Source organism: Amblyraja radiata, chromosome 3 (assembly GCF_010909765.2).
Source record: "Amblyraja radiata isolate CabotCenter1 chromosome 3, sAmbRad1.1.pri, whole genome shotgun sequence".
Taxonomy (NCBI): Eukaryota; Metazoa; Chordata; class Chondrichthyes; order Rajiformes; family Rajidae; genus Amblyraja; species Amblyraja radiata.
The window spans coordinates 5,189,049-5,261,137 of record NC_045958.1 but is presented as its reverse complement, the minus strand read 5'-3'; the positions used below and the strand labels follow the sequence as shown (position 1 = coordinate 5,261,137).

The following is a 72,089-nucleotide window of genomic DNA, read 5'->3' as shown; positions in this document are numbered from 1 at the left end:
AACATCAGGCACATGTGGCAGGGAATCCAAATCATCACGGACTATAAGACTGCTCCACCACCCTGTGAAGGTTCTTCCTCAATAAACTTCCTCAATGAACTCAATAAATATTTTGGACGGTTCGCGGCATTCAACAATACATGCGAGGAAGGTATTCCTCACTATGATGACAGGCACTCAGTCTTGATACAGTGGATTTCCGGAGGACCCTAAAAGTAGTGAACACACGGAAGGCGGCAGGCCCTGATAAACATACCAGGCCGGTGCTCAGGGAATGTGCTGATCAGCTGGCACATGTCCTTACTGACATCTTCAACCACCTCGCTGAACCAGGCTGTTGTCCCATCGTGTTTCAATACTGCCATCATCATACCAGTGCCAAAAAAATCCGCAATAACATGTCTCAACGATTACCCGCCCTGTAGCACTCCCAAATGATGAAGTGCTTTGAGAGCTTGGTCAGGGACCATATTACCTCCAGACTCCCTGCCAAACTTGACCCATTCCATTTGCTTACAGGCCAAACCAATCCACAGAGGACGCCATATTCCTCCGTACTTCACCTGAGCCTGGCACATCTAGAGGAGAAGAAACACATGTACGAATGCTGTCCTGGACTTCAGTTCAGCATTCAATACAATCATCCCTCAGCACTTGGTAAGCAAATGTGGGTTTATTGGGCCTCAGCACCCCTTGTGTGGCTACTGGACTTCCTCACTGACAAACCCCAGTCAGTGTGGGTTGGAAACAACACCTCCAACATCATCTCTCTGAGCACCGGTTCCCCTCAGGGCTGCGTCCTGAGCCCACTTCTGTTTACCCTGGTGACCCACGACTGCTGTGCCAGGTTTAGTACAAACCACACCATGAAGCACGCAGATGACACAACAGTGGTGGGCCTTATCTGGGACGACAATGAGCTGGCTTACGGGGAGGAGGTGAGAAACAACCGGTGGACTGGTGCAACACGAACAATCTGATCCTGAATGTTGACAAAACAAAGGAGGTCATCGTTGACTTCAGGAGAAACCGGCACAGTCACACAACACTACACATTAATGACATTGATGTGGAGTTGGTCAGTAGCACTAAGTTCCTGTGGGTGCAGATCATGAACAGTCTGACCTGGTCACAAAACATCACATCACTAGTTAAGAGAGCACAGCAGCGGTTGCACTTTCTGCGCCGGATGAGAAGAGCTCACCTCCCCCATCCCATCCTCACCACTTTCTACAGGTGCACCATAGAGAGCATTTTCTCCAGCTGCATCTCTGTCTGGTTTGGGACTGTAAAGCCTCCGACTGGAAGTCCGTGCAGAGAGTGGTGAGGACGGCTGAAAAAATCATCGTGACTTCTCTTCCCTCAATCCGGGACATTGCGTGCAAACGTTGCTTGTCCAAGGCCAACAGCATTATAAAAGACCCCACACATCTCCATCATGGACTGTTCACTCTGCTGCTCTCGGGCAAAAGGTATCGCAGTATAAGGGGCAGAACGGCCAGGTTTAGCAACAGCTACTTCCCCCGAGCCATCGACTCTTGAATTCCATATAAGTGCCGCCACTATTATCTATTTCATCTTTTTATCTATTTTATATTTTTATCTATTTTATCCTTTTGTATTTTATGTTGCATGGTGAGCCAGATGCAACAAAATTTCGTTCAGACTTGCATTTGTTGGTGTATTTGTGAATGACAATAAAGTGATTGATCAATACACTTTGCTGCAGCAGGCTCTTCTTGCGCCGATCTACCCTACATTTACAAAATCACCATAGATTTTCCAATTAAAAATGTTAATCTTTGTGCTTTTGCTGTTTGTAGCATCAGAGCTACTCCCCCTTCTTCCCACACACACCACAATCACCACGTCTGCAATATTTTTGATCGCCTTTAGCCTCCAAGCTTTCTTCCACTTCCGTTGATTCTGGTCTTCGAAGCTCATCAACTGCTTTATTCATCAGTCATTTTAACTAGATATTTGGTTATTTGCTAACAAAAAATTGCTTTCTCAGCACTGGCATCCATTTATTTAATTATGCGTCTCTGAGATGTTTGGTGTAATTATTGCACTAAAAGAAGAAAATATTTGTTTGGTAAAATGTACACTCTTAACTACCCTGGGCATATACATTAATGTAATGTAGTAGTTAAAAGTATAAACATGCCGATTAGAATCTTGAACTTATGACAGGGTAATTGAAAGCTTTTTCAATGATGCAATCTTCCAAACCTCTTACGAATTGTAGCCATCTAAATATAAGAAAGCTAGTTCAAATGGATTGTAGAAACTCTACTAAATTGAAAGAAAGAAGACGTACTTTCGAATTACTTCCTGGTATTTTCAGTCTCACAGTTTGCTTTTAGTGCATGTTTTTCACAGCTTATAACCTGAACTAAATCAAATTAGTTTTCCCATCACAAGGCAGCCAGTAAAGAAGTTCTTGATCCAATAACCACAGGCTGAATGATGTTAAATGCTCCTATATGAGAATCAGTGAGTTTTGTGGAGGACAAATGAATTTCTAATGAATTACTAGACCAGTGCAGACCGTTGGGTCCGCTCCCCCAACGCACCCGTCCCCAACCAGTAGCCCCCACGGGAGGCGTGGTCCTCCAACTCAAACACGTTTGTCGAAGATTTGAGCACTCCTCAGCAAGATCATAGCTCGTGAGCACTGATCTCCAGCACTGGAATTAAAAAAAAAAACCCAATCAGCATTCTTCTCAATTGCAATACCAATTGACCCTCCCCCCCTCCTGTCCTGCCAGGAGCTATGGTGACAACATTGTTGCAAAATGTGTCACTTGCTGTGAGATACCATTGAGCTGAAAAGTTCAGTGTTCCAGCCAGAGATCCTGTCTTGAAACTTTGTATCAAAGTGTGTTGGAAGCCGCAGAGAAATGATTTTAACTGTTAAAAACATTTTTAATCCAAAGTTTTGTCATATCTTGAACATTTTCATTAATAACTCGAGAAATAAAGCAAGAATTTTTCAGATGAGTAGTCTTTGGACTCCACGGGAATAATCTCTGCCGGAATATGTAAAATGTTTACCATTACCGTGTCGTTTTTTGAAGAGAAGATGTGATTGCACACGAACAACATACACACACACACATAAATACACATCCAAGATCAGAGTTGGGTCCCGTCCTCTCAACGCTTGGTTGCGGGGGGAGGGACGACCTGCGGCATCACACATTAACAACCCCTCACACACACACACTAAACCCCCCCCACACACACACTAACCCCCCCCATTGATATAATATTAATATTATTAATTCACACCTTTTACACCATCCCCCGCCCGATCCACTCACGCATAGCCCCCAATTTGCAGGCGCGACTAGAGAGGGAGGGGGTGGAGAGAGGGACACAGAGGCACAGAGAAGGACACAGATGCACAGAGAGGGACACAGAGGCACAGAGAGGGACACAGAGGCACAGAGAGGGACACAGAGGCACGGAGAGGAACACAGGCACAAAGAGGGGCACAGAGAGCAACACAGAGGCACAGAGAGGGACACAGATCGTCGCAGGGGCACAGAAAGGGGGACAGAGAGAGGGGGAGACAGTGGGGGGGGGGGAGAGAGGGGGAGAGGAGGAGGGGAGAGGGAGCGGGGCGGGTAGCTCGTGAGGGACTCACGTGTGCAGTCACTTGCAGGTGCATATCGAAGGCAGCAGCACGCAGAGCCATTGTGACGTCATCAGCCAAAGCCGCTCGGTTTTATTTTCAAAGATTTCAGATATTATTATTGAAGAGTTTTGATTAATAACTTGAGAAATAATGCATGAAATTTTCAGATAAGGCGATTTTTGACCATGACATAAATCTCTATTGGAATATGTAAAAATTTCACCATTAGCTTGTCGTTTTTTTCGAGAAGATGTGATCACACACAAACAAATAAATACACACACACACACACATCCAGATCAAAGTTTTATAGTTATAAGGATATACGGGCGAATACTTGTGTTTTGTCCGTAGTCGGGTGGGGGTCGGCTCTCTGTCGGTGCGGGTGCTTTTGAGTTGCTGTTGGAACGGTCCAGTCCCCTCCCTGGTGTCCTGTCCCTGTCCGATGTCCAGGGTGGCCTTGGGCTTGCGGGCGGCCCTGGACTTGTAGCCGCGCTGCAGCCGCTGGCTCCAGCTCGGCTCTGCCTATCCCACCGGGTTGGTCCCGGGAGCCCTCCACCTCCACCCCTCCCATCAGTCCGACACCGAGATCCTGCTGAAGATGGGCAGCCGCCGGCCTTGCTCGAAACCGGGCGACTCAGAGCCGCTGCTGCTGGAGTCATCCTGGTTGGAGAGAGTCTGGGGACGGGATGCCGGCCATGGCGCAGGCCAAGCGCCCGCTGGAGATGCAGGTACTGGTGGTGCTGGTGGCAGCAGCAACCTCCTCCCCCTCCCTTGCCCAGCCCAGAGTCCGGGCCAGCTCCAACTCCAATCGAGCTGAAGGCAGCCCGCAGCGCGGCCCAGTCTAGCGCCGGGCCGGAGGAGGCTGAGCGCTCTGGCGTAGGGTGAGGCCGGGGCCCTCGCTCCTTCTCGAGGTTGTGGATAATGTGGCAGCGGGTACCGTAGGCGCAGAAGCCGGTTGGTGTGCAAGCTATGGCTTGTACTTGCACCCCTGAAAGAAGACAAAAATTCGGACCAAAAGTTTACTCACTGTATCTATAGCGCTGAGATCTATTTACCGTTGTAGCTTACCACCTTTGACAAATCCCATTGATTCCTTGCGTTTTTCGGATAACCCAACCCGCTTATTCCAAATGCTCCTTATCTACTGGATAGTCAAGGTCACGAGGTTGGAATAGTACCTTCTGGATCTAGGTCAGGTATGCAAATGATGTGACATGACCAATAGAACCCAACTGAGTATAATTTAAGCTTCACTGCTTAAGATGTTGGTCCTGGGAGAGGAAACTGATGTTGGCTGTGATCCTTCCAGTTAATTTGGGGGAGATTTTGCAGAACAAAATGTGGTTATATCTCTCCAATACCTTGAATACTATCTGAAATTAATCCAGGTCTCAAAAGGATTTTGGAGGGAAGGGCTTTAGGATCCTATAATGCAGGTGTCAATTGATGCATTAGGTAATCAGGTCAGCATTTGGAAATACTTATAATTCCTACATTTGCCATCAATGTTGTGTTCTGCCTCTATAACCCAAGTTCCCAAATGTTTCCGTTTACATTTAATTGCCATTTTCAGCCTCAGGTACACATTGTCAACTGTTGCTTATTTCCTGCAGTGCATTAGTGTTTTCAATACATTTGTGTCTCAGAGGACATTTTCTTAACAACAAGATTAATAGTCTGCACTAATTGTATTAGAACCAGATAGATAAAAAACATAAATACAATAAATGCTTTTTGACCTTCAATTTTTTTTCATTTATGCCTTCAAGTGAAGAGAGTGAACACAGTTATAAAAAACAGCTGTGCAACCTAATCAATTTCAGTGGTGAAACCGTTTTTTGGTGTACAAGCCTAATTCCACAATTGTTATGTCCTTCATAGTAAACAGAAGGGAAAATAACTGGATTATTTTGATTTTAATTTTACGTTGATTGTCACATATCTTTAATTTTCTGGATATTCAGCATTAGAATTTAAATGTTCAACATTTTCTAAAAGTATCTTTTATTACCTAATGGAAATATTACCTGATGGAATGTTCTTGCAAAATAATATTAGTGATTAAAAAAAAACACTCCATTATCAATTTTCATGCAAATGCACTGTTGTTTCATATGAATATATTAGTTTATGTGGTTTTCGATGAGGGATGAATGATGGTGGGTATGAGCACATTCCTGTTTTCATAGAGCTCTTTAGACATTTTTACATCAACATGACCTTGTTTATATCTAATCTCTCTCATTCTCTCTCTCTCAATTGATAAAATAAGATTTTTTTTTGCACGACAGCTCTTTTAGAATAGTAGGGATGAGGACATTTTGAAAACAATGCCATTTTAAATATACAAAAGATATCTTATCTACTCTTATCTTAATAAACTAAGAGCAATAACGGCAGTCATTCTGTTACCGCAATCCAGTCTATAGATTTCCCCTGACACCACCTTGTGAACAATATTTGTAAATCATTTGAAAGTTCTAAAATATCCTCTTCCCAGACTTGTTACCTGCTGCCATAATGGATAATTCTGGGTGGGATGGGACCTTTTCAGACCTTTGTTTGTACTCTCAGTTCAAGCTTGGAACTGAGATGACTGCACTGACAAAATGAACTAAGTGAGATAGACATTGAATGTATTTCTGTCATTGTACATCTGAGTAAAGCTGGGAATAAGGGACATCTTTGTTGATCTGACAACAATTCTGTGAGCTTTAGGAGATATTCTAAAGGCATGTTTTATTTTTGAAAACAATTCTTAATATTCAGCCGAATGGAAAGCAGAAACCAGGTACAATAAAATATACCCTAGAATGGTTGTGTCTTAATTAGAGAGCAGTTTCCGTACTTTCTCGTCCCATCAGACATGCCTGTGTTAGTATCAGTGGTTTTTATACCTACCAGAATGTGGCCTGTGATTGGTGAAGTGATGTGGCCTGACTGCTTATGCAAGAGCTTCTGTATGGCAAGAACTAAAATACCTGCAGACTACATTAAGGTGGGCTGAAGGTTTGATGAGATTAGATGCACATGGTGGAAATATGTACTGGAGACCAAAAAACTGGCAGTATCTCATTGCTGTTGAGGATGTAGAGGGAAGAAATTCAACAGGAAAAAAGAATAATACCAAAGTGGTAAGAAGTGAGATTACTGGAAGAACAATATCAAGCAAAATGAATATGAGGCGTATACTGCTTGAGAATATTAAGGATGGTTGTAAGGGAACTTTGAGTGGTTAGGTATGGAACAATGAATTTGGAGGCAAGGGAAGAGGATCTGCAGAGAAAATCATGGAGGTGTAAGTGTTACTTATTACATCAAAGCAGAATAACCTGGAAATTATTGTTGATGTCAGCGTGACCACATGACCTCTACAGGGTTCCTGAACAATGGTTTTGGAATGTGGTTTAGCAGAACTTCAAATTCTTTTCACATTAGCAGTTGGACAGGAAATGTGACTTATACTTAGCTTTGCAAAAGCATTAGATGAATTAAGTACTTAAAAAAAAACTTCCTCCTCTCATTCTCGTTCAATCTCAGCTCTCCGTCTTCTCTCCTCCGAAGACTTGTCAATCTCATGATTAATGGTAATCCCTTTCGTCCTTCCAGTGGAAAGACTAGGTTCCTAAATACATCTTATGGCGTCCGATGAAGTTTAAACCCACTCCAGAAGAGACGACTCTGAGGCTGAGAAGTCGAGGAGCAGTAACAGAGAGAGGAGAGAGTCTAGACATATGAGGATCTTTAGTCGTGCGCTTAGGGTAGAGAGCGAAGAAAGAGAGAGCAGGAGAGTAAGAGAGAGAGAGAGAATAGAGTGAGGGAGATGAGAGAGAAGATAGAGAGATGAGAAGAGAAGAGAGAGAGAGAGAGTAGAGAGAGAGAGAGGAGAGAGAGAGAGAGAGAGGAGAGAGAGAGGAGAGAGAGAGAGAGAGAGAGAGAGAGAGAGAGGAGAGAGAGAGAGCGAGAGAGAGAGAGAGAGAGCAGATGCAGAGACGGAGATGAGAGAGACGAAGACGACGAGAAGAGAGAGAGAGAGAGAGAGAGAGAGAGAGAGAGACGAGAGAGAGAGAGAGAGAGAGAGATGAGAGAGAGAGAGAGAGAGATAGAGAGAGAGAGAGGTAGAGGGAGAGAGGGAGATATATATATATATATAGAGGGAGAGAGAGAGAGAGAGATAGAGAGAGAGAGATAGAGAGAGAGAGAGAAGAGAGATGAGAGAGAGAGAGAGGAGAGAGAGAGCGAGAGCGCATCTCTTCTGATCGAGCGAGAGATCTATCATCTCTATATCGATCTCTCTCGCTCGCTCTCCTATATCTCTTCTCGCTCTCTCTCTCTCTCTCTCTCTCTCTCTCTCTCTCTCTCTCTCTCTCTCTCTCTCTCTCTCTCTCTCTTCTATATGTGTGTGTGCCTCGTCTTGTTTCTATATGTGTGTGTGTGTGCCTCGTCTTGTTTCTATATGTGTGTGTGTGTGTGTGTGGCTGATTGAGATTGTATCTACGGCAAAACAGTAGATGGTAGCACTAAATGTTTGCAGAAACTTACTCAGATTTTCCCGACATCGGTCTAATCAAATTTCCTTCAGATTTGATGTTATATTTTACAAATTATTGATATTTAAAGGTTTAAAAATGCCAACTTTAACAAGATTTTTACTGTTAAAATCCTTCCTGCAAGCTTCCAATGAACTTCGATACAAAGTTGCAATACAGGGACACTGTGCTTCCACCAACTTTTCACTTGAATGGGATATCACAGTCCTCCACCCGACATTTGCAACAATGTTGCCATCATACAACATTTACTCCAGCTCCTGGCAGGACAGGAGGAGGAGGGTGAATTGGTATTGCAATTGAGGAAGTAATATTGTAATTTTTTTAAAGTCCGGTGCTGGGGGAGGCAGGGGAGAGCTGGAATCTTTTGTTCGGCAACAGGTTGAGTTGGGGGACCACGCCTCCCCTGGGGGCTACGGGTTACTGGTGCTATATTGCATTGGGGAATGGGTTGCGTTAGGGGGCCATGCCTCCCATGTGACAGGGCCCAGTTGGTCTAGTATCTATATAACTAAGTCTCATCTTGACACTTCCTGTCTGCGCTGTCTATTGATTTTAGAATAAACGCTATCATATATTGCTATGATTTTTGGGCATCTTACTCACGATCCTCCTCCGCTGAGGCAGCCCTGAGGATTTTTCCGATCGATGAAAAATAAAAAAGTTATGAGTGTTTAAAAAATCTTGAGATCAGCTGATTGGTCCTCTCGTTTGTCAATCACCACGATGAAGGTAATGCCCCTTCCGCGGGGGCAGAACTATAAACCGTGATTCTAAGCTGTGAATCAACTGAACTGTGAGTCTGTAATGTGCTTGCAATAAATGATTTGTTAGCTCTTAATGACAATGCAATGAGTTGTTTGGAAATTTGGTGGCCTGCACTCTGCTTGAAATGCTATGAAATTGAATTTGGTAGCCAGCACTCTGCTTGAAATGCTTTGAAATTGAATTTGGTGGCCTGCACTCTGCTTGAAATGCTATGAAATTGAATTTGGTGGCCGGCACTCTGCTTGAAATGCTACGAAATTGAATTTGGTGGCTTGCACTGCTTGAAATGTCTCAAATAGCCGTGTGAACTGCCAGCCCAGAGTGACTGAACTGCCAGCCCACCAGCCCTGAGTGACTGAACTACCAGCCCACCAGCCCTGAGTGACTGAGCTGCCAGCCCACCATTCCTGAGTGACTGAACTGCCAGACCACCAGCCCTGAGTGACTGAGCTGCCAGCCCACCAGCCCTGATTGACTGAGCTGCCAGCCAACCAGGCCTGAGTGACTGAGCTGCCAGCCCATCATTCAGCCCACAATGTCAATACTAACCCTCTGGAAATCAGTTCCTTTGGCCTACAACACCCATACTAGCACTCCAGAAAGCCCCCCCCCCTGGCCACCAATATTGGGATTGTACACCTTGAAAATAAGTACTCATGTTTGAGTAAGGGTGGGGGAGACAGCCTACCTGGGGATAGCGACAGCGGCCAGGCCTCTGGCACAAAGACCGGTCCTGTTGCTCAGAAGTGTAAGGAAAAGAAGAGGAGGGCAATTGTAATAGGGGACTCTATAGTCAGGGGGTTGAATAGGCGATTCTGTGGACGCAGACAGGAGACCCGGATGGTAGTTTGCCTCCCTGGTGCCAGGGTCAGGGATGTGTCTGAACGTGTCCAAGAAATCCTGAAATGGGAGGGAGAGGAGCCTGAGGTTGTGGTACATATAGGTACCAACGACATAGGTAAAAAAAGAGAAGAGGTCCTGAAAGAAGAATTTAGGGAGTTAGGTAGAGAGTTAAGGAGAAGGACTGCAAAGGTAACAATCTCAGGATTACTGCCTGTGCCACGCGACAGTGAGAGTAGGAATGGAGCGAGGTGGAGGATAAATGAGTGGATGAGGGACTGGTGCAGTGGGTATGGATTCAAGTTTCTGGATCATTGGGACCTCTTTTGGGGAAGGTGCGACCTGTACAGAAAGGACGGGTTGCACTTGAACTCGAGGGGGACCAATATCCTGGCGGGGAGATTTGCAAAGGCTACTGGGGAGACTTTAAACAAGTATGGTTGGGGGAAAGGACTCAAATTGGGAAAGCTAGCAGCCAGTGTGTGAGGCAGGAGGCAGAGAATGGTAGCACTCTGACCCAAAATGTAGGGGCGAGAGAAGAAAAAGACAATAAACAGAATAAGAGAGGATGGGTTTCTTAAATGTGTATATTTTAATGCTAGGAGCATTGTAAGAAAGGTGGATGAACTTAGAGCCTGGATTGACACCTGGAAGTATGATGTTGTGGCAATCAGTGAAACATGGTTGCAGGAGGGCTGTGATTGGAAACTAAATATTCCAGGATTTCGTTGCTTCAGGTGTGATAGAATTGGAGGGGCAAGAGGTGGAGGTGTTGCATTGCTTATCAGGGAAGATATTACAGCAGTGCTTTGGCAGGATAGATTAGAGGGCTCGTCTAGGGAGGCTATTTGGGTGGAACTGAGAAATGGGAAAGGGGTAGCAACACTTATAGGGGTGTATTATAGACCGCCAAATGGGAGCGAGAATTGGAAGAGCAAATATGTAAGGAGATTGCAGATATTAGTAGTAAGCACAAGGTAGTGATTGTGGGAGATTTCAATTTTCCACACATAGACTGGGAAACACATTCTGTAAATGGGCTGGATGGGTTGGAGTTTGTAAAATGTGTGCAGGATAGTCTTTTGCAGCAATACATAAAAGTACCTACTAGAGAAGGGGCGGTGCTGGACCTCCTGTTAGGAAATGAGACGGGTCAGGTGGCAGAGGTATGCGTTGGGGAACAGTTCGGGACCAGTGATCACAATACCATTAGTTTCAATATAATTATGGAGAGGGTCAGAACTGGACCTAGGGTTGAGATTTTTGATTGGAGAAAGGCTAACTTTGAGGAGATGCGAAAGGATTTAAAAGGAGTAAATTGGGACAGTTTGTTTTATGGGAAAGATGTGGAAGAGAAATGGAGGACATTTAAAGGTGACATTTTAAGAGTACAGAATCTTTGTGTCCCTGTTCGGTTGAAAGGAAATAGTAAAAATTGGAAAGAGCCATGGTTTTCAAGGGAAATTGGACACTTGGTTCGGAAAAAGAGAGAGATCTACAATAATTATAGGCAGCATGGAGTAAATGAGGTGCTTGAGGAGTATAAAGAATGTAAAAAGAATCTTAAGAAAGAAATTGGAAAAGCTAAAAGAAGATACGCGGTTGCTTTGGCAAGTAAGGTGAAAGTAAATCCAAAGGGTTTCTACAGCTATATTAATAGCAAAAGGATAACGAGGGATAAAATTGGTCCATTAGAGAGTCAGAGTGGACAGCTATCTGCAGAGCCAAAAGAGATGGGGGAGATATTGAACAATTTATTTTCTTCGGTATTCACCAAGGAGAAGGATATTGAATTATGTGAGGTAAGGGAAACAAGTAGAGTAGCTATGGAAACTATGAGATTCAAAGAAGAGGAAGTACTGACACTTTTGAGAAATATAAAAGTGGATAAGTCTCCAGGTCCGGACAGGATATTCCCTAGGACATTGAGGGAAGTTAGTGTAGAAATAGCAGGGGCTATGACAGAAATATTTCAAATGTCATTAGAAACGGGAATAGTGCCGGAGGATTGGCGTACTGCGCATGTTGTTCCATTGTTTAAAAAGGGGTCTAAGAGTAAACCTAGCAATTATAGACCTGTTAGTTTGACGTCAGTGGTGGGCAAATTAATGGAAAGGATACTTAGAGATAATATATATAAGCATCTGGATAAACAGGGTCTGATTAGGAACAGTCAACATGGATTTGTGCCTGGAAGGTCATGTTTGACTAATCTTGAATTTTTTGAAGAGGTTACTCGGGAAATTGATGAGTGTAAAGCAGTGGATGTTGTATATATGGACTTCTGTAAGGCCTTTGACAAGGTTCCTCACGGAAGGTTGGTTAAGAAGGTTCAATTGTTGGGTATTAATGGTGGAGTAGCAAGATGGATTCAACAGTGGCTGAATGGGAGATGCCAGAGATTAATGGTGGATGGTTGTTTGTCAGGTTGGAGGCCAGTGACTAGTGGGGTGCCACAGGGATCTGTGTTGGGTCCACTGTTGTTTGTCATGTACATCAATGATCTGGATGAAGGTGTGGTAAATTGGATTAGTAAGTATGCAGATGATACTAAGATAGGTGGGGTTGTGGATAATGAAGTAGATTTTCAAAGTCTACAGAGAGATTTATGCCAGTTGGAAGAGTGGGCTGAAAGATGGCAGATGGAGTTTAATGCTGATAAGTGTGAGGTGCTACATCTTGGCAGGACAAATCAAAATAGGACGTACATGGTAAATGGTAGGGAATTGAAGAATGCAGGTGAACAGAGGTATCTGGGAATAACTGTGCACAGTTCCCTGAAAGTGGAATCTCATGTAGATAGGGTGGTAAAGAAAGCTTTTGGTGTGCTGGCCTTTATAAATCAGAGCATTGAGTATAGAAGTTGGGATGTAATGTTAAAATTGTACAAGGCATTGGTGAGGCCAATTCTGGAGTATGGTGTACACTTTTGGTCGCCTAATTATAGGAAGGATGTCAACAAAATAGAGAGAATACAGAGGAGATTTACTAGAATGTTGCCTGGGTTTCAGCAACTAAGTTACAGAGAAAGGTTGAACAAGTTAGGGCTTTATTCTTTGGAGCGCAGAAGGTTAAGGGGGGACTTGATAGAGGTCTTTAAAATGATGAGAGGGATAGACAGAGTTGATGTGGATAAGCTTTTCCCACTGAGAGTAGAGAAGATTCAAACAAGGGGACATGACTTGAGAATTAAGGGACAGAAGTTTAGGGGTAACATGAGGGGGAACTTCTTTACTCAGAGAGTGGTGGCTGTGTGGAATGAGCTTCCAGTGAAGGTGGTGGAGGCAGGTTCGTTTTTATAATTTAAAAATAAATTGGATAGTTATATGGACGGGAAAGGAATGGAGGGTTCTGGTCTGAGCGCAGGTATATGGGACTAGGGGAGTACGTGTTCGGCACGGACTAGAAGGGTCGAGATGGCCTGTTTCCGTGCTGTAATTGTTATATGGTTATATGGTTAATTATTGATTTGATATTGGCAGTCTGAAATTCACTGAAGGGTCAGTTATGCAAACTAACAAAGTCTCAAACTTCCTGAGAGTACCTTGATGCTGTCATGCTGGCTACATTCTGATTTTGATCCTTTCATGGAGTCTAGCAGTAGAGCACCAACTTCCTGTAATTTCATAGCATTTATTTTGGCACAGGTTCATTTATTTTAATGGAAACGAGCAGCTAAGTGGGTGAATGGTTGTTTCTGGATATAAATGAGCACAACAGGAAACTTTAAATTATAATAGTTCGGTAATTATATAACCCTAACAACACTAATTTAATGTCACACAAAGAAGAGTGACAGTTCTCAGGTACAATCTCTAAACCCATTTATTAATATTTTGATATATTAATGGTACTGCTTATGTTATTTTCCTTTTCTGTTTTATTTAAAAATAATAAGCAACACCATGTGCAATAATATTCCACCTTCCACCTCACAGCGCCAGAGACCCGGGTTTGATCCAGACTACAGGTGCACCCTGTACGGAGTTTGTACGTCCCCTACGACTATGTGGGTTTTCTCCAGGTTCTCTGGTTTCTTCCCACACTCCAAAGACGTACAGGTTTGTAGGTTAATTAGCTTTGGTAAAATTGTAAATTGTCGCCAGTGTGTTGCATAGTCAGTTTCAGGTTAGTTTATTGTCACGTGTACTGAGGTAGAATGAAAAGCTGGTGCTAGTGTATGGGGTGATTGGTGATCAGCATGCACTCGGTGGTCCGAAGGACCTGCTTCCGTGCTGCGTCTCTAAAGTCTATTTCTTCTTCTTGCGTTTAAGGCAGCAGAAGTCTGCAGCAGGGTGATTCCATCCGGTTCGACATCCGTAGGTGCCCGCCCTAAAAAGGGCGCATGCTTCGGGTTGGCGCCAAGCAGCGGAACTGCTGCTGGGTCTGTTTGTTGTCATTCGCCTGACTGAGGTCAGTTGACAGGGCTCACCACTCGTCAAGCACTTGATAGGAATGTCACCAACAAAAGTTTGACAATTTTAAGCCTTGTCACTGGTAGGTTTGAAAGAAGAATTACTTACTTACCGAATAATGAAAGACCTGGATAGAGTGGATGTGGAGTGGATGTGGAGAGTATGTTTCCACTAGTGGGTGAGTCTAGGACCAGGGGTCATAGCCTCAGAATTAAAGGATGTTCTTTCAGGAAGTAGATGAGGAGGAATTTCTTTAGTCAGAGGGTGCTAAATCTGTGGAATTCATTGCCACACAAGTCTCTGAAGGCTACACCAGTGAATATGTTTAAGGCAGAGACAGATTCTTGATTAGTATGGGTGTCAGGGTTATGGGGAGAAGGCCTGGGTTAAGGGTTATAGGGTTAAGAGGGAAAGATCGATCAGCCATGGAATGGCAGAGCAGACTTGATGGACCAAATTGCCTAATTCTGCTCCTATCATTTATGAACTTATTATAATGACTCAGTCACAGTTTTATAACAAATCTTCATCAGACAATTCACTTTTCAAACTTTTATCATGTATTTTCCATATAAAATTAATACACATTGCCATGAAAAGAAAATCAAATTGGAAATGTATTTCAAAATAATACATCCCTTGTCTGATCAATATGTGTCTCAGAAATATTTCAACATATACCCTGAGGACACCTTGAATTTCCGCTCTTAAAAATAGAAATAACAGGTGCATTACTTAAGGGATAAATTTCATGCAAGAGCTGGCCCTTTGGCAGGTGGAAGAGCTCTTTAGTTTCAGCCTTTGAAATTAGAAAATTAGTCACAGTTTGCCCAAGGGTAAATATTACCTTTTACACATGAGCATAATAACTTGAACCATGTTTCCATCATCAAATGGGTAATTTTGCCTTTGGCTGAATTGATTTTATTTCTTGTTTTGCGAAGTACCTGTGGTTTATTTTAATTTTATTCAACATGTAAATTTCAAAAAACTGTGATGTAACTTTATAGCTGTAGCTCAGTTAGAGTCATAAAGTCACAGAAACTGGCCCTTTGGTCCAACTCGTTCATGCCACCCAAGATGCCCCATCTAAGCTAGTCCCATATGCTGGTGTTTGTCCCAAATTCCTTGAAATGTTTCCTATTCATGTACTAGTTCAAATGTCTTTTAAATGTTGTTATAGTACCTGTCTCACTACTTCCCTAGACAACTAATTCCATATACCCACCATCTTCTGTGTGAACAAGTTGCCCCTCAGGTTCCAATTAAACTCAGGTTCCAATTGTACTATTTCACCGATCGGAACAAAACTAATTTGACTTGCAGCAAAGGAGAATGGTGAGTAAGGTGGCGAAAAATCGTAGCGCTATGGGAAACGTTTTTGCGCAAATTTAATAAAAAAGCAGACAGGAAGTGGTCGAGATGAGAATTTTAGCAATATACTAGACTAAGTGGGACCCGTTTGGATCCCATGTTCACACGGGAGGGCTGGTCCCCCAACGCACTATTCCACCTCTCCACCAATTCCAGTATTGCTGGCCAATGGGGGGGTGGGATTTCTGGAGCGCTAGTATGGGTGTTGTGGGCCGAATGGACTGGTTCCAGAGGGCTAGTATGGATATTGTGGGCCAAATAGATTCTTGGGCTGGCACCTCAGTCACTCAGGCCTGGTGGGCTGGCAGCTCAGTCACTCAGGCCTGGTGGGATGGCAGCTCAGAAAATGCCAGAAATTCTGCCCAAAACTGGTGAGAGACTGTGAGAGAGAAGGGGAGAGGGTGGAGAATCAATTTTAGACATTTTTCATTGTTTTCTGCAGATCACAGCAATGAAGGAGGAAAATCTATCCTGGCCTGGATCTCACAGGGAGCAAATGAAGGGAGGGAGAAAAAATACTGGGGTGAGGTTTAATACTTGCAGGGGGAATACTTACTGATGGGGCGAAGGGACTCCTCCCGAGCTAGTACATGCCTGATGGGCCGAATGGGCTCATTAAAAAAAAAAATCAGTGAAATCTCAGTGAAAGGCACTTTTTCTGGACTTTTCCTGGCCTGGCACGGGCCTTTTGGGCCAAAATGCTCCTCCTGGGCTAATACGGGCATTTTGGGCAAAAGGGACTGGTTTCTCGGCTGATAAGGGCGTTGTGGGCCGAAATTAGTGGTTTCAGACAGGCCAAACAACTCATTTCATTTCATTTCCAATTGCATTGCAGTTTCAAGCACAGGGCAGGCTGAATAGCTCATAGTATTTTCATTTCACTTCCATTGCCATTGCAGTTTCAAGCACAGGGCAGGCTAAGCCAAACATCTGATTGCATTTTCACTTCATTTCCATTGCCATTGCAGTTTCCAGCACAGGGCAGGCCCAAGCCAAACAGCTCATTGCATTTTCACTTCATTTCCATTGCAATTGCACTTTCAAGCACAGGGCAGGCTCAAGCCAAACAGAATCCTCTCCATTTATTTCCTAATATTTGTGTTAGATACACTAGACTATGGTTTCCAGGTTTTTCTTTGCAGACCTTCTTAAATAGAGGTACAACAATGTTGTGCATCCACCAATGTTCTTGTACCTTATTCAAGTCTAATAATGATTCATATATTTGTCATGGAAAAAGGCCCTTCAGCCCACGTTGTTGATGCCAACCAAGTTGGCCTATTGGGCTAGTCCCATTTGCCTGCCTTTGGCTCATAACCCTCTGAACCCTTTATATCCATATATCTGTCCAAATGTCTTTTAAAAGTCATAATTTTATCCGCCTCCATAGCTTCCTCTGGCAGCTCATTTCAGATACGGACAACCCTCTGAGTTGTTCCAGAGGTCTCTCATAAATATTACCCCTCTCATCTGAAGCCTATGCTCACTAGTTGTAGACTCTTCTACCCTGGGAATCCTCTGGCCATGGAATTATCCAACCCAGATGGGGGTGAACATATCAGAGCCAGAATTTGAGATGAAGAAACTATTAGTTTAGAAATAGGTACGTTTTAGAAAGAGCCCTCTTCACTAAACCTCTATGGGAAAAAAGTACCGTAGTTACTGACACAAACTACACTTAGTTTTTAGTTTAGTTTAGAGATACAGCGTGGAAACAGGCCCTTCGGCCCACCGAATCCGCACCGACCAGCAATCGCCACACATTACACTACACACACAAGGGACAATTTTACATTATCGCTTTCGAGTTTGGGAGGAAACCGAAGATCACAGAAAAACCCCACAAAGGTCACGAGGAGAACGTACAAACTCCGTACAGACAAGCACCCATAGTCGGGATCAAACCCGGGTTCCTGGCGCTGTAAGGCAGCAACTCTACCGCTATGCTACCAAGGAAACCGGAGCTCAGAGATATAGGATGGAAACAGGCCTTTCGTCTTACCAAGTCCATGCCGACCATCACCTGTTCATACTAGTTCTATGTTATCCCACTTTCTCATCAACTCCTTACACACTGGGGCAATTTATAAAGCCTACAAACATACACGTCTTTGGGTTGTGGAAGGAAACTGGAGCACCCAGAGGAAATGCAAGTGGTCACAGGGAGAACATGCAAACTCCACACATATTGTACCCAAGGTCAGTATTGAATCTGGGTCTCTGGCGCTGTGCGGCTCCTGTGTTGTATTTCATAGTATTTGAACAACATGTCGCAGTCAGTCTTTACTCTTTATGTGCATAAACGTTTTCAAGGTGTTGCAATGCTTTCAAATATCCATCCAAAATACTTGTAGTAAGGTGATGCTTACATTTTCCATTGATAAAAGTAGGTATTTGCACATACTGTTCTAGTGTGATTAAGTAGTTACCAGACCTTTGTGCAAAGGTTGAAGGCAGTAATTCCTCTGCAAAGTTTTCCATTAAGTCATTTCCTCAAATATTCCTTTTGGGCTAACATTATTCTGTAAAAAACTATTGACCTAGCTGTTCTCTTTGGTCAAACTGACGAATGTTCTGCTATATTGATAGATGCAGGTAACACAAAATTTAGTTATGTATAATCCTTGGGGATTAAATAATTTGTTGGGGTATGTACTCTGAGCATCTCTCCCGATATTTCATAATTGGTAACAGGATGAATTCAAATTGGAACTTAATACAATTATTTTTTTTATGTGTTATTATTTCATGTAGGGTTTCAAAATAACAACTACAAAATTTAATCTGTCCAGACGAATCTTTACTGTTTCAGCCAAGAAACTTATATTTTACCCTTTTTAGTTCATGTACAAGTTTCACTATTTCATGCTAGAGATTTAATATTTTACACATCTTTACTATTTAATTCTAAAAAATTAATATTTTACATAGGGTTTTATTATTTTATACTAGATCTTAAATATTTCACACGAGACCTTTTACTCTCTGCATAACATTTTACTACAGCTGCTCCTCGGCCTACGATGGGGTTATGTTCCGATAAACCCATCGTAAACCGAAAATATCGCAAGTCGAAAACGCATTTAATATATTGCAATCATGTGACCGGGAAATGACATGTGACTCCAGTGTTCGACTCAGTAGTTTTACTGAACCAGACTAGGGAGAGAGTATTAGAGCCGGAATCAACACTATCATATCTGCCTCCACCACCACCTGCAGTAGCGCGTTCCAGGCACCCACTACTTTTTGTGTAAAAAAACTTGCCCTGCACATTTCTTTTAAACGGTCACAAACCTATATCCTTCATTTTCCACCCTGGGGAAAAAGGTTCTGATTGTCTACCCCATCTATGCCTCTCATACTTTATATACTTCTACCAGGTCTCACTGCAGCCTCCAACACTCCCGAGAAAAAAAACCCGAGTTGGTTCAACCTCTCCTTATAGCTTACAGCCTCTAATCAGGGCATCATTCTGGTAAATCTCTTCTGCATCCTCTGTAAAGTTTCCATATCCTTTCTGTAATGGAATGACTATAACTGCACACAATATTTCAAATGCAGTAATTCATAGAATATAGAACAGTAGACCACAGGAACAGGTCCTTGTGTACACAATGTCTGAGCCAATTATAATGCCAAACTAAACTAATCTACTTTCTCGGCATGTGATCCATACACCTCCAGTCCCTGCATATCCATGTACCTATTTAAAAGCCTCTTAAATGCCACTATTGTATATGCTTCCGCCACCACCCATGACAGCGAGTTCAAGCACCTGCCATTCTCTGTGTAAAATACTTCCCCCACGTATCTCCTTTAAACTTTCATCCTCTGACCTTAAAATTATCCCCTCTTGTCTTTGACATTTCCAACGTGGGAAAAAGGATTAGAATGTCTAAATTCTAACTCGTGTGCCGAAGCAAAGAAGTCGAAGCCAAAGAACCGAATGGAAACGAGGCCGAAACGTCAAATAACCGAAAGAGTACGAAGCCGAAACACCAACTAACTAAAAGGATGGGACGCCTAAATGCAAACTAACCGAAAGGGCGGGACGCCAAAAAGCCAACTAACTGAAAAGCTGCGTCTCCTAAATGCAAACTCACCGAATGGCCACTCTGTCAAAACGCCACCTACCCGAAAGGCGGCGTTGCCTACAAGCCAACGAAGTGAATGACGCTCAACACAAAATATTTAGGAATTGAAATTACTAGAAACTATCACGCTATGTTTAATGCCAATTATAGTCCCTTACTTAAGAAACTAAATAATCTAATCAAATTCTGGAAAACGCTCCCGATGTCTTTAATAGGTCGAATAAATGCTATAAAAATGATCTTTTTACCACAATTCCTATATTTATTTCAATCAATACCTATATATCTTCCAAAAACGTTTTTCAAAAAACTAGAATCAGACATTACAAATTTTATATGGGATTATAAATCCCACAGAATACAAAGAGCACACTTTAGTAAACCAAAAGAGATGGGTGGTCTAGCACTCCCTAACTTTATGTACTATAATTGAGCAGTAAATATTAAAAATATGATTCACCTGCTGGACAATTCTGCCCAGCAGGTGGACTGGATTGTAATGGAGAGAGAGGACTGCTCTCTGTGTAATACAGGAGTGACTCTCCTCTCACCAATGAATCTGAATAACAAAAATTATAATAAAAATCCAATGATACTTAGCACAATTAGAACTTGGAAACAAATAAAACAGAATCTAAAATTAAGAAATCTATCTCTTTTAATGCCAATAGTCAATAATCCGTCGTTTAAACCTTCAATTATAGATAAATCATTTACACAATGGGAAAGAATGGGAATCAAAATGCTCGGAGACTTGTATGAATTAGGAAAATTATTATCATTTCAATAATTACAACTGAAATATAATTTGAAAAATAATCAATATTTTAAATATCTTCAAATCCGTGACTATCTGAAAAAATACACAAAAGACTATCATAACATGCCCCCAGATTTATTGGATGAAGCCATAAAGACAAAGGCTGAATCAGCAAATCGAATATCATACTTATACAATATTATTTTAAATATAGAAATACCTACAACCGATGGTATTAGAAGAGACTGGGAACAAGAACTAGCTATAAAAATTTCAAAAGAGAGCTGGGATAAACACTTACTATATGTGCATAAATGCTCGATCAACGTACGACATACTCTAATTCAATATAAAACATTACATAGACTATATTATTCAAAAACTAAAATAAATAAACTTTTCCCCAATGTCTCACCCACTTGTGATAAATGTCAGTCACAAGAAGCTACCATAGCGCACTCTTTTGTTTTTTGTATAAAAATCCCAAAATTCTGGAACAAAATATTTGAAATCTTCACAAAATTAATTAAAATAAAACTTGTACCAAAAGCAGAATGGATCATTTTTGGAATATCGGAAGGTAACCCCGAACTAAATGTGTTTCAAAAGAACTTACTTAATTACGGGCTAATAATGGGAAAAAAGCTTATACTCAAATTTTGGAAAAATGCTCCAATACCAACAATAAAAATGTGGATTTCAAACATGTTCGAAACATTACACCTGGAAGAGATGAGACTCCTCCTAGCAGGCAAAGCAGACCACTTCCAAAAGACGTGTTCTGCATTTATGGAACTATTACAAGCATAAGGTGCAATAGTAATTTAAAAAATAAATATTACCAGGATCTGGTAACAGGGGGGTAAAAAAAAAACATAGTTGGTATATCCTTTTTTGTGGAGTTTTGTGTTATAATAGAGCGATTGTTTCTCCTTTTTTTCTTTTCTTTCTAGGGTCTATTTCCTTTCTTTACTTCTTTCTCTAACTTCTTCTCTAAGGGGCTTTCTTTTCCCAACACTTTCCTGCACCTTCACGACTCTTGCTCACTTTCCTTACTTTTTTTATTTCTACCTTTTTTAAAGCTCGAAAAACGAAGTTGTACAACAAATGTAATAAGATATATGTGATGTGTATTACTGTAATTTACTGTACTTCTAATAAAAAAAAACAAAAAAACAAAACAAAAGTCAAATAATGGACATGACGTTGCCAGGGGGCGGGACTTGTCAGCGATTAGTCCAGACCCCCGCGTCCATCACATCACTGTGGAGGGATGAACATTGTCCCACACCTCCGCTCCACCCGACCCACAGCCCGCGGAGGGTGGCCGTGGGAGAGTGGGGGCTGTCCCGAGGGATGCGTACATTCGGCCGCTTACAACTTGGTGCTTGAGTTCAGATTGCCCTGTCACCTAATGCTGGTGTGAAATAATGACCCCCATGCTCCCGTCTCACCCTTCTCTCTCCCCTCTTCTCTCTCTCTCACCCTTCTCTCTATCTCTCTCTCTCCCCCTCCCCTCTCTCTCCCCTTCTCTCTCTCCTCTCTCCCCTTCTCTTTCTCTCCCCTTTTCTCTCTCTCCCCTTCTCTCTTTCTCTCCCTCCCCTCTCTCTCTCCCCCCTCTCGCTCCCCGTCCCTCCCCCTCCCTCCCCCTCCCTCCCCCTCTCTCTCCATTCTTCTTCACTCATGTCCTTAAATTCTGACAGCGCGATTGAGGTTACCCAGCTGTGGGAATTTAAGGATTTGCAGGAAGCCGCTGACATGAGCGAGCGGCAGATGAGAGGTGTTCAGACGGAGATCACTGCCAGAGGTGAGCAGGCTAGCAGAAGGCGCTGAAGTGACGGCCAGTTCTGCGGTTGGCTCCCGGCGGCCGCTCGCACCTCCCCTAGCTGCTTCTACCCCCGGCTACAATGCGGTGGCTCCACGCCCGGAGCGCCGCGGCAGCGGTGAGTGAGTGAGTTACTGGCATTATCCCCGACCCCCTACTACTCAACACTCCTGCCCTCCCCGCAACTTTACCCCTGGCATAGACTCTCCACACGCTATGAAAGGAACTCTCCCCCCAATTGGTCCCTTGAACAAGTGCTATCATTCAATTAGATGACAACTGATTCAACTTTTCCCTGTGCTCCCGTTTTTCCCATCATCTCGCCACCTGCCATCACCCTTCACCCCCCACCCATTCAGTAATTCAGAATAAAGGAGACTTGGAAGCCTTGGGCAAATTGAATTGTTTCTGTCTTTATTTTTATTTTGTATTTTTACGGAGAGAACAATCCTTTAATATCTAGAAGTACATAACACTCTTTCTTGAATATACCAACTAAGGATTCATAACCCTTCAGCTGAAGAAATATCTTTACATTCGCCATCTTGAAATTCCAACCCTTATTTTGCAACTGTAACTCCAGGTTCAAGAATCTACAGTCAGAGAATATATCTAGACAATGTTGCCACTAGCAACAGAGGTGGAGTACACTTTGGTGATATCACACCTTGAGTATTGTCCCCAGGTTTTGTTTCCATATGTAATGTGCAAGACGCAATGCAGCAAAGGTTCACTACATTTATTTTTCAATTAAAGGTTTTTCCAAGTGGAAAGATTGAGCAGAATATGAAATTGAGACCACAGATCAGGTTAGTCATAAATGGCTTATTCTTACTTTGATACCTTATGCTCTTAGAGTTGTGTATTATTTACTGTACGCATGCAAACTGAGTTTTCCAATGCTGTTCCCAAGGCACATCAGTAAATGAATAATCAGAAAGAGGTGGTGGTGGAAAAAATGCTTCAGATGTTTAGACCAAATAGCAATTGAATCAGGTGAATGTGGTGCATGTGGTCCCAGTGGAGGATGTATAGTAAGACATGTCAATTGCTGCAGATAAATAGGAAAATATATATGCCCATAGGATGTCAACAGTGAAATAATTGTTTTAAATTCGATGATATCATCCATTATCTATGGCCCCAGTACTTTACCCAAGTGTCTGTTTTCAAGTATGAGGCTGTTCAACTCATGTTGATCGTTTGTGATGAATGACAGCTGAGCCCAAACTACTATCTAATAGGCACACGTCCAGCAAAGACTTGTCACTTCCTACCCCAGGGTAAAGTGATGTAAATTGAAATTCTCCATTGAAGCTCCAGCTGGGATTATCTAAGTACAAAACACAAACCCATTGCGACCTTCAGTCTGTTTATAGTGTTCATCTACCAAATGCATCATTAAATTAATTCATGCTGATGTCAACAATTAATATGAATGTTTCACATTGTTTTGAAAAATACTTTGTAAAAATTTTACACAATTCTACTTCTGAATTACTTTGCACAATGAAGTATTATTTGCAAATACGTAATTTGTCTGTGATTAAAACAAAACACTACAGTTACTGGAGATCTGCACTGTAACAGACATTGCTTGAAATACACAGCACGTCAAGCAATATCTATAGCAATGTTACAACATTTTGAGATTTTAAAAATCGTCTGCAATTTATCCCATCAGATAAAGCACAAAAATACGTTTAATTTGACACCTAATTCACTTTCATATCTTCAGTATTAAAAACGTTATGGCCATTTTCATACTCGGTAATTAGCATCTTGTTCCCTATTGATTTTCCGTTAACTTAACACAAAAGCTGTGATCGAGGACAGTGAAATGGCCATAACTTTCTTAAAAATTAAGAGAACTGAAATAAATTTTCAGATATTATAGATTGAAGCATTCTGAAACAAATATGAAACAATCTTACTTGGATGACCTGAAATTAAAGCATATAATTAGTTAGTTACCCAATTGTAGCTAATTCCAAACTTCAATTACTAGATCTAAACATCTATCCATTTCTTAAGAAAAGATTAACATTTTTAAATAACCTAAGTGTCCAAATAACATTCACAAAGAATTCACAATAAAACATGATTTTTAAATCTCATGGACATTAATTTATAGGCCAAATGGAAGGAATTTAGTGTTCAATTGCTGTAAATTAATGGCCATTTAAATCAGCTTTCGAGTGGGATCCTGTGGAACTCTGTGGAACGCGCTGGTTTAGAACGTTCCCATTGCGGTGAATTTGTACCCCAAATGCCCAGAAAAATACTGCGGGATTTAATGGGGCTACTCGCAACATAAAACTTTGTATAAAGGGATCTTAAGAAGCGCTTTTTAATGTAAAAATAAACAACCTACCTTCCGTTGTCCCCTGTATGAGATCTGTCCCGTTGTCGGCGGTCGCGAGTTTAGAGGATAATTTTTAACCTACTATAACAATTAAATTAACCATTTAAGTTTAAAAATAGCTCCAGCGAACGAAACTCGAAGCGATTTTTCATCAGCAACTAAATAGGCTGAACAACCTTGATTTGAATAGCCTAGGGAAAATCGCGTTTTAAACCCGCCCCCCTCTCAACGGCGCCAAAATCGCACACACGGGCTTGGACAGATCTGCAGCGACGCTTAAGGTAGGTTTTGCAACATACCTAGTATCTATGGACAGAGAAGAGTTGTTGCTGTATTGACTAGATTGTCATAGGATCAAGAAATTATGAAAGCTGCCGATATTTCACACAAACAGAACAATATGTCATATCTGTATCTCATGTCATGTTGTTACTTGTGGGCGGAGCATACAACTTTCAGCATCTGTCAAAGTGAATCTCTATCAGAAACGCTTTTTCATGATTCAGCTGCAACTTGCTGGTTTAATGAGCTTCCAATGCTTGTCATTTCAGTCGCTGTACCTTCAGTTGCACAATTTTTAACATAAGCAAAATACATCCTCAAAATTTGATGAAGAACTGCAAGCTAATGAAAGCAAGCAGTTAGATTAGATTAGATTTGTTTATTGTCATTCAGACCTTTCGGTCTGAACGAAATTTTGTTTCCCTGCAGTCATACATATAATAAAAAAATGACAAAAACACACAATCAACACAAATTTAACATCCACCACAGTGAGTTCACCAAACACCTCCTCACTGTGGTGGAAGGCAAAATCTTAAAGTCTCTGTCTCTTCCCTCTTTGTTCTCCCTCTGCGCCGAGGCGACGGTTCAAACTCCGCGAGTGGTTGCTGCCACCGCCACAGCTCCGAGGCCGAGTCAGGTCTCCGCTGCCGCCACCACGGTTCCGTGGCCGAGTCTGGTCTCCATTGCCACTGCCGCTGCCTCCGCCGCCACAGCTCTGAGGTCGAGTCGGGTTTCCGCTGCCTCTGCCTCCGCCACAGCTTTGGGGCCGAGTCGGGTCTCCGCTGCCTCCGCCACAGCTTCGGGGCCGAGTCGGGTCTCCACTGCCGCTGCCGCTGCCGCCACCGCAGCTTCGGGGCCGAGTCGGGTCACCGCTGCCGCTGCCGCAGCTTCGGTTAGATCCCAAAGTGTAAATATTGAACTATAGGGCTAGCATAACATCTCAGAAAACCACCTTTATTTTATAAGGAATTAAAGCCTTTACAGTCACTCAAGTGTAAAGTTGAATAATATACTAGACTAAGTGGGACCCATTGGGTCCCAGCATCACACGGGAGGGCTGTCCACAATGCAATATTCCACCCCTCCACCAATTCCAATATTGGTGGCAAGTGGGGGGGGGGGCTTTATGGAGCGCTAGTATCGGTGCTGTGGGCTGAAGGGACTGGTTTCCAGAGGGCTAGTAGAGAATTGTGGGCCAGATGGATTCTTAGGCTGGCGACTCAGTCACTCAAGCCTGTTGTGCTGGCAGCTCACTCACTCACGGCTGGTGGGCTGGCAGTTGACTCACGGCTATTCCTTGAAATTCCATTTCAAGAAGGGTGCAAGGCCACCAAATTCAAGTGCAGTTTCATACCATTTCAAGCAAAGCCACCAAAGACAGCGATTTGTGACCTCTCCCTCCTCCATCTTGCAGAGACTGTGGTCCAGATTAGACTTCTACTTATATAGAAGGCTTGGCAACTTTAATTAGGCAAGGCTACTTTAATTAGGCAAGGCAACTTTAATTAGGCAAGGCAACTTTAATTAGGCAAGGTAACTTTAATTAGGCAATGCAGCTTTAACAGTTCCAAACCAAAGGCAACGCAGCTTTAGCATTTCCAAACCAAAGGCAACACAGCTTTAGCATTTCCAAACCAAAGGCAACGCAGCTTTAGCATTTCCAAACTATATTTTCAAACCACATTAAGGGCACTGACAGGCAGTAAAACCACTCACAGTTTAGTAGACATGTGTTCAGTGTTATTCACAGCTCAGACTGAGAGACGTGACCTCTCACTCCCCCATCTTGCAGAGACTGACTGAGGTACTCAACACTTCCGGGTTTTATAGCCACTCCGGAAGGGGTATGGCCTTCAGGAGAGAGAATAGCAACATTTTTTAAATACTAATAACTCTTTTATTTTTCATCAATGGGAAAAATCCTCTTATCCTGCGCAGCGGAGGGGGACTCTGAGTAAGATGACCAAAAATCACAGCCATAAGTGGCAGCTTTTTTTCTAAAATTAATATACAGAACAACAGGAAGTGGTCAAGATCAGACTTTTAGTAATATAGATTGTGAGATTGCTTTGTCAGCTCCACTTCGACATCCAGTGCCACTCTGGTCTCAACGGCCTGTTTCAAACAACTCGCAAGATCTATGTATTTACAGTTAATCTTGTTTTTAATGTGTGATTAACATATTTAAATTATTTCCCTGCCTCTCTGGTTCGATGGATTTCTGATTGCGCAAAATGCCTATGGTTAAATCCAGAAATGTTTCATGGAATTTTTGACCAAGAGACTTTTTGGTGACATAACACATAAAATATTGTGATATCAATAATTTCTCCAGGGTTAAAATATCCTTCTTTATTCCAGGTCATTGACCTTTCAAAACAAAAAAGTTAGCAATAATATAGAGGCAATGAAAGGAAAACATGTGATAGGTTCTGACTGAACGCTGCAGGGTGGTTTTCATCAAAGTTCTTCAGGGAAGATTTAAAACCATTCCTTTTAATTTCTAGGTAGTTGACTTAATATATATGTAATTCTTACTGATGCAATATTGGTATTCGAAAAACATTACTTTTATATTTATATATTTTACCAAAAAGCAACAAATACTGATAGTATGGTACAGAAAAAGTCTTTGTACCCTAAAGGGCCTGTCCCACGAACATGCGACCTGCATGTGGCAAGCGTGACCTAAAGGGCCTGTCCCACGAGCATACGACTGCATGCGGCAAGCACGACCAAACCAGAAGCGGGGCCGCGCGGGGGTCGAGTGAGTGACATGAAGTTCGAGCGAAGTCTGCTAGAAGTTTGCGCGTGACGTACGGCGTCGAGGCGGTGCGTACGACGTCGAGGCGGCTGCGGGCCGGCAGGCCGTTGCCGTGCGGAATTTTTTAACACGGTCAGTTTTTCGATGTCGGGACCAGCTCCGCACAACTCCATACGGCTCCGGCGATCGAAGTGGGACCGGCCCCGCGAGGCTGTACGGCTCAAGTGACCACGTTAGGTCATGCTTGCCGCATGGAGTCGCATGCTCGTGGGATAGGCCCTATATAAATGGTGCCCAATGTTAGCAAGGAATTTGAAACATTTCATACTAACTTAGTTCAGGATATCAGAAACTTGACGTTGTTTTCCTCACAATCGTATAGTTAATTAAAACCAATGATATTTTGAAACTATGCTTTGCTTAGTGTTATTAATCATTGCATAGGTTTTGATTCATAAGATCAAAAGAAATAAAATCAGAAAAAGGCCATTGTTCTTTCAAGTTGGCTTCGTCCCATCTATAAATTGTGGCTAAACAATGTTATTTTCCTGTACTAACCCCAAATAACTTGATTCCGTAAATTTCCAAACCACTTTCTGCCTTTATTATACTTTTCATATACTCAGACAATTGGGTAGAGAATTTCAAGGATTTATTACTCTCAGGGAGAAGACATTTCTTCCCATTCTAGCACTGAATGGATTACTCCTTATTTTGAAATTGTAATCCGTGGCTCTTGGCCCCGGATGTAATTGTAATCCCCACCTGTCTGCCTATAAGAACTTTGTGGGTTTCAATTAGACTACTTCTCTTTTTTCTAAGCTTTAGTGCCAGACTGCTCAATCACTTATGCAAGTATATACTTCCTTAAATAAGGTGGCCAAACTGTAAATGATTGTTGAATTGTGGCCAATCTGAAGATACCATTACTAACCTTGTACATACCTTCTTGCAATAAAGAATAGCATATCATTAGTCCTTACAAACTTTTGCTGCTGCTGTATCTTAACTTTCAATGACTCACGTACAAGGTTACCCAGATCCCTCTGAACACTAACACTTTTCAGAATTAAGCAAATAATTGTGAAATGAAGATTCAACACAAAGAAATGTACTGTTGCGCACTTTAGTCAGAGAATAGGTGGGGAACAGAGAGCACATTACTTGGAAGGCATGAGCCAAGGTAGGGTAAAGGAAAAAAACGGATTTTGGAATGCAACCCATCGACCAAACAAGGTTTATTTCTAGAAGGATAAAATGGAGTAGTCATTGAATTCATTTCATTGAATAATGAAATTATCATAAATCTGCACTGAACCTTGGTTAGATCACACTGATATATGCTATATGTTTAAGAAGGAACTGCAGATGCTGGAAAATCAAAGGTAGACAAAAATGCAGGAGAAACTCAGTAGGTGAGGCAGTATCTATGGAGCGAAGGAAATAGGTGATGTTTCAGGTCGAGATCCTTCTTCAGACCTTGATATATATATATCTTGATCTTGATCAGATCTATATATATTCAAAAATATATAGATGCTGTATATAAGCATCTAATCTAATCTAGAGAAAAAATAAAAGTATCTAATCTAATTAGAGAAAAAATATGAATTGACTGTTAGATGCAAGATCTGGACATGCTCAATATGCAATGTGTAAGATGCTGAAAGTACTCCGTGGGTCAGGCAGGATCTGTAGAGAGAACAGTGTCAACTTTTTGTACTGATAAGAAGTCATGTTAGAACAAAGATTGCACTTCAGAAGCTTGCAACTGCATTGCACTTTGGGACATCCTAAAAGAACACTCCTTTGACAGTCACGGTTTCATAAGCATATTTTGCAGGTTTATTGCAGCAATATTTGCAGAATAAATGTTCATAAATAATATGGAGACACAAGATTCTGCATGCCAATCAGACGTGTAGGAAGGGACTGCATATGCTGGTTTACACCAAAGATAGCTACAAACCACTGGAGTAACTCAGTCTGAAGAAGGGTCTCGACCGCTCAGTCTGAAGAAGGGTCTCAACCCAAAACATCACCCATTCTTTCTTTCCAGAGATGCTGCCTGTCCTGCTGAGTTACATGAATGTCATTTTTTGCCTTATCCAAATGCTGATCAGTTGTGCCCACTTTTAAAATTCAGGCTTTCTTCTTCATTGGTTCCAATTTCTGCTCAAAGAACTATCCAGCCTGAAGTGCAATACTGCATTTTTTTTCAAAATCTTACTTCCCATCACTGCTCCAGAATATTCAAGACCTCCCAATATAACTGTCTGATTGCTGGTGGGACATACTTCTTCATCTAAGCTGGCAATACTTAAATATGGTGACCTCAGAATTAAGTGTCAGTGTATGGGTAATTGTAGTGGATTGCAGTCCTTGAAAACTGGAGAATAGAACAAGCAGGTTATTATAAGGGTTCTTCATTATTTACACTGTGCCATGCTATTAACTAAATGTAAGCTGACAGCAACCCTTGAAGGCAGCTCATGAATATAATAGTGTGTCAAATGGAAGTCACAACCATTTAAAATCAAAAGGAATTATTTTCATTTATTTTGGATGTAAATTTGTGCAGTATAAAAAAAGTAATTCATTTTTTTGAAATATTTAACAAAATATTGAAATTCAGTTTCTGTAACGAGAACATTGCCGAAGTACTCAATTTCCTCTTTACAGATGGCTTGTTATTATCAAGCCCTCACTCTTGAGATCAGTGTAGGAATTATCTTTGCCACAGAATCTTTCTGTAATGGTCTGATCTCACCACATTTAGTTCTGGGGTCAATTCTGAGTACTATTACATAATCAAATGGTGCACAGAAGTGCGGAGCACCACCTCTGTGAATTTGTGGGTATTCATGTTGTACATTCTTTAGAAACAAGGAACTGTAGATACTGGTTTACAAAAAAAACACTCAAGTGTTGGAGTAACTCAATGGATCAATCAATCAATCAATCAATCAATCAATCAATCAATCAATCAATCAAAAACATTATTGTCATTCAAAAATACATCAATAAATGCAATTCTGAATGAAATTTCATTGCATCTGGCTCCCGTGCAACACAAAATAACAGAAAGATAAAATGGAAAAAAGATAAAATAGATAATGGTGGAGACACATTACATGGCATTCAAGAGTCTGATGGCTCGGGGGAAGAAGCTGTTGCAAAACCTGGCCGTTCTGCTCCTTATACTGCGATACCTTTTGCCCGAGGGCAGCAGAGTGAACAGTCCATGATGGAGATGTGTGGGTTCCTTTATAATACTATTGGCCTTAGACAAGCAACGCTTGCCCGCAATGTCCCGGATTGAAGGAAGAGAAGTCCTGTCCTCACCACTCTCTGCACGGACTTCCAGTCGGAGGCTTTACAGTCCCCAAACCAGACAGAGATGCAGCTGGAGAAAATGCTCTCTATGGTGCACCTGTAGAAAGTGGTGAGGACGGGATGGGGGAGGTAAGCTCTTCTCATCCGGCACAGAAAGTGCAAAAGCTGCTGCGCTCTCTTAACTAGTGATGTGATGTTTTGTGACCAGGTCAGACTGTTCGTGATCTGCACCGCCAGGAACTTAGTGCTACTGACCAACTCCACATCGCTGTCATTAATGTGAAGTGGTGTGTGACTGTGCCGGTTTCTCCTGAAGTCAACGATGAAGTCAGACAGCATATCTGATGAACATGAGGTTAGGTAATGTTTCAGGGTGGGTCCCTTCTTCAGACTGATTGTGAGGGAGGGGGGTGGTGGGGAGAGCTGGGAAAGAGGAAGGGCAGGACAAATCTTGGCAAGTAATTTGTGGACAGAGGTGAGAGGGTTTTTGATAGGCAGGTGGTTGGACAAAGGCCAGACATGAAAAAGATGCGTGACAAAAGGATAGAAGAGTTGTGAATGTAGATTGTAGGGGCGGGGAAAAGAGGTGCAAGTCCAGGTGGTTCAAAGGGGAGAGAGGGGAGCTTTTGTGCAACCATCTGTCTATCAAAACCCCCCTCACCTGTATCCACTTATTACTTGCCAGATTTTGTCCTGCCCCTCCTTCCAGCTTTCACCCCTCCACAATCAGTCTGAAGAAACACAAAGCAGTCACTTGGTGCACAGATAATAACCTCTCACTTAACACATCAAAAACACACAAACTCATCATTGATTTCAGACGTAAGGCACAACCCAAGACCCCCCTACTCATCTCAGGTGAACCCATATCCACCACTGACTCATACAAATTTCTAGGCACCCACATAAGCAATAACCTCAAATGGAAAATCAATTCAAATCACATCTACAAAAAAGCCAACCAGAGACTCTTCTTCCTCCGCCAGCTCAAGAAGTTTAGAGTAAAGAAACACCTCCTAATCAAATTCTACACAGCCATCATCCAAAGCATGCTCACTTCATCAATTACAGTCTGGTTCAGCAGTTTAGACACTCACTCCCGTAATAAATTACAACGCATAGTTAACAAAGCATCCAAAATCATCAGCACTCCCCTTCCATCAATAGAATCACTCCATCACAAACGGTCTGTGTCAAGGGTGAAGAAAATCATCTCTGATCCCTCCCACCCAGCTCACCACATCTTCCACCTGCTGCCATCAGGAAGGCGCTACAGCTCACTGTCCGCCAAGACATCTCGATTTAAAAACAGTTTTTACCCACACGCAATCCGAATTCTGAACACACTATGATAACAGCACATATCCTCCCCATGCATGAACTGTATATTGTAAGATGTTGTGTTTTATGTTATGTCTGACGGGAATCAGCCTACCTTGTAACATCCTGTACTGAACCTGAATTCCACCAGCTTGACTGTGTGGTCATTAAATAATCTAATCTAATCTAATCTAAGAAGACTCCCAGCCTGAAACATCACATATTCATGTTTTCCAAAAATGCTGCCTGACCCGTTGAGTTACATCAGGATTTTGAATCTTTTTTGTACATTCTTTATTCAGTGATTTAAATTTAGCTCTTATTGCTAGTCAGTCAAAGCCATAAATTAAAGAAACATTTTTTTGTTGCTTAAAAGCACTCACATGAATGCACAATTTTGTGTTCTATTTATGAATGCTCCAGTACATTAGGGTACACTTTGGCTCTGCATGGTTGGGTGGTAAGTTGGATCTATGAGAATGTTGCATGAAGAGGAAAAAATTAGTTAAGACCAAAATTGAATCCTTGAAGACTGAAAAGGTCGAATTTATTATGGGGAACAAGGAAAAGGCAGACGTTGAACAGGTACTTTGGATCTGTCTTCACTAAGGAGGACACAAATAATCTCCCTGATGTACTAGTGGCCAGAAGATCTATGGAGGTAATGGAGGAACTGAAGGAAATTCAGATTAGGCAGGAAATGGTGCTGGGTAGACTGATGGAACTGAAGGCTGATAAATCCCCTGGGCCTGATAGTCTGCATCCCAGGTTACTTAAGGAAGTGGCTCTAGAAATCGTGCATGCATTGGTGATCATTTTTCAATGTTCTATAGATTCAGGGTCAGTCCTGTTGATTGGAGGGTAGCTAATGTTATCCCACTTTTTAAGAAAGGCGGGAGAGAGAAGCCAGGGAATTATAGACCAGTTAGCCTGACATCGATGGTAGGGATGATGCTGGAGTCAATTATAAAAGATGAAATAGCGGCACATTTGGATAGCAGCAGCAGGATCGGTCGGAGTCAGCATGTATTTACTAAGGGGAAATCATGCTTAACTAATCTTCTGGAATTTTTAGAGGATGTAACCAGGAAAATGGACAAGGGAGAGTCAGTGGATGCAGTGTACCTGGACTTTCAGAAAGCCTTTGATAAGGCTCCATATAGGAGATTAGTGGGCAAAATTAGAGCGGGTAGGGTGCTGACATGGATAGAAAATTGGTTGGTAGAGGGTAAACAAAGAGTTGGGATTAACAGGTCCCTTTCAGAATGTCAGGCAGTGACTAGTGTACCGCAAGGCTCAGTGCTGGGACCGCAGCCATTTACAATATAGATTAATGATTTAGATGAAGGGGTTAAAAGTAAAATTAGCAAATTTGCAGATGACACATAGCTGGGTGGCAGTGTGAACTGTGAGGAGGATGCTATGAGGATGCAGGGTGACTTGGACAGGTTGGGTGAGTGGGCAGATGTGTGGCAGATGCAGTTTAATGTGGATAAATGTGAGGTTATCCACTTTGGTGGCAAAAACAGGAAGGCAGATTATTATCTGAATAGTGTCAAATTGGGAAAAGGGGAAGTACAACGGTATCTGGGGTCCTTGTTCATCAGTCACTGAAAGTAAGCATGCAGGTACAGCAGGCAGTGAAGAAATCGAATGGCATGTTGGCCTTTATAACAAGAGGAGTTGAATGTACAGTTGGAGCAACAAGGTCCTTCTGCAGTTGTACAGGGCCTTCTGCAGTTGTACAGATTATTAAATGGTTGTCTTCTTGATCCAAAACATGTTATAACCAATTCAGCCTGTGTGATACAAATAGTTTTTCCTAATTCATAAATCATGTTATATCCAAATAGCGATATGAGAAAATATGTTATAATTGGATTACTTACACACCGTTTTCACTTGCTGGTGGTAATGAAGACGACAAGGAGAGAGTATTAGGAGAATATTAGTAAGGGGAAAAAACACAGCTTTTCATTGCTTTTCCAGGATGATTGTGGAGTTGTGAACGACATTGGAAGAGGTAAAAGGCTCTCTAGCTAGATCTCTAGCTAGATCTTGTGATAATGTCCAACAAAGTCTGGTCATGTTATCTGCTGAGATTCAGGGAGGCAAAGATGATTGTCATATTAGGAACTTTGATGAGGTTCGGAAAGAAGGATTTCACTGTGGTCAGCAGCAAGGTTGAATGAAAGAGAGATAAGCCGTTAATTGTATGCCAAAGTATTTTGGGAAGTGGAGAACTACAGCAATGTAGTTGTAATTTAGAAAATCCAGTTGTCAGGAACTGGGTGGAGATATAAGACATCTGATCATAAAGATATTTTGCAGCTGTTTTCAGGTTGGCACATGTTTTACATTTTTACTCTTAGTAACTTTCATCTGCTCTTTCCACTCTTTGCAATTGACGTTATTGAAAATGCAGTAATAATTGCAGTAATGTAAATGCATTTTGAAAATTTACTAGAGTAAATTTAATTCAGTAATGTCAATTTGCATTTTTGCAGATCTACTGCAAAAGGGAATAAATCTTCCATTTATCCATTGTCTCAAATTTGTGGTGTTGATTTTGTGGAAGTATTGCAAGTGTAACAAAGACATCAGTGGATTTGAAGTGGAGACTTTTGAGAATTGTAGTGATGATCCCATAAATTGGTAGGATGGGAGTGGCATTATAGAATTTAATACCAAGGATTTAGAATGAAAAGGTTTTGCAACAAGTGACCTTCAGCAACCATAATGTCAGTTGAATTATGATGTTGTCAATTTGAAGTTTTGCAAAAGGAAAGCATGCTCAATAACCAAAGAGAAAAGTAAATCGAGCATTGTTTTGTTTTACTTTATGATGCTTTTAGCATTGCTGACTTTAAATTGTAGCAGAGGAAGGAGATTGATCCTTATTGCCTTCCATTACAGTGAGGAACATGGGGAATCCACTGTGGTGGATGTATATGTTAACTTTTATGTAGTTATGTGTCTTGTTGCTTTTTTTTAGTATGGCTGTGTGGTAATTCGAATTTCACTGTACCTTAATCGGTACATGTGACAATAAACTGACCTTGAAAGCTTGTTTCAATGTTTAAAAGTGTCTTAGCATACTTCATAGCAGCCTGGCAAAAGCATGTCTATACTAAGCTTTATTTTTTGCTGTTTAGTCAGTCATAAGCCTTCAGTCTGAAAAAAAACCTTCCACCATCACTTCTGCTTCCTACCATCAAGCCATTTTTGGTGTCAATAACCAAAATGTACAATTGTTGTAGTGCAAGTCAGCTCAGCAATCAGAATTTGATGGTGAATTAAATATTCAGTCTTGGTTTAATTAAAAACTAAATAACTAAATAGCATACATGTTTCCAATAAAAATCAGATTGCAGCTTCTGCGTGCAATAATTTATCACTGACCAAAGTAAAACAAGAAATGCTGGAAGGTTAGGTAGAATCTGGAATGAGAAACAATATTTTTGGTTTATTACTTTTATCATAATAAGTAAAGTTACATATGAAGCGATGTTTAAAATTGCTGAGAAAAATGGGTAGGTTGCAAAGAACAAAAGGAAGGTCTGAGATTGGCAGTGGACCAAAGAAATTAAATGGCCAAGTGCTAACAGAAACAACCAAATAATAATAATAATAATAATATATTTTATTGTCATTGCACGTCAGTGCAACGAGATTTAGTATGCAGCTTCCAACCGATGTAAAAGAAGAGAAATAAATAAATAGCTGTGCGACGTGACCATCCGAGGGAGACAGTCCAGGGGGGATGGGGGGCACTCAGCAGGGCCGGTTCAGAGCCGCTATAGCTCTGGGAATAAAGCTGTTTCTGAGTCTGGAGGTTCGGGCGTAGAAGGCCTTGTAACGTCTGCCGGAGGGAAGTAGTTCGAACAGTCCGTTACAAGGGTGTGAGGAGTCTTTATGGATGCTGACGGCCTTCCTGAGGCACCGTGTGTGGTAGATGCCCTCCAAGGCTGGTAGCTGGGTCCCAATGATCCTCTGCGCTCTGTGGACGACGTGCTGAAGAGCTCTCCTCTCCGCCTCCGTGCAGCTGAGATACCACACAGAGATGCCATACGTTAATATGCTCTCTGTGGTGCAGCAGTAGAACGTTGTTAGCAGCTGTTTTAATGTCCTCAGGAAGAACAGTCATTGTTGTGCCTTCTTGACCAGCGCAGCAGTGTTGGTGGACCATGTGAGGTCCTCAGAAATGTGAGTGCCCAGAAACTTAAAGCTGGACACTCTCTCCACACTTTCCCCGTAGATGGAGATTGGGGCGTGTTCTCCATTATGGGACCTCCTGAAGTCAATAATCAGCTCCTTGGTCTTGGAGGTGTCTAGTGACAAGTTGTTACGTGTGCACCAGTCCGCCAGGTTCTGCACCTCCTCTCTGTATTTTGTTTCATCACCGTTGGTGATCAGCCCAATCACTGTTGTGTCGTCTGCAAACTTCACGATGGTGTTGGTGTCGAATGCAGAAACACAGTCGTGAGTGAAGAGGGAGTAGAGCATGGGGCTTAGTACACAGCCCTGTGGTGTGCCGGTGCTCAGGGTGATAGTGGAGGACAGGTGCGGGCCCAGTCTCACTGCCTGCGGTCGCTCCGTCAGAAAGTTCAGGATCCAATCGCATATCGGCAAGCTGAGGCCTAGCTGGTGGAGTTTGGTGGTGAGCTTGGTGGGGATGACTGTATTGAATGCAGAGCTATAGTCAATGAAGAGCATCCAAAAGGGAAGGGTAAAAGCTGACAAGTAATAAAGATATGTATGGGGAAAATGTAAATAGGACAAGATAAATGAAAGCCAATTTTTGTTTTAAAAGATGAATGCTACAAATGTGAAATACAAGAATGTTTGAATCAATGTCCGCCATTCCATTCATTTATTTCCTGTAAAACAGGTACAAAATAATTGGATGACTTAGACTAATGTTCCACCTTTTGAGAGCTGATAACAATGACATGACTGGAATCTGTGAAAGTGGAAGAGGACATCCAAAGTACCATGGGTGTAAGTGGGAAGGAACTGGATCACCAGGAATCGCAGTAGGAAGAAATATATGCAGTGGAGTTGGAGTAGGCTGAAACAATGGGTCTATCTGGTAATCTGCAGGTGGATCTTCGAGTGAAGGCAAAAGTGGCTGCGCAGGATTCGGTAACCTTAAGGCTAGAGGCTGTAGAGGGAAGGACTCCCATGGAAATGGGGTCAGTAACTACATATGTTCATTATTGGGGTGTTATGATCCAGAGAGGTATGAGAGCGAAAATGTTGGAGAGATCAAGTCAAGTCAGGTCGTCAACTTTATTGTCACATGCACGTGTACAGTAAGATACAGGTACGACAGAAATCTTATTTGCAGCGGCATCACAGCAAGTAGACTCAGACAAACACGTAAATTAAAAATAAATTCTACAAGACAATGAAAGGAAAAAGGCTGTACAAAATAAGTAAAAACAAGACATTAGTGCAAAATGCAATTAGGGAATAAGTCCACGATAGAGCAAGATGTGGTTTGTAGTAGACACAAGGAACTGCAGATGCTAGTTTATAAAAAAATACATTAGATGCTGGAGTAACTCAATGGTCTGTAGTTGTCAATGGTGAGATAGGATTAGGGTGGTGCAGGCAGGTTCAAGAACTTGACGGTTATAGGAAAGTAGCTGTTTCAGAACCTCATGGTATGGGGCTTAAGGCTTCCGTATCTCCAGCCTGATGGTAGACAAGACGCAGATGGTGGGAATCCTTGATGATGGATGCTGACTTCTTGAGGCAGCGTCTCATGTAATTGCTTTTCGATGGAGGGAAGGGCTGTGCCCTAAGATGTACCAGGCTTTATTCACAACTCTTTGCAATCTCTTGCATTGGAATTGCCATACCAGGCCATGATGCAGCCAATCGGGGTACTTTCTACATTGCATCTACCAAAGTGATATTTTCTATTACAAATCTCAAATTGTGGAGTACATAGGCAAATAAATAAATGATGGGTCTTTGTCCCAAACATTATGGAGGGCACTGCACCTATAACATTCCTAAATAGATTATTTTTAAAAGAATCATTACTCATAAGCAATATATTTCTACCTTATTCTTGTCTTTTCTTCTTAAGAATTTTGGATATGTGTGCACACTTTCAAGTGCAGAACCCAAATCACTACGGATCCTTTTAATTTTCCTCATGATGTGATTCAACTATTACTAACTTTTGTTCCTTTTTTTGTTTACTATTATTTGATTTTTTTTTTACAAGAAATGAAGAAATAGTATTGTGGGGGTTTGTATGCTTCATTTGATAAATTGTTTTTGTTTTTCCATATTGGGGTATGGTACACACCTTATACACTTGTCAAGCTTCTCAAGTTTGTGGACAACACAACCCTGATTGGACTGATCCAGGATGGGGAGGAATCTGCCTACAGACAGGAAGTGTCACAGCTGGCGTCATGGTGCCGTAGCAACAACCTGGAGCTCAATGCTCTTAAGACAGTGGAATTGATTGTAGACTTTAGGAGAGCTCCCCCTCCCCTCACCCCACTCACCATCAACAACACCACAGTCATATCTGTGGAGTGTTTTAAGTGGGGGGCTACCATCGACTCCACAGTCAAAAAGGCACAACAGAGGATATACTTCCTGCGGCAGCAGAGGAAGTACAATCTGCCACAGGCAATAATGGTCCAATTCTACACGGCCATCGTAGAGTCTGTTCTCACCTTCTCCATCATGGTCTGGTTTGGCTCAGCCACCAAGCACAACACCTGGAGGCTGCAGCGAATCGTCCGATCAGCAGAGAAGATTATTGGCTGCAACCTTCCCTCCATTGATGAACTGTACATTGCAAGGGTCAGGAAGCGAGCGGGCAAGATCATCTCTGACCCCTCTCACCCTGGCCACAAACTCTTTGAATCACTTCCCTCTGGAAGGCGACTCCGGACTGTCAAAGCTGCCACAGCCAGATATAAAAACAGTTTTTATCCACGAGTAGTTGCTCTACTCAACAGCCAAAAATCTGTAGCCTCCCTTTGATCTGGTATTTTGTTGGTTCACATGCTTGATCAATGATGTTTTATCATTAATGTTTTATTATTATTAATGTTTAGTGTTTTCTGAGATTCGTAACTGTCACTATATGTCATGTTGTTACTTGTGGGCGGAGCACCAAGGCACATTCCTTGTATGTGAATACCTGGCCAATAAACTTACTTACCTTTTCATATTTGTGATGTGGCCACAATTTTTCATTTTTTGATTTCTCCCCAACTTGGAACTATCAAGGGGATGAGGATTTGGAAAGATCTGTGCATGCTAATGTTAAAATGAACTCCTAGCTTTTGATCACACTTGTTCAATCAGGCTTTGACCTGAAGCATTTCTACTGGGTTAGTTTTTGCAGATTACTAATCCAAATTATATATATAACCTAAATCTATTGCATTTATGGGACTGCATTTATTATTCCTCATATTCCTCACTTCCAGACCAAATCCCAATGCTGCTTAAATCACAACAAATATCAACATTTGAAGCTAAATTTTGTGACCCCTGTCATCATTTTTCTAATGAAAGACTGTTAAATGTGGTGCATCATAAAAGGTTTTCCTATCTTCTACAGCTACCGCAAATATATTTCTACATTGTTGATAGGAAAAGGTTGTAATTCTAACCTTCAGTATTAAGTGATAAGCATTTAAATGACCAAAGAAGTCTAGACAATGATAATGATTTGAAAACACCTATTCAATATTTAATGACATTAATGAAATTATCATGTGAAATAATAAATATTATCATAGCATGGATGAGTTCATCCAATCTAGCATTACCAGATTGTACTCTGGTAATGCTAGATTGCAACATTTATGACATTCAAGTTTAAATGAAGCATAAAGCACAATAGTCAGAGTGAGTATAATAAGCAGCACACACAATGAATAGACAGATGGTTCTCTTATTCCTCCGGGAAAATAATAATTTATGTGGAACAGCATAAAATTTAATACCCAGGAAGAGCAATCTAATCTTGCAAGCATAATAATTTTCAGCTAAAATTCTAATTGCTCCTACACATTGCTAACAAGACTTTCTCCCACTATTAATTTTAATTCTGCTAACACCTCATTGAATAGTATGTTCACACCGATTCAGGTCCTTCATAAAACACCATGATATTGGTTTCCCAATGACTTTCAACTAAATGCTTCCTTATATGGAAAGCAGCATTGCTCCTGATGAACATGCACTGAATCTCATTGAGCTGCACATCAACCAGAACAAAGCTTTGATCCTTAAAGGGACACTCTACTTGATAACTGGTCACCAATAACACAGAATTACCTTTTGAAGCAGAGCGTGCAAAAGAAGAAGGCCCCTAGATTGTCTAAGTACAACTAGGTGAGCTCTAGAACACATTTAACCAATTATTTATGAATTTAATAAAGGCCATTTTTATACATTTTGGTTTCACCATGTAGAAATTGTAACAGTGTCAATCCCCATTGCAGGGTACCATAATGTTTGGGACACAGCAATGTCTTGTAAATGAAAGTAGTCATGTTTAGTATTTTGTTGCACATCCTTTGCATGCAATGGCTGCTTGAAGTCTGCGATTCATGGACATCACCAGTTGCTGGGTGTCTTCTCTGGTGATGCTCTGCCAGGCCTGTATTGCAGCCATCTTTAGCTTATGCTTGTTTTGGGGGCTAGTCCCCTTCAGTTTCCTCTTCAGCATATAAAAGGCAAGCTCAATTGGGTTCAGATCGGGTGATTGACTTGGCCACTCAAGAAATTACAATTTTTTAGCTTTGAAAAACTCCTTTGGTGCTTAAGCAGTATATTTGGGATCATTGTCTTGCTGTAGAATGAACCGCCGGCCAATGAGGTTTGAGGCTTTTTTTAAAAACTTGAGCAGATAGGATGTGTCTATACACTTCATAAGTCATTATGCTACTACCATCAGCAGTTGTATCATCCATGAAGAAAAGTGAGCCAGTACCTTCAGCAGCCGTACAGGCCCAGGCCATAACACCCCCACCACTGTGTTTCACAAATGAGGTGGTAAGCTTTGGATCTTGGGCAGTTCCTTCTCTTCTCCATACTTTGCTCTTGTCATCACTCTGCTATAAGTTAATCTTCGTCTCATCTGTCCACAAGACCTTTTTCCAGAACTGTGGTTGCTCTTTTAAGTACTTCTTGTCAAACTGTAGCCTGGCCATCCTATTTTTGCGGCTAACCAGTGGTTTGCATCTTGCAGTGTAGCCTCTGCATTTCTGTTCATGAAGTCTTCTATGGACAGTGGTCATTGACAAATCCACACCTGACTCCTGAAGAGTGTTTCTGATCTGTCAGACAGGTGTTTGGGGATTTTTCTTTATTATAGAGAGAATTATTCTGTCATCAGCTGTGGAGGTCTTCTTTGGCCTGCCAGTCACTTTGCGAGTAATAAGCTCACCAGTGCTTTCTTTCTTCTTTATGATGTTCCAAACAGTTGATTTTGGTAAGCCCAAGGTTTGGCTGATGTCTCTAACAGTTTTATTCTTGTTTCGCAGTCTTATAATGGCTTATTTGACTTTGATTGGCACAACTTTGGTCCTCATGTTGATAAACAGCAATTAAAGTTTCCAAAGGTGATGGAAATACTGGAGGAAAGACTACGTGCTGAGAGCTCTTATACCTGCATTAAGAAGGCAATTATTACGCACCTGAGCAATTACAAACACCTGTGAAGCCGTGTGTCCCAAACATTATGGTGCCCTGAAATGGGGCGGGCTATGTATAAACACAGCTGTAATTTCTACAAGGTGAAACCAAAATGTATAAAAATGGCCTTTATTAAAATCTGACAATGTGCGCTTTAACCACATGTGATTTTTTTCTATTACAAATCTCAAATTGTGGAGTACAGAGGCAAATAAATAAATGATAGGTCTTTGTCCCAAACATTATGGAGAGCACCGTATCTAAACTCTTAGAACCCATAAGATTGACTGATGCAGTGATCTATAACAGCTAATAGTTTTTTTTTAATGTTTATTTTATTAGAAACAATTGTACAAGAAGAAAGCAATCAACATAACAATTATACAATTTTCGTACAGCTTCAGTTTTAACGTTTTACAAACTGATAAATGAATCGGGGGGGAAAAAAGGAAAGAATGAAGAGAAAGAAGAAAGATACAAAAAAGAGAGAAGAAAAACCCCTGAACTGACAAAGAAGTGAGAGAAAAAACCCCAGAAATAAACAGAGCTGATAGTTAAGTCACCAGGGACACTGTTATAGCACTAAATTGACCAACCAAAACTCAGGAATTCACCCGACTTAGTACCAGTTATAATAAAGCAAGTTGTTCCCTACTAAATATTTTTTGATTTCCAATACATTTTATCATTCTGGAGTATTTTCGCTAATGATTCCATAACCAGGTGCAGTAATATGCTTTTCGCAAAGCCTAGAATATTGTGTTTACAATGCTCTCATTTTAGATAGTACCATGCTATTTCTGACAATAGTTACCATAACTGTGTGCAATTAATTTTATTATTTAGTAAATAAACTTGTAGAGAATGGAGCATTGATATTGTTAAATAGTTAAATTGTAATATTGCAGGCTCTCTAGTTCAGGTGCTGTTGGTTCTGTATCACAGGTCAATAGTCCTCTAATTCCATGTAAAAAAAAATCAAAACATCTTCAAACCTCAGATTGATTATTATGTTCCGTCAACAAGATTAGCAGTGCAACCTTTAGCTTCATGATTGAGAATGCTTAGTTCTTAGATGAAAATCGAAGGAGAAAGTTACAACAACCTGCAGAACTCATCTTTTGTTCTTTGTGGACAAACTTTCTGATTACCGGCAGGGACCTATTCTTACTAGATATCTTCTGTTCGCCATTCATACAGATAATGCAGGTGTGACTGAAAGGGAAATAATTTCAATTTTTTTGCAAATAGCATTAGAAATCTTCCTCAACATTTTCTTTAAATTATACTGGTCAAATTTGTATTTAGGGGATTGCATCTGAAGCCCCCCAAATTCAAAATGTTCATCTAGTGATGCTTAGGATATCATACACATTTACATTATGTTGCTGATGTTTAAATGAGCTCCTAAAAGTAATGGAATAATAATTTGTGGCCTTGGGTACAGCCTTCTCCCTGTAATTGTGATGTTCCACAAAGAGAGCAAAAGGAAATTTTATGTGCAGCCCACATTTTCTCCTTGTATTATGCCTGTTCAATCATCAATTATTTGTACTGGAAACACAGCTTACTTCAATTTGTGGTGGCGTTAGCTTAATGAAGGAGACTCGGTGTCAGTATTTGGCACGATATTTTGCAAATGCTTTTGAGTGAGATTGGTCAGAAAAAAATGGAATGGCTTAGGCGGAGTTTAATCTACTGTTGATCATATATTCTGCCGATATATTTTCCTAAACTGCAAGTGAAGTATGAGAAACCATTTCTAATTTTCTGTCTGAAGAAGGGTTTCGGCCCGAAACGTTGCCTATTTCCTTCGCTCCATAGATGCTGCCGCACCCGCTGAGTTTCTCCAGCATTTTTGTCTACCTTCTAATTTTCTAACCATACTTCCATATTTCTAACTGATCAAAAAAACATTTCAACTCATTATGGATATGCTAGCAATTGGAACATTCCAATTCTCCCCCCACACACTCCCCCTCCCCCCCCCCCCCCCCCCCCCCCCCCCCCCCCCACCTCTCCCCACAGATTTTAGCATTCAACTGGGACCCATTTGCAATGGGCATTTAACCTAACAACCAACGTATCTTTGAAATGTGGGAGGAAACCAGAGTAGCTGGAGAAAACAGACTAGGGCACAGAGAGAACATACAAACTCCACACAGGAAGCTTTGGAGGTAAGGATCAAACCCAAATGAACGCAAAATGCTGCAGCAGATCAGGCAGCATCTCTGGAGAACATGGATAGGTGTCAGTCTTCCTTCATCGGACCGAAGAGGGATCTCGACCTGAAATGTCACCTGCCCATGTTCTCCAGAGATGCTGTGTGACCTGCTGGGTTACTCAAGCATTTTGTCTGCTTTTGTGTGTTAACCAGCATCTGCAGTTCCTTGTTTCATCAAGGATCAAACCCAGGTCACTGGAACGGCGAGGCAACAGCTATCAGCATACTACAAATCAACAAAAAAAACTCTTGTTCAGCTTTTAAATTGGGAACTATTTAGTTTTTGAAACAAAGTTCACACAGAGACAAGATCAGCAGAAACAGAGGAAACCAATATGCAGGCAAGAATCACTTTGGTGTACTTCCTTATTTGTTCGGTATTTATGAAGAACAAAATCAACTATGTTTTTTAAAAGCTGTTTTGAAAAAGCAATATGTTAAATCCATTTATTTAAGATGTGAGGAATCCGCCTAATATCTGATTAGTCAGGTCAAAGATCTGTTTACTGTTTGTAGATGTTCCAGATTATTGAGTCTGTCAACATGTATATTATAACCTCATAGGATGAAAGTAACCAGCCTTCAGTGTTGGTATTATAATTCAAGGAAATCAACCATAAAGAAAATGTTCTAGTCCTTTACCCTCAGTTGCACAGACTTGATCTCAGCACTTTCACTCTGGCAGATAAGCTGATGCAGAGATGCAGGAAGACAGCTGTAACACAGATGGATGGAAATGTGATTTCCCCTGTCATGCTTAGTAATGTTTTCTTATAAGGAAGTAGCTTATAATAATAATAATAATACATTTTATTTATGGGCGCCTTTCAAAAGTCTCAAGGACAACTTACAGAATTTAACAAGAGTAAAAAACATATAATCGGAGTAAAATAAATAATAAAGACATCACCAATACACAAATTAAAGACAGAATTCAATCCAAAGACAAAAAAAATCAAAAACACAATGTGAAGAGAGAGCAGCGGCAGCTAAACCGCGCCAGCGTCCACTCTCCCTTCCGACAGCCATCTTGGACACAAACTAAAATAATCAATTACACACAAAAATCATCCCCCCACAATGGTTACCACTGTGGGGGAAGGCACAATGTCCAGTCCCCATCCCCAGTTCTCCCAAAGTCAGGCCTATTGAGGCCTCCGCTATTGCCTCTACGGAGGCCCGATGTTCCTGGCCGTTCTCGCCGGTTCTGTTGCCCCGGCGTCGGGAGAGTCCTCACAGTGGCTGGGCCACCTGGAACGGCCGCTTCCTTACCGGAGACAGTGGTTTCCGAAGCCGACAAGGCCGCGCCGGTTTGGAGCTCCCAGGCTCCTGATGTTGAAGTAGGCGCCGCCCGCTCCGCTCCGCAGACCCGCAGCCCAGAGGTGTTGAACTCGGCAGTCACAGCTCACCGGAGCTCCAGCGCGTCGATCCAGGAAAAAAGAGGAGGAGGAGCCCGAGGGCTGAGGGAGAGATAGGAAGAGGAGGAGACAGCAAGGGCTAACAAAATTGGGAGAATTCAATGTTCATGCCACCAGGATGCAGACTCCCCAAGCGGAATATGAGGTGCTGTTCCTCCAATTTCCGGTGTTGCTCACTCTGGCCATGGAGGAGACCCAGGACAGAGAGGTCGGATACGGAATGGGAGGGGGAGTTGAAGTGCTGAGCCACTGGGAGGTCAGGTTGGTTATTGCGGACCAAGCGGAGGTGTTCGGCGAAACGATCGACAAGCCTCAGCTTGGTCTCACCGATGTAGATCAGCTGACATCTAGAGCAGCGGATGCAATAGATGGGGTTGGTGGAGATGCAGGTGAACCTCTGTCGCACCTGGAACGACTGCTTGGGTCCTTGAATGGAGTCGAGGGGGGAGGTAATGCGACAAGTGTAGCATCTCTTGCGGTTGCAAGGGAAAGTGCCCGGGGAGGGGGTGGTACGGGAGGGAAGGGAAGAATTGACAAGGGAGTTACGGAGGGAGCGGTCTTTGCGGAAAGCAGACATGGGGGGAGATGGGAAGATGTGGCGGTAGGTGGGGTAACATAGTACTCTATAGATAATATAACGAACAAACAAAAAAATAGTTCAATAAATAAAAAAACAAGATAATGCACAAACAAAACAACAGCCAAAGTCCCTAGTGCAGCCAAGTTTGAATTTCTGAACCAGGCAGTAATGCAACCAGTCAATGTGGTCTCTATCGTAAACCTGTAGAAAGTCTGAAGAAGGGTCTCGACCCGAAATGTCACCCATTCCTTCTATCCAGAGATGCTGCTTTTCCCGCTGAGTTACTCCAGCATTTTGTGTCTATCTTCAGTTTAAACCAGCATCTGCAGTTTCTTCCTACATCCAAGAACCTATAGTTGCTGACTCTCTCCACTACCGACTCATGATGAAGACGGGTATGTGGATCCTCAGCCTTTCTCTTCTAAACTCATCAATTAGTTCCTTGGTATTACTAATGTTGAGAGCAAGGTTGTTGTTGTTCTGGTAACATTCAATCAGATAATTGATCTCCCTCCTATACTCTGACATTGTTATCCATAATTCATTCAACAACGGTGGTGTTCAAACTTAATGGAGTTGGAACTGTATCTGGCAACACAGTGATGGGTATAGAATGACAATAGTCAATAGTCAGATTTATTCGTCACATACACAATGAAGTGCAGTGAAATGAACTTGCCAGCAGCGGTACAATACAATAAGAACACACAATACACAATAAAGATTCAACACAAAACATCCACCACAGCATTCATCACTGTGGTGGAAGGCACATAGTTCAGTCAGTCCTCCTCCATTTTTCCCTGTGGTCGGGGCCACAAACCTCCACAGTCGCCGCTGCGGGCAGCCAGATGTACAGGCCCCCTCGTCTGGAAGGTATGTCCCGAATCGGTGCTTCCCTACCGGAGACCGTGCTTCAAGATGATGTAGGCCACAGGCCGGCGGTCGAAGATCTAAGTCCCCGCCGCGCTGCGGCTAGAAGCACCGCAGACCGTGGCGTCAAGATGTTTTAGCTCTTCTCCACCGGGGTCCCCAACGAGGCATCCCAGGCTCCACAGACCACGGCTTCAGGATGTACAGTCGGCGGGCCTCCCTTCTGGCGACCCCCGGCGAGGGCTCGCCCGCTCCGCGATGAAAAGTTCACGTTGTGCCCACTACTCAAGCTCCGGGCCCGACTCCGGGAAAGGCCGCACCAATCCTTGGTGTTCGGCCGCGAGGGAGGCGACATGGAAAAAATCGCCTCTCCGTGGAGGAGGTGACCGAAAGCGGTTGCCCCCCACACAAGACACACCGAGAGACATTAAAACAAACATTTGGACATACTAAAAATTTTTTTTTAAAGTAGAAATGACTAACACGCTGCTGGCAGGGCAGCCGTCTTGCAGCACCACCACCCGTGTGGAGTAGAGCAGGGGGCTGAGCACACAGACTTGAGGGGCCCCTGTACGGATGGTAATCAAGGAGGAAGTGGTGTTGCTAATTTGTATTGTGTTTTCTGGTGTTGATGTAGTTTAGGATCCAGTTGCAAAGTGATGCACAAGTAAAGAAAGGACAGATATAGAAATTGCAGAATGTGAAACCAGCAATGTGTCTCATGTATCATGTCATGTATTCCGCCAAAAGGATGTTACATATTTTTATGCCATGCAATTAATAGGTTTGTTGGAAATGAAACACAATTTTATTTTTAAAAATGGCTATGAGGAAACTCTACAGGAAAGGATTATTTGAAAGGAAAAAAAATCCACATATACTTATATCATGATGCATAAAGAAACAACACCTGAAGAAGAGTTTCGACCCGAAACATCATCTATTCTTTTTGTCCAGAGATGCTGTCTAAAACGGTTGGGCACAGATAGTGATGATGCTGCGATTTTTGAGCAACGCTTCAGTACAATCACTCACTCAGAACATTGGCATTGGATCAACAACAGCAATGAAATGAGGTACAGGAAAGTGATTGAAAACTTTGTGCCGTGGTGTTAGGACAACACCCAAGCCCTTATGGGGCTTTTTCACGGGGCGAGTTGACGCAAGATGTCACCAGAGTGAAGTGGTCGTGGTCCAGCACGAGTTTCGCACGATATAACGGGGGGTAGATAAAGAGTTCCCACGGTACTCGGCATTTCTGTTATTTGTGCAAGTGACTTGTCCGTCTCCCGAGCTTTCCCGTTAATCTTGAATGAACATCGTGAACTGTAGTGTTGTTAATCACGTGGCACAAATGATGTTACTTTGTTTTCACACACTATATTGGTTTTTTTCACACACTATATTCCTCCCTTGGTTGAATTGGCTCATTTGGAGACATGCCTATACTAACTATGTGCATCGAGAACGCTTGCGTGAAGGCAGAAGGGTGAGATTAATTAAAAAGAGAATTAAGAGGAAGTCTCACTGGGTGAAGCCCATCTTTCAACGGAGACCTCAATTTGGACAATATGATCAGCTGCTTAATGTGCTGTGCGAAGAGGATAAAAGTGCATTCACAAACTTTGTCAGAATTTCACCCGAGCTCTTTAATGAGCTGAAGAATAATCTGTTTTTTTTAGACAAATGTTGTTTGGTGCGATGCACCTTCTCTCAATATGTGCAAGAAGTCGTCTTTTTATTTTGTCAAATAGGAATAAAGACTTTGTCTCACATTGACCGTGATGGTTGTCTTATTTTATGATCTACTGAGAGGTGAAACTTTCAAACGTTTAACCAGTCAGTAGACAGACAATAAATAGTAACAATCGAGCCATAAATGGTGTATACATGGTGAAGGGAACAACGCTGTGTGCAAGATAATGTTTAAAATCATGCGAGGAATCGATCGGGTAGATGCACAATCTCTTGCCCAGAGTAGGCGAATCGAGGACCAGATTACATAGGTTTAAGGTGAAGGGGAAATGATTTAATATGGATCTGATTAAATACTGTCAGTAGTAAACCCGATCAAAAACAACATCAGGACGTCTATTAAACACCAGAGATCCCAGTAAACACCCAGCCGAGACTTATTACAGGTCTAGTGGAAAGACACAAAGCGCTGGAGCAACTCAGCGGGTCAGCCAGCATCGCTAGACAACATGGATAGATGATGTTTCGGGTCGGGACTCTTCTTCAGCGCTGAGTTACTCCCGCATATTGTGTCTTTCAAATGCAGATTAGCGTCTGCGATTCTTTGCTCCTGCATTACGGGGTCTATCTCGATTCCCGATAAAGTCTAAAACCCATCCTCCAGAGTTCTCAGCCCAGGGCGCCCATAAACAAGCCCTTAACTCCACACTGGGGACAGAGGCTGAGAGGTGTACAAAACCATGAGACGAACAGGCAGGGAAATAGACAGAGTCCAGGGTAATATATGTCCTTTGCCCACAGAGGGAATTCGAGGACCAGAGGGCATAGGTTCAAGGTGAGGGGGGAAGATCTAATAGGAATCTGAGTGAGGGGTAACATTTTCGCACAAAGGGTGGTGGGTGTATGAAACAAGCTGCCAGAGGAGGTAGTTGAGGCTGGGTCCATCCATACATTTAAGAAACATTTAGACAGGTACATGGATAAGACAGGTTGGGAGGGATATGGACCAGACGCAGGCAGATGGGACTAGTTTCGATGGGACATTTTGGCCGGTATGGGCAAGTTGAGCCGAAGGGCCGGTTTCCACACTGTAACTCGATAACGCCAGTGAGTATACGATCTAAGATAGTCCGAGGGTCTCGAATGAGGTAGGTAGTAGTTCAGGAATGGTCTGTGGTTGGTGTTAGGATGGTTCAGTTACATAAGTGCTCAAATGTAGGCACCGTTTTCGCAGTGGAAGCTCCGAGACTGCAGCGGGCGATTGTCGTGTTGGCTGGGACTCCTGTTATCCATGCAGGGGATTGACCTCAGTCTGAAGAAGGCTCTCGACCCGAAACGCCACCAGTTCCTTCTCTCCAGAGTTGCTGCCTGTCCGGCTGAGTTGCTCCAAGCAACTGGTGTCTATCTTCAAAGGACTGACCACCGGGCTGGATGTCGGGGCTGGCGTGTTGCGTTTCACAGACCGAACTGTCCAATTAATGGTAACAGATGGGCACTGAGGGAAATCCCCCCCCCCTCTCTGTTTATCTGCCCTTTCTTTAACTTTTGTGCCTCTATGCAAGTATCTCGCGAGCCATCCCCGACTGCCCATTTCTGCTCTCCCTCGTCTTTAATAACTACATTTCCCTAACAATTACTATCTTTGTTAGTTATAGGAGCAAAATTAGGCCATTCGGTCCATTAAGTCCACTCCGCCATTCAATCGCGGCTGATCTATCTCTCCCTCTCAACCACATTCTCTTGCCTTCTCCCCATAACCTCCTGACAGCCGCACTAATCAGGAATGTATCTATCTCTGCCCCTATTCTTCACCCTTTTGACAGTAGTTTTGTTTTATTGGAGACGCGGGAGACAGCGGATGCTGGAATACTGAACAAAACACGAAATGCTGGAGGAACTCGGTGCATTTGTGTTTAAGAAGGAACTGCAGATGCTGGAAAATCGAAGGTACACAATAATGCTGGAGAAACTCAGCGGGTGCAGCAGCATCTATGGAGCGAAGGAAGTAGGCAACGTTGCCTATTTCCTTCGTTCCATAGATGCTGCTGCACCCGCTGAGTTTCTCCCGCTGAGGTTGGGCAGGCGAGGATTATGTTACTTGGAGTGCAGGAGGCTGAAGGGTGATCTAATGGAGGTGTATAACCGAGGGGAAATGCACAGACTTTTACTCGGTCGGGGCATCAAAAAGTAGAGAACACGGGTTTAAGGTGCGAGGGCAAGATTTAATAGAAAGCTGAGGAGCAGCTTCTTTACACAGAGGGTAGTAGAAAACGTTGCCTATTTCCTTCGTTCCATAGATGCTGCTGCACCCGCTGAGTTTCTCCAGCATTTGTGTGTGTGGGTGGGAGTAGGGGGGAGGGGGTGGGGGGGGAGATAGATAAGGCAGCCTGAAGAAAGGGTCGCCTGTCCATTTCCCTCCGTAGATGCTGCCTGGCCCGCGGAGTTCCTACAGTCTTAGAAACTGCTTTAGACAAAAAGAGACACAAACTGCTGGAGTAAAATAGCTCAGCAAGTGAGGTACCTGAACACTCAAAAATGAAAAAGAATGAAAATGTGATCATTTCACCTCCCTTCAACTATTTTGTGTTTCAGCATGAGAGGGATTATAACATTAGAAACATTCATCTTGTAGTGATGTGTTAATGAAGAATTGCAGACATCAATCTGATAGTAAAAAATATATTTATTTAACAATGAGGTAAAACAAGCACTGACAATCAAACTGCTCAGTTACTCACCGTTCACAGGAGTTCCCACGGTACCCGCAAGAGTTATTACGGATATCGCACGGATATCGCACTGGCCACTTGTTCATACAATGTTGCAATGCTCAACCACAAGTGTACAAGTCACTCTTGGAGAAATTCAAACTTTCTTGAATTTTCTCCCGAGTGACCAAGTTACACGATTACCTGCCGTTAGCGCCACGGTGGTCCACGGTGGTCCACGAATGCCGTACTGTTATCGCACGAGGTTCCCACGATGTTAAACTCTGGTTCACTCTTGCGTCAAGTCGCCCCGTGAAAAAGCCACTTTAATGTCAGCCAAACAAGAGAGTTGGTTGTTAACGTAAGGAAATGAGGAGGTGAACAAAACCATGTCCTCGTCAACAGTGCTGCTGTGGAGATGGTGGACAGCTTCAATTTCCTGGGCATCCATATCACCAGCAATCAAACCTGGCACCTTCAAACTGAATGCAGTGATTCAAGAGAGTGCATCAGCATATTTACAGTACTAAAGATAGACACAAAAAGCTGGAGTAACTCAGCGGATCAGGTAGCATATCTGGAAAAAAGGAATAGGTGACTTTTCGGTTCAAGACTCTTCTTCAAACAGTCTTGACCCAAAATGTCACCTATTCCTTTTCTCCACAGATTTACTCCAGCTTTTGGTGTCTATCATCGGTTTAAACCAGCGCCTGCAGTTCTTTCCTACATTATTGGATGCAATATTTGGTTTCATGCTGCATTTGGCTGCTGAACTAACTACACCAAGAGTCAAGAATTTCACATCATTAATCCATCAGTCATTCAATATAATGTCAATACTAACACTCCGGGGGGATGTGTTTTAGTTTTGGCAGACAATGAACAGTCAGTGATCTCATTGCAACATCTGCCTACCTAATATCACCAGCAAGGGGTCTTGTCCAATTTTCATTATCATGTATTGGTGAACTGCTCGTGAACTTGGACAGTTTACCAATTGTTGAGGACCAAATATCTGGTCACACTAATGCAGAGGGAGGAAATCCAAGAGTAAGGGTACATAGAAACAAGTAAGCCATTCGGCAGTTCAAGCCAGCACAAAATCAGTACCCTGTTCCTGCTTATTCCCCACATCCCTTGATTCCGTTAGCCCTAAGAGCTAAATCTAACTCTCTTGAAAACATCCAGTAAATTGGCCTTCCCTGCCTTCTGTGGCAGAGAATTTCACAGATTCACAACTCTCTGGGTGAAAAAGGTTTTCCTCATTTCAGCTCTAAATGGCCTACCCTTTATTCTTAAACTGTGACCGCAGGTTCTGTACTCCCCCAACATCGGGAACACTTGTCCTGCATCTAGCCTGTCCAATCCCTTAAGAATTTTATTTGTTTCTATAAGATCCTCTCTCATCCTTCTAAATTCCAGTGAATACAAACCCAGTCGACCCATTCTTTCATCATATGTCAGTTCCGCCATCCAGGGAATTAACCTGGTGAACCTACGCTGCACTCCCTCAATAGCAAGAATGTCCTTCCTCAAATTAGGAGACCAAAACTGCACACAATACCCCAGGTATGGTCTCACCAGGGCCCTGTACAACTGCAGTAGGACCTCCTTGTTCCTATACTCAAATCCTCTCGCTATAAAGGCCAACATGCCATTTGCTTTCTTCACTGCCTGCTTACTTTCAGTGACTGATGTACAAGCACACCCAGGTCTCATTGCACCTCATCTTTTCCTAACCTAACACCATTCAGATAATAATCTGCCTTCTTGTTCTTACCACCAAGTGGATAACCTCACATTTATCCACATGATACTGCATCTCGCATGCATCTGTCCACTCACCCAACCTATCCAAGTCACCCTGCAGCCTCATAGTATCCCCCTCGCAGCTCACACTGCCCCCCGGCTTTGTGTCATCCGCAAACTTGGAGATGTACAAAGAGATTGCCATCCCAAAAGTCTACTTCTTACAGTCATAAAGAATTTGAAATGAGTATCAACTTACTTAGGTTAACCAGTGAATGGAGCTTGCCAAAACTGTAATAATTTGGATGTTGAGTTAGGTTTAGGTTTATGAGTTAGGTTAAAGCAGTGGAAAGCTTTGTTTTGCATGCCCTCCAAATAGATCAGATACACCATACATAAATACAATCAAGTAAAACACAATTATACTAGATAGAGCAAAGAGGAAGATATAGAGTGCAGAATATAGTTCACAGTATTGTAGTGCATTGGTTCCATAGACAAAGTCCAATGTCCACAATGGGGTTGAGGTTAATTGCACAATAGTTTGTGGAAGGACTGGTCAGAAGACTGATAACAGAGGGGAAGAAGCTGTTCCTGAGTCTTTGTGCACATCATTAAGCTGTTGTGCCTTCTGCCAGATGGGACCAGGAGAAGAGGGAATGAGTCTTTGGGATAAGTCTTTGATTATGTTGCAGATGGAGTCAGTGGTGGGAAGTCTGTTCTGTGTGGTGGACTGGGCTACATCTGCAAATTCTCGTGTTCATGGGCAGAGCTGTTCCCAAACCAAGCTGTGATGCAAACCAACAGTATATTTTTGATGGTCAATTTGTAGAAGTTTGCAAGTCACTGGAGACATGCTGAATGTCCTTAGTCTCCCCAGGAAGTAGAGTTGGTGTGCCATTTTGGCTGTCGATTTCCATGTTATTAGTCCATGACAGGTCATTTACAACATTAACGCCAAGGAACTTGAAGCTGCCAACCATTTCCGCATTGGCATCATTGTTGCGGATTGGGGCCTGTAAAGTTAAATACGGAATAATTTATTGCACGTGGCCTATTCCAATTTAGTGGAAGGGATGGCAATAACTCCTATATTGCAACATTTTTGTAATATGGTTTGGAATAATTCCTATTTTGTTTTGAAAACAAAGTGAAATCCCTCTCAGTATCTCGCTGCGTCATAAATAAAAAATATTTATCTAAATGGGTTTGCTGTTTGAATGCTTAAATGAAGAACTGATTTCACATATTATTCATATGGCATTCGTTAGCTAGCAATTCACAATGGGGAGAAATGGAGATAGAAACATTGGGGTAAATTGCAAGCATTTCAATAATTGTATAGTAAATTTACATTTACTTTTCTTATTATTCAGAGACCCTAATGAAGACCTGGAACCTGCAACCTGAAACCTTAATCCTGTTTCTCTTTCCTCAGATGCCGCCCGACTTGCCCAAGTGTTCCTGACATTTTCTGTTTTCATTTTCGAAAATTACATTTCTCTGTGCGTGAGGTGTATCTCCCTTAAATTAATTGTATTTAATGTAATCTCCTCCGCACTCATGCACTGCCTGGAAATGTGATGGATGAAGATGCCATTACAACTTTGAAGAGGGAATTATAGTTATAAAATGGTACAGACCCTTTAGCCCAACTCGTCCATGCCGACAAGATGCCCATCTAAGCTAGTCCCATTTGCCCATATTTGGTCCATATCTCTCCAAACCTTTCCGATCCATAACAATGGATGTGACGTTCCTTGGCCCGTGATTGCTGAAAGAGTAGTGGGATCAGTACTACAAAACATGTGTACATTTGTTGGGAGCATATAGAAGTTCAGTGAAGATAATGGAAGGACTGCACTTCTTCTCACCCTACTCACCCGCCCAGCCCGTCAAGTATATCCCGGCCCACCTGTGACAAGGTCTGTAGATCACGCCATAAAATCCAGAGAACTGGAGTTGAAGCAAGTCTGTGGACAGAGTTGGTGCCGTAACATGCCTTGCAGTTTATAGCTTCCCCAAGGCAAACCAGCCTGAAATGAGTCCACATACAGGCATAAAGTTTAAAATAGAAATCTTTTTCCCATTGGAGTTATAGAGTCAGACATCATGGAAACAAGCCCTCAGCCCGCTTAGTCTGCATTGACCATTGGGCTCGGCGACACATTGGTGGTAATTTACAGTGACAAATTAACCTCACATCCCATATAGTTTTTGAATGTGGGAGGGAAAGCAAAGCACCTGGAGGAAACCTACACAATCACAGGGTGAAGGTGCAAACTCCACACAGCCAATACTGGCGGTCAGGACCTGGCTTGCTTAAGCTGTGAAGAAGCAACTCTACAGCTGTGCCCTGCACTCTCCTATTAGAGCAAACAGTATACTTCTGACTGGAAATGTGTGCACACTTCCTGTCTATCACACACAGGGGCTTAGTAAACCACATCACGCTCAGTAGACAGGTGCTGTAAATAAATATAGGGCCATGTTATTTCTCACAAGCAATCCCTGTATTTATGGACTGAGCGAATTCAACTAGACATATTATAAAAGGAATACGGAGCTGTCAGCGAAGATACAAAGAAAGATGTACAAACATGGTTCAGAAATGTGATGGCATATCTAACTGCCAGGAAAGGAAGAAGGTATTGGATTCTTACCCTCTTGAGAACAGAGGAGTGACCTTTTTTGTAACCTTATTGTCATCATATGATTTCCATTCGTAAATGTTGGCATGGTTAGGTTGAGCCTAATGGTCTGCTTTGGGCTGTATATTCTATGTGAACATTTTTGAGTTCAATATTCATATCCATTGTCACTGACATCTATGTTCCAGGCTCCCTGCTGCCACCCAGCCCGTGTCACTAACATAAACATGCCAAGAATATGAAACAGGACAGCTTCTCTGCTATAATGCAGTTATCTCTTTTGACATATCAAAAAACGGACTCAATGGACAATAGACAATATGTGCAGGAGTAGGCCATTCGGCCCTTCGAGCCAGCACCACCATTCAATGTGATCATGGCTGATCATCCCCAATCAGTACCCCATTCCTGCCTTCTCCCCATGTCCCCTGACTCCGCTATTTTTAAGAGCCCTATCTAGCTCTCTCTTGAAAGCATCCAGAGAACCGGCCTCCACTGCCCTCTGAGGCAGAGAATTCCACAGATTCACCACTCTCTGTGAGAAAAGGTGTTTCCTCGTCTCCGTTCTAAATGGCTTACTCCTTATTCTTAAACTGTGGGCCCTGGGTCTGGACTCCCCCAACATCGGGAACATGTTTCCTGCCTCTCGCATGTCCAAACTCTTAACAATCTTATATGTTTCAATGAGATATCCTCTCATTCTTCTAAACTCCAGAGTGTACAAGCCCAGCTGCTCCATTCTCTCAGCATATGACAGTCCCGCCACCCCGGGAATTAACCTTGTAAACCTAAGCTGCACTCCCTCAATAGCAAGAATGTCCTTCCTCAAATTAGGGGACCAAAACTGTACACAATACTCCAGGACTCTGTTCTGTTCAAACTGCACTACTGCGAGGATGAAGCCAAAACTAAACTGGAGGAACACAACCTCGTATTCCATCTGGGGAGCCATCAGTTTCTTTCCCCTTCACCACCCACTCTGTCCATCATACACATACACCTCCAACTGTGATCCTATCCCCTTGTTCCCTGTTCCCATCTGCCCACCCCACCTCCATTATTTTGTTCCATGCTTCACCTTCTCACCCCATTAGATTCCATTATCTGCAGCCCTTTGTTGACCACATATCAGCTACCTGTGTCTGCTACTTTCTCGACCTTTCCCACCCCAACCTGACTCCATCTCTCAATCAATCCCTCCTCACCTGGATCCACCTATTGCTTGCCTGTTCTTGCTCCACCCCTCTCCCTCAGCCCTTCATACCAACACCCCTCTAATATTTCAGACCAGACTAAAACAAAACTTCCACTTTTTGTCATAACAATGTAACCAGAATAAATTTGGCAAACTTCAGCAAACTGGTCAAATAACTAATTGGCTAGACGTTCTTTGTTATTTGTACCTCTTCATATTTATTTATTTATTTTATTTATAAAAATATTTATAAAGTGTCATAAACAATATCTATAAATAAATGAAATCATATGTGTCCGAAAAGCAGGAAGAAGCCAAAGCTTATTAATTCCCACCCCTTATTCAACTGCTTGTAATTATCTTATACAAATTTAGCAGCTATATGTACACCGTATGTACACCAGCCACCATATGTACACCAAATTATTTACATTTGAACACTAATCAAATATTTACAAAGCCATACAAAAAATAAAAATAAAATAAAAAAATAAAAAACCCTCATATACTATACAGTATCTTAGTCATATATACAACCCATCACTCTATAATCACCCTTCCCAATACAATCAGTATAACAAATATCCCACTTACAATCACCTATCCTCATCCCAATATCCTTTTAAATAAGTGTTTATGTACATCTTTTTAAACAGAATTATGCTTGTGCTAAGTTTTATCTCCTGTTCCAGACCATTCCACAAATTCACACCACAGGTTGCTATGCACATACTTTTAAGAGCTGTTCTGACATTCTAGTCTGAAGAAGGGTCTCATCCCTAAATGTAATCTATTCTTTTCCCCTAGAGATGCTGCCTGACCCATTAAGTTACTCCAGCATTCTGCATCTATCTTCGGTGTAAACCAGCATCTGCAGGTCCTTCCTACACCCTGGCCTATCTTTCTACTGAATTAATTTTATACTGTTCTTGCAATAATTACTCTGCACTAGTTCAATTTGCAATTATATATATATAAAATATACAATGTAACAATGTTCGTACTCACCAATTAATGTCAGCAATGTTTTAATGTTTAATTGATAATTATCTTGGGTCATATAATGTAAAAATGCATGTTTAGTGCACTTAGAAATGTTACTATTTCTAGAGCCATGTAGTGACTTGCTTGAATGATTCAATGCAGCTACTTATCACATTAGAAAGCTTTACGATGCTGCTCTTGCTGTTACCACTAGATTTCTTCTTGCTTCACTTGCTGTGGAGTCTGCTCTAACATATTGCAAGTCTTTTTACATTAGGGCGCCTGCAAGTCAGTGACATATGGACACTAATGCTGTTTTCTTGTCATAGCCACTGTTCTCCCTTTTTTTGTCAATTTATTTAAACAGATTTTTTTGCATCACATGATAATATTTTAACTTGTTAATCATGGTGAACAGACAAACGGATGTTTTGCCTTTTCTAAGATGTAGCCATGATTATAATTTGGTGTGAATTCTAAGTAGATAATTAAATTAAAAATAATAATATACCCAATAAATGATGTCTACTCAACATCATAGTCAAGACAATACACTGTTTGAGGATATTGGGTGTACTGGTTTTGTGATATTATTTAAATAGGTATTTACAGTTAAAATTGTGATAGATGAGATAATGTGATTGGTGTATGGTACCGGATTAACTTAATCAACTTTATCATTTATCATTATCACAAATATAATAACGTGAGTTTCAAAATATCGCATTTGACAAAATAAACCACTTTCATATTACTCTTATTACTTGTTCCTGTGCGGTCACAAGCCTTCGATTCATGGTTCCTGGAACTGTTTAAGCACACGACTGCAAACAGCTGCCTTTCGCTATTTGTGTCACCGATGCTTCATTTTCATAGTACCTCATTATTAACCACTGAAGCTTCCTCAGTAGATTGTGTTTTAACAAATAACCCATGAAGGCACTTCAGTTCAGTTTAGTTTATTGTCACGTGTACCAAGGTGCAGTGAAAAGATTTTGTTGCGTGTTAACTAGTCAGCAGAAAGACAAAACATTATTACAATTGAACCATTTACAGTGTATAGATACATGATAAGGGAATGACATTTAGTGCAAGGTGAAGCCAGCAAAGTCCGATCAAGGATAGTCCAAGGGTTAGTTTCTGGTTCCGTCTGGTTTTTGATTCGGGAACATGTAGAAACAAGGATTATTTCATAATTCACAATGCTTTTCATTAACAAAATTAAAATGCTTAAAAACATGAAAATTACTTATAAGGATTTCTAACAATGTCCCATGAGCTTCGTGCCTAGTAGAATATAATGGACACAAAAATAATAAAAACCTTCATGGTCTAACATTGTGATATTTCCAAGGTGTTCCTGAACAGAGTTATCAAACACAGTATACTTTGTCATGCAGAGAATAAGAGAATATGGCAATTACTCAACAAAAAAAAAAGTTATTGGGTATCCTCCAGGTGCTTTCGTTTCCTCACACTTCCCAAAGCCAAGCAGGTTTGTAGGTAAATTGGCCTCTGTAAATTGCCTTTGTAGTGGCGGTTTTTACAACTTCTCAAAGTTCAACCTTCGATAGCCAATAATTTGTCGGGGATGATTAGAAAAGTAGTCTTACACACTCCACATAGAAACATAGAAAATAGGTGCAGGAGGAGGCCATTTGGCCCTTCGAGCCAGCACCGGCATTCATTGTGATCATGGCTGATCGTCCCCAATCAATAACCCGTGCCTGCCTTCTCCCCATATCCCTTGATTCTACTAGCCCCCAGAGCTCTATCTAACTCTCTCTTAAATCCATCCAGTGACTTAGCCTCCACTGCCCCCTGTGGCAGGGAATTCCACAAATTCACAACTCTCTGGATGAATAAGTTTTTTCTCACCTCAGTCTTAAATTACCTCCCCTTCATTCTAAGACTGTGGCCACTGGTTCTGGATTCACCCAACATTGGGAACATTTTTCCTGCATCTAGCTTGTCCAGTCCTTTTATAATTTTATATGTTTCCATAAGATCCCCCTCATCCTTCTAAACTCCAGTGAATACAAGCCTAGTCTTTTCAATCTTTCCTCATATGACAGTCCCGCCATCCCAGGGATCAATCTCGTGAACCTACGCTGCACTGCCTCAATCACAAGGATGTACTTCCACAACACATTTGAAACAGCAAAGATGAATCTATCAAAAGTAGTTTCTTGATTAACAGCTTCTTTATTGTAATAATACAAAACAATGAAATAACTCATAACTTTCTGTTCTTAATCGTCGTTCCATTAATGTCTTATAAATCATAAAACTTCTTCTTGTAAAAGTACATCATCTGACAACATATATATGTCCCAATCATGCTCGTGGTCATGGTAGAAAACTGTTTCATCCCATGGCCTCGACATCAAACTAAAACTGATCATCTGAGAGTGCGCCCGAATCCTCTAGCCCAAAACACGCCCCAGACTACGTATAAAATACAACCCACATTTACACAAGCAGATATAATAATTAAAGGCAACTAGATATGACTATAATAAACTTACTTAAGCTTAATGACTTCAACAGCCTTTAATGTCAAGGAAGTGGATGATAAAGTTGGATAACATAGAATTAGTGTGAATGGGGTAATTGAAGGTTGGCATGGACTTGGTGGGCTGAAGGGCCTGTTTCTATGCCGTTTCATTAAAACTAAACACTAAAAAACTAAAAAATGCATTGAATCTAAAATAAATTGCCAAACTACACATATTCACCATACCTTTTGAATAGTAATATTTTACACTGCACTTCTATATATTAGGGCGAAACAATATCAATTTTAGATACAACAAAAGTAAATCAAATGAATGACTGTACGCACCATTACGTGAATTATAACCATATAACCATATAACAATTACAGCACGGAAACAGGCCATCTCGGCCCTTCTAGTCCGTGCCAAACACATATTCTCCCTTAGTCCCATCTACCTGCACTCAGCCCATAACCCTCCATTCCTTGCCAAATCTTGAATGTGGATGTTGTTGCTGATCAGCCAATAACTTAACTGCACTTATATATAAACACTAGACCAAGTGCAGACCTGTCTGCTCCCCCAATGCAAGATTCCACCACTCACCTGTTCCCCTAACACAAGCCGTTCCCCCAACGCAATATTGCACCACTCACGCATAGCCTCCAACTGCGCAGGCACGGCTCATTTCTCCCCCAGCACTCCCTCCTCTTCCTCTTCACCCTCCCTCTTCAATGCCTAGAGAGGGAGGGGGGTAGAGAGGCAGGGGTGTAGAGCAGGAGGGGATGTAGAGATGGAGGGGGAGTGGGGTAGCGAGGGAGCGGGGTAGAGAGAGAGGGAGGGGGGTAGAGGGAGAGAGAGGGGGGTAGAGGGAGAGGGAGGGGGTAGAGTGGGGTGGAGGGAGGGTGGAGAGGGAAAGGGAAGGAGAGGGAGGGGGTAGAGAGGGAAGGGGTAGAGAGGGTGGGAGTGAGGGTAGATAGGGAGGTGGCATCTCTCTCCTCCAGCCCTCCCCATCTCCCTCCTCCACACTCCCCCACCCCATCTCCCTCTACCACCCCACGCCCCACCTCATTTCCCTCCTCATTATTTCCCTCTTCCTCCTCCCCTCACTCCCATTCCCTGCCCCAGGACCTATCTAGGTTGTAGAGCTGCGCAAGGGCCTGGAACTCGGCCTGGTTCTCATACTCGGCCCGGCCCAGTCTGTAGACTCTGCCGCCGCCTGGGCCGCAGTGCAGGCCCCGACTTCATCTCAGGGCTCGTCCCTGACCCTGGACCCAGGCTCATCCTTGGTTCCAGCAGGGGCTTCTTTCTCGGCCCCAGTCACGGCCCCATCCCAATCCCCGGGCTCGGCCCTCACTCCAGCTGCAGCACCAGGCTCAGCTCCACCCAGGGCCCGCGGCACCACCCTCGCCACCGGGCGTCGGCAGCCGCCGTACGAGCGCTGGAGTGCCCCTCCCTCCCTCCCAGAGTGTCCCGTCCTGCCTTGCGAGTGCATTGTGAGTTTTTGGGCTGTTTTTAAAACGTTAAACGATTAAAAACTTCAGAAATATAGGTGGGAATGTGACGGGAAGGTGTTTATCGCCTCGACGGGAAAAATGTGAGTAGAATGTGTGAAAATGGGAAGGCTGTGGCCTAGCATTTGGAAGAAAATGGGAATTAACCAGATATTTTCACACACACACACCCACACCCACACCCACACCCACACCCACACCCACACCCACACCCACACCCACACCCACACCCACACCCACACCCACACCCACACCCACACCCCCACCCACACCCACACACACACACACACACACACACACACACACACACACACACACACACACACACACACACACACACACACAAGACAAAGAGTTTTAGTATTATAGAGATATATAGACTAACATGACTTTCACGCTTAATTTATAAAATTGAGCATTTTATAAAACTGCTTAATATTCTTGAAAGATTTTGCCGGTTACACGAGAATTCTAGATGGACGAATACTGAACGAACAACTTTACTGCTGATAGTATTCCCAAGCAATTAGCCCAGATGATCAAAAGCTTTGTCAGAGAGATTTAAAGGGAGAAAGAGATAAAAAGGCACAGAAATGTAGGATGAGGTTAGGTCTTTGGCAATGCTAACTGAAGGCAACATCACCAATGATGGCATGATTAAGGTGGAGGAGTGGAGATATCTCAGTAGATAGTAGGCCTGGAGGACAAAGGGAGGGATGGTGCCATGGAGGGATTTGAAAAATATGTGAATTTTGAAATTGAAGCATTGCTGCTCTGGGAGCCAAAGTCCATCAGAAAATGCAAAGTTATGAACTGAATACTGAAGAAGGGTTTCGGCCCGAAACGTCGCCTATTTCCTTCGCTCCATAGATGCTGCTGCACCCGCTGAGTTCCTCCAGCAATTTTGTGTACCACTGATAAAAGGATCCTGGATGACCTCTGATTTACAAAGGTATTATTAGAGTTACAACTTTTCATTTATTCTTGAGATGTAGGTAAGATTGATTATATCTTCTTAGTTGCTCAGCCACCTAATGCATGTTTAATCTGATAACCATCTTCATAATTTGACCACACACACATTTGGAATGTGTTTAAGCCACTCCATGGTGCATATTACATTTCAACGGTAGAATATGTGGCATAGTAGTGCAGCGTTAGAGTTGCTGCCTTACAGCACCAAGTCAAGAGAGTTTATTGTCATGTGTCCCTGATAGGACAATGAAATTCTTGCCTTGCTTCAGCACAACAGAACATAGTAGGCATTGACTACAAAACAGATCAGTGTGTCCATATACCATTATATACGTAAATACATGAATAAATAAACTGATAAAGTGCAAATTACAGATAATGGGCTATTAATGTTCAGAGTTTTGTCCGAGCCAAGTTTAATAGCCTGATGGCTGTGGGGAGGTAGCTATTCCTGAACCTGGTCGTTGCAGTCTTCAGGCTCCTGTACCTTCTACCCGAAGGTGGCAGGGAGATGAGTGTGTGGCCAGGATGGTGTGGGTCTTTGATGATACTGCCAGCCTTTTTGAGGCAGCGACTGCGATAAATCCCCTCGATGGAAGGGAGGTCAGAGCCGATGATGGACTGGGCAGTGTTTATTACTTTTTGTAGTCTTTTCCTCTCCAGGGCGCTCAAGTTGCCAAACCAAGCCACGATGCAACCGGTCAGCATGCTCTCTACTGTGCACCTGTAGAAGTTAGAGAGAGTCCTCCTTGACAAACCGATTCTCCGTAATCTTCTCAGGAAATAGAGGCGCTGATGTGCTTTCTTAATAATCAGTGTTCTCGGACCAGGAAAGATCTTCAGAGATGTGCACGCCCAGGAATTTGAAGCTCTTGACCCTTTCAACCATCGACCTGTTGATATAAACAGGACTGTGGGTCCCCATCCTACTACTTCCAAAGTCCACAATCAGTTCCTTGGTTTTGCTGGTGTTGATGCCAGGTTATTGTGCTGGTACCATATGGACAGTTGCTCGATCTCTCTTCTATACTCTGACTCATCCCCATCAGTGATACGCCCCACAACAGTGGTGTCGTCAGCGAACTTGATGATGGAGACCCACAGTCCCGTTCACCAGAGATCCGGGTTTGATCCTGACTACTTGTGCTGTACTGAGATTGTACATTCTCCCTGTGACCAAGTGAGTTTTCTCCGTGAGCTCTGGTTTCCTCTCCCATTCCAAATTTGTGCAGGTTTGTACGTTAATTGGCATCTGTAGGAACAGAAGAGCATTGGCTTCTCTGTCCCTAGTCTAGGATAGACCCAGCGTGCGGGGTTTGCTGGTCGGCTCAGACTCGGTGGGCCAAAGTGCCTGTTTCTATGTTGTATCTCTAAAACTAAAAACTAGATATGTTTGGCTTCCATGCTCCCTCACTGAGTTTTCAAAAGCAGTATTTTGATTCATACTTTGAGGGGCTTTATCAAGTTAATCATTCATTTTTTAATTTACATATTTTAATTTAATGTTTGCAGGGCTATAGGAAAGAGCAAGGGAATTAAAATAATTGGACTGCTTTCCAGGGCCTGTGAATACTCAATGCTGCCTGAGGGTGTGTGCCTGACATTAGTGAGATATGCAAAGGAAATTTATATGTTGCAGAAATGATGACACAACTTTTCTAGAATCATTTTGGACCATTAAAACTCATTTTGTTATTTTAAGCTTATTACATATCAACAATATCCAGCATCTGCTGTTGGAGGTCTGTACAAGTAATCAGACCCTTAATAAATAATTCACCAGCACACCAGTGCACCTTTTGTTGTATGACTTCAATCACCAGAAATACTGTACTGGAATATATTTAATACAGTGCAGTTTAAATGGAATCAAAGCAATCTTAATTTTATGTGATTTCACTAAGTGTCTACCTGTTCCTTTCATACACTTATTTTGTATCTACTCTAATTAAGGGCCAGTATGGTGGGAGGCAATTTATTGCTATGGAGGTTATAGCAAAGATTATCTCCTGGAAGGGAGCTGCTGCTGACCATATCCCTGGGGCTTACTCCGAGACAGTTTGATTTCACACTCTCAGAGTTAGAGATCCAGGGATCTTCGAGTCAATTTATTAAAATACTTTAGACTTTCGACGATACAGGCCATTCAGCCCACCAAGTCCACAACGACCAGTGATCACCCCGCACACTAACACTATCCTGAATGCGAGGGACAGTTTACTATTTTACAGAAGACAATTAACCTGCACGTCTTTGGAGTGTGGGAGGAAACAGGGTCACTGGGAGAAACCCATATGGACACAAGGTGAACGTACAAACTCCGTACAAACAGCACACATAAGCAGGATCGGACCCGGTTCTCTGGTGCCAGAAGGCAGCAGATCTACCGCTGTTCCACCGAGCCGTCCATTACCTGAAAGGGAAAGGAATAAACAAAGTGGAAAAAAAAAGGGTTGTAGGATTAAGTATTTATACCAGCTCCAGAGCTGGTCTGGGCGGTGCTGTATGGTTCTATAATATCTAATCTAAACAAACTTACATTTTGTTTAAAAACATATTTAATTTAATAATCATAAATTTTGTCCATGAAATTCAGAGTTGCAGTCAACTATCTTGTGGCTCAGGATTTAATGTTAAATCCAGCCAGCATGTGGATATATGATATTTGTCATCATGTTATTTTCACTCGAATATGACAAAGGTTGTAAACAACTGACTGAAGCCATACACCACTGCAGAAATTAAAAGTGACCTGTAATTTCAAAAATTAACATCCATTAACCATTTCATAACATTGTACCAATTTAAATTGAATCTGTTTACTTTTATGCTGCGTATTTACTCAGATACAAATGGAAATTTACTCGCTGCTTTATTCTCCTCGCCCCGGTGATTGATAGCGGGTGCCGGAAGGGGTGTCACCGTCCCGGCGACTGACAGGAGAGAAGACCAATCTGCTGATCTTACGATTTTTAAACCTTCATAACTTTCGAATATTCCACCGATCGGAACAAAACTTGGTGCGCTTGTAGCACATGAGAACGGTGAGCAAATGTTTATGCGCAAACGCAAATACCGTTTATGCGCAAATGTAAATACAACGCAAACCGGAAGAGATCAAAATGAGAGTTTTAGTTAAGTACTAGACTAAGTGGGACCCGTTGGGTCCCATGTTCACACAGGAGGGCTGGTCCCCCAACTCAATATTCCACCTCTCCACCAATTCCAATATTGGTGGCCAGTGGGGAGGGGGAGCTTTCTGGAGTGCTAGTATGGGTGTTGTGGCCGAAGGGACTGGTTTCCTGAGAGCTAGTATGGACACTGTGGGCCGAATGGATTCTTGGACTGGCAGCTCAATCACTTGGGCCTGGTGGGCTGGCAGCTCAGTCACTCGGGCCTGGTGGGCTGGCAGTTCAGTCACTCAGGCCTGGTGGGCTGGCAGCTCAGTCAGGCCTGGTGGGCTGGCTGCTCAGTCAGTCAGGCCTGGTGGGTTGGCAGCTCAGTCACTCAGGGATGATGGGCTGGCAGCTCGGTCACTCATGGCTGGTGGGCTGGCAGTTGACTCACTCACGGCTGGTGGGCTGGCAGTTGACTCACTCACGGCTGGTGGGTTGGCAGTTGACTCACTCATGGCTGGTGGGCTGGCAGTTGACTCACTCACAGCTCGTGGGCTCACACACACACACACACCCTCCATCACACACACACTACCACCGTCACACACACACCCTACATCACACACACACACACACACACACACACACACACACACACACACACACACACACACACACACACACACACACACACACACACACACACTCATACACACACACACACACACACACACACACACACACACACACACACACACACACACACACACACACACACACAAATACACACACACACACACACACACACAAACACACACCCTCCATCTCACACACATACACACACTCACATACACACCCTCCATCTCACACACACACACACACACACATCCTCCATCTCACACACACACCATCTCTCACACACACACTCACACACAACATATATATGACAGTAAAACTCTCTCGAATCTATTCACGCGTTTGAGCACGCCCTCTCCCCTGAGCGGGGCTTCCGCAGTAAGCGCGACTTTCGGAATGAGCGCGACCTTCAGTTCAAGCAGCACAGTGCAGACCAACCCTTCACTTCAGTTCAAGCAGCACAGTGCAGACCACCCCTTCTCTTCAGTTCAAGCAGCACAGTGCAGACTCACAGTTCAGTTCACTAATGGCGTAGACTCACAGTCCTGGACTCTCACTCACGGTCTTCTGGGGTGACTGACTTATGTCCGGCCTCCGGGGCTTTATTCTCCTGGCCCCCTGGAAGGGTCGTTACCTTCCTCTTGGTGACTGACAGGCGAGAAGACCAATCTGCTGATCTCACGATTTTTAAAAACATTCATAACTTTTTTATTATTTCACTGATCGGAAAAAACCTTGGGGCAGTTGGAGGAGGAAGACGGTGACTAAGATGCCGAAAAAATCATAGCGATATAGGGTAGCGTTTTGTCTAAAATGTATTTACAACGTAGACAGGAAGTGGTCAAGATGGGACTTTTAGTAATAGGATAGATAGATAGATAGATAGATAGATAGATAGATAGATAGATAGATAGATAGATAGATAGATAGATAGATAGATAGATAGATAGATAGATAGATAGATAGATAGATAGATAGATAATTAGTAGATAGATGAAGGGTGCGATGAGGTCTCTTAGTTGCATGAAGCTCACAGAGTAAAAGTACTTTTAAATGATTGATTCATCATGTTGTGAGAGAGTACAGAAATAGCAGCCTGCCACTGGAAGTACTGATTGATTTCTAATGCCAGACCCCATGCAATAGACTCCATGCAGTAACTGTGTGGCCTCATGACATGTCACCTTGATTGCCCCACTGCAATCATACTCAAAGCTCTCTCTGTTCAAACTTAGTGTAAAGATTAATTGAAGAATGGAGAAGCATCAAGCGGGAACTAAGCTTCACATCTGTGGGTGGTTCCACAAGCATCCAATTACATAGGCATTTGTTTTACACTTTGAAGTGACATTTCCCTTCACTAATCTTTTTCTTTTAAAAAACTTCTGAAAATATTTTTAATTTGCTTTTATGTTCATTGCATGTTATTTCATGCTCATTTTTCTCCCTCTTAACCAATCTCTTCATCCCTTTCGTTAAATTCTAATATACTCTCACTCCAGGTTACTTTTCCTGTCAACTTTATAAGACTGCTTTTTGGATCTAACACTGCCCTTAACTTCCTTTGTTAACCATGATTGGATTGCCTCTCTTCCTTGCATTGTCAAATTGACCAGTTGCTGTAGACAGGACGTGGAGAAGCATTTTCCCTGTGACCGATCCAGAACTGTTTCTTGATCAGATAAACATAATACAATGTCAATGGGGGTATTCAAAAATAGCATTGCACAAGGAATGATGCTATCCACGCATACTCAATGTGCTCCGTGCTTATCATAAGCACAGAGCTATTGGCAAGACTATCACATTCCCCAGCAAAGCATGCAATTATACCACATCAGTGATCTACAGAAATATAATTATCCAATGAAATAAACTGATATACTGTGCAACAAAATTTCTGGTGTGTGGTTTCTATGGATTTCCCCATTTTAAACTGTCACAGGCCCAGGAATTTCCTTTATACCAGGTGTGACTCTATTAAGTGGTGCATACTTCTCTGGATTCTTATTCCCTTAATTTTATTAAATGCCGATTGAGGCCATATTCTGTCAAACCATTATTATCTTTCTTACACAATCTCATTTGTCCAGATCTAGACATAAATAGATCAAGTGTAATTCAAGTATACTGTTGGTGAATAATGTTTCATAGACTTTGCTCGTGACTGGAGATTGCTGAAGGAGCAGTGCTTATACTCTTTGGAATTGTCCTGCGTTTATGGACAGGACTGATCAGATGAACGTTCTACACCATTAGGTTTATTTCAGAGTTGCAGCTGGACAGAAATGGTTTGCTAGGGGGCTTGAAAGTTCTGGATCATTGAACTTCAGGTGGAATATTGTCAGGTTACATTACTTTTTCACTTTTGTGTGCTCTTAACTGTAATTTACTATAATTATAATTCAGGATCCACAGTCTGTCCAGTGTAATTAACCTGCTGTAAACCATAACCCACTCTGACACAGTCAGCTAAATACAGCACGGGCCACAAATCAGCATTGTATCAGACAATACTAAATTTTAATAGCTACCAAAATCCATCCAAAAAAACATTTTACAATTATGTATTTTAAGTAGTTACTGAATAATGTAACTCAATCCCTTCCCCTCCCCCCCAACCCAGAGCCATTTGTTTTTCTGCTTTTTATATCCGTATTTAAATTGACGTGTGGTTTTAAAATGAAACTCACCAGTGACTCATAGACACAGTGGATCACTGCAGCCTGTTTCCTGTTAACTGTTTCTAGGCTTCAACAACTTATTTTCTGCAAACTTCACCAGGTCAAGCACACCATCAAAGTGAGCATTTTCTTTCATTGTAGTCGTGAGAGTTTAATGTTAATAATTTGACTATATTATCAACAATATATTACTGGCTCAGGGCTTTCACTGACATGCCTGTTAAATAAATAAATGTGGCTTTCTGCAAACAACTGATAATAAAATGGCATTATTAAAATGCAAACCCATGTGCAGATCTGATATTACACTAGAATTTCACTTGCCTGCTACCATAACTTCACAGGTGTCATGCAAAATTCTTCAGCATTGTCAAAAGTCCCCAGAATATGTCATAATAGGCAAAAATCTTATCTGACTTTTCAACGCTTGGGATATCCCAGGGCAAAGCTAAGTTCCAGTTCCTGTAAACATAGAAATATAGAAACATAGAAAAATAGTTGCAGGAGTAGGCCATTCGGCCCTTCGAGCCTGCACTGCTATTCAATATGATCATGGCTGTAGCAATGGAGACTGGAATAACAAATAAATGAAGGTTTACTGGCTGTCATTAGCTGCAAATATCTGTACAACACACTCAGTCTAAATTTCATTTTGTAAAAATATCTGTTCACTGTACCTCTTCTTATTAAAAGGTTGCATTGAAATAAAGATCCTCCAGTCCTGGCAACATCCTTATAAAACTTTTCCGCACTCTTTCTAGCTTAATGGCATCTTTCCTATGGCAGTGCGAGCAAAACAGAACACGAAACTCAAAGTGCGTCCTCATCAATGTCTTACACAACTGCAACATAATTTCGCAATTTCTATACTCAATGACCTTACAAGTGGAAGCTAGTGTGCAAAAAAAAGCCTTCTTCACCATTCTGTTCACCTGTGACACCACTTGTGACACCAGTACAATGTACTTGTACTCCGAGGTCACCCTGCAGTGTTTTTTTTTTAATGAAAAGGTGCTGGTATGCATATCGTTCCTGCTGCTCCTTGCTGTTGGTGTCTATGGCAGATATAGCTGTTTAAAGACCTGACCACCTAATTTAATTAATACATGTTATTTGTAATACTTGTAATCTTTTTGTAATATTTTAAATTCAAATAATTTGAAAATCTACTTTTAAACATTTTAGAGGTGCTGATGTGCTGTCATGGTCTGTACCGCGGCAGAAAAAGCACTGCCTATCAGCTCTACAACAGTCCCCAGGCCCCGACCATTCACTGTGAAAATCGTACCCTAATTTGATTTTGCAAAATCACCTCACACCAGTCTGAATCAATTTTCATTTGCCCTTTGCAAGCCCAGGACCAAAATCCCACTGTAAATCTTGATAACCTTCTTCACTACCTCCACGCTCGACTCCATTCAAGGACCCAACAGTCGTTCCAGGTGCGACAGAGGTTCACCTCTTTCATCTCCTCCAACCTCATCTATTGCATTCGCTGCTCTAGATGTCAGCTGATCTACATCGGTGAGACCAAGCGTAGGCTTGGCGATCCTTTCGCCGAACACCTCCGCTCGGTCCGCATTAACCAACCTGACCTCCCGGTGGCTCAGCACTTCAACTCCCCCTCCCATTCTGTATCCGACCTCTCTTTCATGGACCTCCTCCATGGCCAGAGTGAGCACCACCGGAAATTGGAGGAACAGCACCTCATATTCCGCTTGGGGAGTCTGCATCCTGGGGGCATGAACATTGAATTCTCCCAATTTTGTTAGCCCTTGCTGTCTCCTCCCCTTCCTACCTCTCCCTCAGCCCTCGGGCTCCTCCTCCTCCTTTTTCCTTTTTTTCTCCCCACCCCACCCACCATCAGTCTGAAGAAGGGTTTCGGCCTGAAACGTTGCCTATTTCCTTCGCTCCATAGATGCTGCTGCACCCGCTGAGTTTCTCCAGCTTTTTTGTGAACCTTCTTCACTTTACTTGTGATGAAGGTACTGCAGCGATGGTTCACCACATTTATTTTAGGGATAGTTCCCCATAAAAAGAGGTATTAAACTCTACACCTATATCGTCTTACCTTTAGAAGAATGAAGTGATCTCAATGATTTTGTCAATGGATTTTTCAGGGTAGATGTATCTACTACGTAGGGTGTCTCTAGACCCAGAGGTCATCTCAAATTAAAAACAGAAATAAGGAGAAATTACTTAGAGTCATGTATGGCTCTGTAGAACGGTTTGACTATGACTCTATGACACTGAGTCATACAGCGTGGGAAGAGACTCTTTGGCCCAACTTGCCCACGCCGCCCAACATGTCCCATCTGCCTGCGTTTGGCCCATATCTACCCAAATCTGCGCTATTCATGTACCTATCTAACATTCCGATAGTCCCTGCCTCAACTACATCCTCTAGTTCGTTCCATACACCCACTACCCTTTGTGTGAAAAAGTTACCCCTCAGATTACTATTAAATCTTTTCACCTTCACCTTAAACCAATGTCTGGTCCGCGATTCCCCTATTGTGGTCAAGAGATCTGTGCATCAACCTGATCTATTCCCCTC

At 42.4% G+C, this 72,089-nt stretch overlaps 1 long non-coding RNA gene across 1 annotated transcript; it reads left to right on the top strand.

The window, feature by feature from the left end:
- The first annotated feature begins 23,031 nt into the window (after window positions 1–23,031).
- On the top strand, window positions 23,032–58,869 carry LOC116970758. Its single transcript, XR_004411303.1, has 3 exons — window positions 23,032–23,084; window positions 48,085–48,203; window positions 57,933–58,869. It is a non-coding gene; the product is annotated as an uncharacterized LOC116970758 (long non-coding RNA).
- Window positions 58,870–72,089: the final 13,220 nt, after the last annotated feature.